This window comes from Nycticebus coucang, chromosome 11 (assembly GCF_027406575.1).
Source record: "Nycticebus coucang isolate mNycCou1 chromosome 11, mNycCou1.pri, whole genome shotgun sequence".
In the NCBI taxonomy this organism is placed as follows: Eukaryota; Metazoa; Chordata; class Mammalia; order Primates; family Lorisidae; genus Nycticebus; species Nycticebus coucang.
The window spans coordinates 47,364,016-47,436,104 of NC_069790.1; the positions used below are offsets into that span (position 1 = coordinate 47,364,016).

The following is a 72,089-nucleotide window of genomic DNA, read 5'->3' on the forward strand; positions in this document are numbered from 1 at the left end:
ATGGACTATGTAAAAAGATCATTTTTTCCTCAATTTTTAGAAATAAATATATCAAGATTATATACCAAATAAAAAGGACTCAGCAAAAAAGGAATTTCAGAAGGCTTATGGAAAAGTAATTTCAAATACAAAGTAATCTGAATGGTCACTAACTATATGAAGAGTATTCAGTAATTGACTTCTCTCTCCTAACAGGAGGAATTTCATAGCCAATATTTGAGCACTCACTAGGGCCAGGCATTAGTGGTAGGTGATAGACCTATAATCCGAATGTAGGTAGGGCTGCTTTGAGCTCATGCTGCTACAACCACTAGGACTCCATTGCTTTTGTTACACTATTTTATAGTTACCAGTTTGGTGAAAGTCAGAAAAATTAGAAAGTTACCTAATATCAAAGGCTGGAGAGAATATGGGGAAATAAGAATTCTAATATATTATTGAGAGGGGCACTTCTCCTGATACAACCATTTTGAGACCCATCTGGCAGGATTTAGTGAAAATTGTAGGCACATATTTTGTGCCCTCAAATTCCACTCTTGCATTTGTATCCAGATGTACAAGAGAACACCAGAGCATACTGTGGTATAAAGAATTTGAAGGCATCTCTCCTGGTTGGCTCGCCAAATTGATACCAGAGTTTAAGGTTCTTGGTCTCCTCATTTGAAGAATGAATCAAAGGACCACAGATCAGTGGAAAGACAGAATTTATTTATAGAAACAAAGAATAGAAAAGTTACAAAAATCAAAGCTCCTGGCAGAGAGAACCCAGGTGGGGAATGAGCTCTCTTGCTCCCACTCCAGCGTCTGTTCTCCGGCTCTCTGCTCAGGGGTTTGTATAGTTGTAGGGGGTGGTTTTGTTGGAACTCAATGTTTACTTTCAGGGCGTGTGTCTTCCTTAGTTACAGCCAGTTGTCTAATCAGCAGCAAGGTGCCAGAACTCTGAGGCCCTGGAACTCACATGAGGAGACAGCAAGGGTCAGCCATGAAATTGACCCATGGCGCAAACCCTCACTGACCCATAGTCACACCTCACAGATGTGATGTTTTAATACACAGACAGCCTTGTGTCCAGACAGACTCCTCTGGCCAAGGAGGAGACAGCAAGGCGCCTTGTGTCCAGACAGACTCCTCTGGCCAAGGAGGAGACAGCAAGGCGCCAGTGTCTCCCTGCCACCACTGTCCGGCCCTTCCAGCAAGCTGTTTCCTCCAGCTGCCGCAGTATCAACATTGTCAGGGCTAGGGCAGCAGGTGGTGGTGCCACCTGTCCTGCATCAAGGGGACCAGAAATGAGATAACTTTACATGTAGAGTGTGGTACATGAATGTGCATGAGAGGAATAGCACACAGTGTCTGGGGTAATAAACAGCAGAGGAGGAACGGCAATGCAGGTGGATTTCAGAACTGTAAAGCTGAATAAATAGTATGAAACCAAATGTAATACCATTTATGGCACTGAAAGCATACCTTTCGTAATAATATATGATTGATGCACAATCTTGCAAATCAGCATGACTATGTAGAATGTGCCCTGGAAGCATTTGCGTGGACTGTGCATGGTTGCCTGGTGGAGGTGGGAAAGGGATTGATGGCGGAGGAATGAATAGGAACAATAAGGAAATAAAACGCAAGGGAGAGAAGGTGCACAGGTTATTAATAAAAACTGGTCAGGAACCAAGGAGTACCACCAGTCCAGTCTTTGAACTGAATCTGAAAGCAAAACAAGCTAAAAACAGCAATAGAAATTTACGGATCTGTGTATATATTAGTGATAGATTTTTTAAAATATTAGTATATCAATATGTAAAATTTAGACCTATTACAATAAAAAAAATTATTCAGGGATTTAAAGAAATCTTATGGAATAAAGAGTTAACAAATATTAATCTAGTGGTTGCAATTCCATTTTTTCCTATGTAAACTTTTACCTTGTGTGACAAAAAAAAATATTTAACTCAGGAAGTGTTTCACATGAACAGTGAAACCTGGGTTACTAATTTACTATTTTATTACCATCAGGCTTAAGATAGAAAAATACTTGTTCTAAGACCTGAAATCCTGCAGCCTTTGAAACTATCACTACTAAAATGTTCAAATGATTAAGAATAATATGCTTTATATTATATCTGTTTTGACCTTTCTATCTAATTTCAAAGCTTATAATGACCCCCTAATCATTTAACTTTCTGATCAAGGAAACAGCAAGAAGAAAACACCTTGATGAGCCCTTAAAGTAAAAGAAGGCAGAAAAATGAAGAAAATGTTTTTTTCTCTTTCAGCTATATTCTTTCCAATTTGCATTTATGGTATTTATCATGTGATTGCAATATTTAACTATTTTAAACAATGATAATGAAAAATTGCAATGTATATATTCCTTAAAAATAAGAGGTAAAAAGATGAAAGCAACTCATTCACACTTGGAGAAATACTAAAATGTTCATGAATAAAATGACACAAGGTCTAGGATTTATGTAGCAATCCAACTACAGGAAGAAAGATGGGTAAGAATAGATGAAATAGAATCACCAAAGTGACAGGTAATAATAGTTGATATTGAATGATGGGACTATAAGTGTTCACTATTATATTTGGTCAATTTTTGTATAGGTTTAAAATTCTCAATTATAAAGAGTTTCTCTTAAAAAAGGAATATACTTAGGCATTGTGTGACTTTAAAATCATTTAGTTATAATTACCTTTTGAAATATTTATGAAATGAATAAAGCTCTTAGAGCTGGGTGGCTGTATCCATTTGTAAGAGTTGATGACACCAGGACTGCCAGCCACGCTCAGGACTAACATTTGTTTCTCTTTTTCAAAACAGCCAGCAGGTGTGGGTTGCTTTTTTTTCACATGTGCGGTAATCATCGGTAACTTTTCTCCTCCAAGTCTGTGTGGGGCATTCTCATCAAGAAATTTGCAAATTAAACTATCAAGTAATATATATATTTTTATTCTCAATAGCTTTGTAAAGGGAAAAAAAAGATTTTTTCGTTTGTTTGTTTTTGGCTGGGGCAGGGTTTGAACCCACCACCTCCGGCATATGGGACCGGCGTCCTACTCCTTGAGCCACAGGCGCCGCCCCAAGATTTTTTTTTTTTTTTAATTTACAAAGACAGAACAGAGAATAATTGCCTAAAAGGAAATTAGTGAGAGAAACTGGCTAATCTCATAAACATTTTTAAACTAATGAGTAATTAGTTTTAGAGAGAATTTTCTGCATTAAAACACTAGTTGAAAATTATTAACATTGTTTGACACTTATTATGAAAGTTCCTGATAATTTTTTTTTTGAGACAGAGCCTCAAGCTGTTGCTCTGGGTAGAGTGCTGTGGCATCACAGCTCACAGCAACCTCCAACTCCTGGGCTTAAGCCATTCTCTTGTCTCAGCCTCCCAAGAAGCTGGGACTACAGGCGCCCACCACAATGCCTGGCTATTTTTTGGTTGTAGTTGTCATTGTTGTTTGGTGGGCCTGGGCTGGATTCAAACCCGCCAGCTCTCATGTATGTGGCTGGCCCCTTAGCTGCTTGAGCTACAGGTGCCAAGCCAAGTTCCTGATAATTTAAACTTTTTTTTTTTTTTTTTCAAGACAGAGGCTCACTCTATTACCCTGGGTAGAGTGCAGTGGAGTCATAGCTCACAGCAAGCAGCAACTTCAAACTTTTGGGCTCAAGGGATTTTCTTGCCTCAACCTGTCAAGTAGCTGGGCGCCTCCAAACCTGGCTAGCTTTTCTATTTTTAGTAGAGAAGGTCTCTAACTCCGAGCTCAAGCAATCCACCTGCCTGGGCCTCCCAAAGTGCCAAGATTACAGGGGTGAACTACTGAAGGACCCAGTGATGCCATTTTGGGCTTTTCATCATTTCAGACTTTTGTCCTCCATTTTAAAAGCAACCTGAAAATCCTTTGTTTCCTTTCTTAGTAAACCACACCTCTCCTACTTCCCAAAGTGCATCTGCCTCCCAGCCTTAAGATTGGTAGGACCCTATCAGTTTTAAATTCTAGTATAGGCATAAGAGATAACCAATTCAAGGGCCACGCTTTGTTTCCCATGCCCCTCACCCCATATCTACTGCATAAAAAACCCCCACGCACAACGAGCACAGGGGTCTCCGTTCCAGCTGCGTCTGGGAAGGCTGAAAGCCCTGGCTCAAGCCTGAATAAATGCCCTCGTGTGATTGCATTGGTGTCTGGATCTCTCTCCTATGGTCATTGAGGATTCTGATTCTCGGGTGTAACACCACCACAGCTGGCTGCAACTTAAGCTTTTTTTTGTTTGTTTTTGAGACGGAGTCATTTTGTCGCCCTCTGTAGAGTGCTGACACATCATAGCTCACAGCAACCTCAAACTCTTGGGTTCAAGCAATTCTCTTGTCTCAGCCTCCCAAGTAGCTGGGACTACAGGTGCTCGCCACAACGCCCAGCTATTTTTTTTTAGAGACAAATTTTCTCTTTTGCTCAGACTGGTCTTCAACGTGTGAGCTCAGGCAATCCACCAGCTTGGCCTCTCACAGTGCTTGGATTACAGGCATAAGCCACTGTGCCTGGGCAATTTAAACATTGTAAATGACAAATACTAAAATCTGGAGGAGATTATTGATAAGCTTATGAAAATAACTCTGGAGGGTTCTGCCATTTAGGCTTTATAATATAATTCTTTGGCTTCTTTTTCCCTGTCATTCTGCTATAGGGTGGATATGCCCAGGCTGGGCCAGCCACCCGGGAAAACTTGCCACACCTTCCACTTTGCCACTCAGGCTGTGTTGGTGCAGCGGACAAGGGGAGACAGAACCAAGTGCCCCAGAGAGGAAGAGCACTGGGGAAGCCAGAGGGTCTCTAGTTAATTGAGGGTGACCACTGCACAACCCGCACTGCTGCCAGCCAATGCCAGAACCACCCTTGGACCCAAAGAGCCCTGATCTGGCTGCACTACTCCCCTGTGAGCAAATGGAGACCCCACATTTCCTTGGCCTGGTCAATTTCATGAAGTTTCCTAGGCCTGGACAATTTCATGAATGAACTCATTCATTTTGCCCCAGTGGAAGTGACTGTATCATTCATTTGTTACCAAGTCCTGGCCAAATGTAACTACAAAGCATCCTGCGTCTATACCCCTATACAAATAACCCAGGCAAAGAGATTTTTTCCCACTTGGATTTTTCCTTTTGCCGAGAGTTCTGGTGCTTTGTCTCCATATTAGTTTCTGTAAAATAAATCCTGTCTTATCACTGATCTGTGGTCCATGTGATATGGAACTTTGTCTTCTCTCCTGGCTGGCTACCCGAGTTTCAGGTTCTTGGTCTCCGCCATTAGAAAAATGAATCCAGGAACCACAGGATCAGGGGTAAGACAGGGTTTATTCACAGAAACAAAAAGTACAACTTACAAAAAAAACCAAAGCTCCTGACAGAGAGAACCCAGGAGGGGAACAACCTCTCGGGCTCCCTCTTCTAGGTCTGTTCTCCATTTCTCTGCACAGGGGTTTATATAGTCACAGGGGGGGTTGTTTTGCTAGAACCAATGTTAACTTTTAGGAGATGGGTCATAGTCAGTTACAGCCAGTTATCCAATCAGCAGCAAGGTGAAGTAACTCTCAGGCCATGGAAACTCACATGAGAAGACAGCAAGGCTCCAGCCTTGAAACTGACCAGCCAGAAGATCACGGGGAGGAGACAGAAAGGCGCCAGTGTCCCCGCCACAGGTGTCCTGCCCTTCCAGCAAGCTGGTTCCTCCAGCCGCAGCATCATCAATGCCGCCAGGGCTCATGTGGCAGGTCTTGGGGCCACCTGTCCTGCATCACATGGATTCATTCTTCAACTCACCAAGATCAAGGACCTGCTAAAGCAGAAATTCCAGGTATCCATTCTTTGAGAAAGATTCATGACATCTTTCAAAATCTCTTCAGAAGGTTAATTTTCCTTGTGTTACTGGGATAACTTAAGGAGATTTACAATTTTGCCTTTGCCTTTTCCTTTGGGGATTATGAGATTAAAAGTAAACATTTTCTACAAAAAGCTCTCTGCTCATCTGTTAAGAAAAGTTTAAAAGTTTCATAAGCGAGATTGAAATATTTAAAAAGTTTTAAGTTCTATCTCAATAAAAGCAAAATAGTTTCACAATTGAATATTTCAAATTTGTGTTTCAACCAGTGAAAAGAATTAAATGTTTCTTCATGGTCAATAAAAATTACAGCGGTTATCTTTGCTTTCAATTTTTCTTCTATCCTAGAAAACAGGAAAGGCTTTATTTATTTATTTTTGACAGATTCTCACTGTTGCCCTGCTTGGGTAGAGTACTACCGCAATTCTCTTGCCTCAGCCTACCCAGTAGAAGGGAATATAGGAGCCTGCCACAATGCCTGGCTATTTTTCTTTTTTAATAGAGGCAGAGCCTTGCTCTCATCCTGGCTTGTCTCAAACTCCAGAGCTCAAGGGATCACTCACTTTGGCCTCCCAGAGTGCTAGGATTACAGGCATGAGCCACCATGCCTGGAAGAAAAGACATTCTTCAGTTCAAAGAGAAGAATACAAACCTTTCACTTTGTTTATCAAATTTTGTAGACAAGTGAATATGTCAAATACTTTATAGCTTAGGGGATACGATTTAGCAGAATTAGTTTTCCAGGGATAAAGTTGAAGACAGTTCAAACCTGTTTCCTGCCCTTTTCATGCTTAAACTCTGCAGACCGTGGTTACTGGTTAGGAATCTGGACTTTGCAATTAAACAAACAAAAATTTGCTAAAACACTACCTGGGTTTGATTTTCAGAAACTCCATTGGTAAACTACGTGGCCTTTGGCAAATTAGTGACCTCTGCCACTGTCCCATCTGTAAAATGATAAGGAAGAATCTATAAGTATGAAAACATCGGTACATTGCTGTAGAGGTCAAATTGGACTGTGCATAAAATGGACAGAACAAATAACTAGAAGACTTACTCGGGATAGCATTCACATTTGATTTAAAATATAGCTCAGGTGAAGTGGTTCACTTTGGGAGGCTCAGGTGGGTGGATGGCTTGGACTCAGGAGCCAACCTGAGCAAGAGCAATTCCGTCACTACCAAAAATAGAAAAGCCAGACGTATTGTGGTGGGTGCCTGTAGTCCCACCTACTTTACTTGCGTGGCTAAGGCAAGAAGATTTCTTGAGCCCAAGAGGTTGCTGGGAGCTATGATACCATGACACTATACCCAGGCAAGAGAGTGAGACTCTGTCACAAAAAATAAAAATAAAATAAAATATATAGTAATGAGTATTTTTTGTATTTTTAGCACAATGATTGTTTTGAAAAGAAGTTTTCTTGTACAGAAGAAGAAAAAAATGCAGCTTGTAGTTGCACAGTTGAAGGATTCTGAAAGTTGTTTTGAAATCCACTATTCATTAGAAAACTATTTCCTTTGAATTTTAACATGCATCTGGTTTGAATTAGCCTTGGAAATAAATGGTTTTTATTTTCTACATAAGTGCTTGAAAATCTCCACATAACCCTAATGATGACATTTAATATTTTTTAGATAGTTACTTTTTCAAAACTTGATGAAACTTTCACTTGCCCAAAACCTTCACAAAGAGAAATAGAAGTAGGTTATACCTTGCCCATTACCAATTGTTAATGCAATTGTTTGGCCATAAGAATGTGAACAGAGGGGCGGTGCCTGTGGCTCAGTCGATAAGGTGCCGGCCCCATATACCGAGGGTGATGGGTTCAAACCCGGCCCCGGCCAAACTGCAACCAAAAAATAGCCGGGCGTTGTGGTGGGCGCCTGTAGTCCCAGCTACTCGGGAGGCTGAGGCAGGAGAATTGCTTAAGCCCAGGAGTTGGAGGTTGCTGTGAGCCGTGTGACGCCACAGCACTCTACTGAGGGCGGTACAGTGAGACTCTGTCTCTACAAAAAAGAAAAAAAAAAAGAATGTGAACAGAGGGCGGCGCCTGTGGCTCAGTCGGTAGGGCGCCGGCCCCATATACCGAGGGTGGCAGGTTCAAACCCGGCCCCGGCCAAACTGCAACCAAAAAAATAGCTGGGCGTTGTGGCGGGCGCCTGTGGTCCCAGCTACTCGGGAGGCTGAGGCAAGAGAATCGCTTAAGCCCAAGAGTTAGAGGTTGCTGTGAGCTGTGTGAGGCCACGGCACTCTACCGAGGGCCATAAAGTGAGACTCTGTCTCTACAAAAAAAAAACAAAGAATGTGAACAGATCTATCTTTAGCTGATCATTATTGTACAGCTTTATACAAATGTAGACCATTTTTCCTCAAATTCAGTTCTTAGTTATGAATGTTCTCATTAAGCCCAGAATTAAATCAATATTGTAGCTAGAATTTCACTCTCTGCTAAGTCCTTAGTCCCAAGGATTCAAGGAATGAATGACTCCACAGACCACTGAACAAGTGAAAGGACAGGTTGTATTGAAAGTTAAAAGAGGTAAGAGAAAGAGGGGAATAAAACCTCCAGCAATGGAGAGGGGATCACAAGTGGGAAGTTTGTCTGGCCCTTCTGTCTAGGGGTTTATATACTACTTTTCCTGACCTGCAGGCAGGGGGCTTTGGGAAGATGGGAGTGTATGTCTGGAATATGTCACAACCGTTTGGTGCCGGGGGCTTAGGCAGAAGTTAATTTAAAAATCACCACAGTGCAGAGGAACATGGTCTCACCTGAGGCATGCTTCACTGCTCCAGGAGAAGCAGTCAGGTGTCTTCTGGAGAGGCAGCCCAGAGGACATACCAGTCAGACTGCTTTTTATGACTGTGCTTGTCCAGAGAATGTGGCCTGTAAAGGGCCTGTTTGTGCCTAGAGATGGAGTCTGGACCTGAGCCTGCTCAGGCCTAGAAAAATGGGGGTCTCTGTCCACCCCTGAGTAGGGGAACGCTGTATCAATATTATCATGGCTCCGATAAAAAGCTCTTTCTGTCATTCAAATGTCAGTATTTCCTCCAAAGGCTACAATTCTTATCTAATGGAGTTTTAACATTTTAAATTCATTGACCTTTCATTTTACTGCACAGAGATATTAATTAAGAGATGAAAGTTAGAATTCAGCTACCTGCTGTTGAAGAAAAAAAGTTCAAACCTTTAAAAAGGCAGCAAAACCCATCAAAATGCTCATGAATGACTCAGAGGAGAAAGTCTGGGATCTGTGGAATCTTGAGCGCTTGACAACCTTAGCCAGGCCACTTGGTCTGCTTCCGTCTTTCAGGCTGCTCCTGTTCAGAGAACTTTCTGTGGAGGATTTAAGAGGTGCAGGCTCTGGAGATTAACTGTGTAAAATCAATTCCAGCTCTATTACCAACTGTACAACTTGGGCAAATTTCTTCTAAAAAGGGAGAATACTAATCTCTGGCTTACAGGATGGTTCTGAGATTTAACTGAGTCAATTCAAGTGAAGTATAAAAAATATACTTCAAGTGAAGTATAAAAATAGTGGCTTGCACAAGATAAAGACCCAGTAATTACTAGCTACTATTATTATTACAAACACTTGCATGTGGATGTGTGTGCATTTACATACACATATATTTACATATAAAGACATATAAATATATATCCATGCAAATATGCACACACAGATGAGGTTGGACAATTAAGTTTGAGAACTCATCCTAGAAAAAGTGCTACATACCCCATGGAGGAATAGCACTACAGTCATCTTTGAAGTAATCCCCTTAGCCACTTGGTTACTTGACTATTTTTTCAGGACTTTTTTTTTTTTTATATCTTAGACTATTTTTTCAGGCAAATATATATAAATTTATCTCATTTAAAAACTGTTTTCTAGCATATTTTATAGATATACCATTCTAACAATGGTATACTTCTAGTTTTTCTTTTCAGGTTTTTTTCTTTACAAATAATACTTAAAGATACAAGTTTCTATACACAACTTTGCATAAGGACACTCTTTCTGAAGAATAGATTCCTGGATGCGAAAATGATGAATCAAGTTATATTTACATTTAAATATTTCAATAGATACTCATAAAATGTTCTCCAAATCATGTCATACAATTTTATACTCTTAAAAAATGTGTATAGGGGGCGGCACCTGTGGCTCAAAGGAATAGGGCGCCTGCCCCATATACAGCAGGTGGCGGGTTCAAATCCAGTCCTGGCCAAAAACTGCAAAAAAAAAAAAAAAAAATGTGTATAGGACTGTCCAAGTCCTCAGTTCTTAGCCAGTTAATGCTATTAATTTAGTTATGGCAAATCCAATGGATACAATATCTGGTTTTAATTTGCGTTTCCTTGTTAATAGTGAAGTTAATCACATTCCCTTATATTTTTGTCGATTTATAGGTATTTTGTGACTTATGTACTTAGCATTTATATATTGGTTTATTGTATGGTTTCTTTTATTTTTTAGTCATTTTGTATGTGAGGAGTATTAACCCCTCATCTCCTGTTTTTCTCCTCATTTGTGAGTTGGATCGGGACTTTTTCCTCTTTCAGTTGACCTTTTTACACTAAGATTTAAAGATTCTCCCACATTCTTTGCTAATACTTTTATAGCTTTATTTTTGTCTTTATATAGTTCATCTACATAGAAAATATTCATGCATATGGCTATGGCAAATATATACTTTTACTCTCATTCACATGTGTGGCCAGTTTTTTCACTATTAAATAACAAAATCTGACATCGAAATTGAGAGATGGCTAGAATCTTAAAAATTGTTCCTTAAACTGATAGAGGCTATCTACAGCAAACCCACAGCCAATATCATATTGAATGGAGTTAAACTGGAATAATTTCCACTCAGTTCAGGAACCAGACAAGGCTGCCCATTGTCTCCATTGCTTTTCAACATTGTAATGGAAGTTTTAGCCAGGTGAAGGCGAAGAAAAGGCGATCAAGGGTATCCATATAGGGTCAGAAGAAATCAAACTCTCGCTCTTCGCAGATGATATGATTGTGTATCTGGAAAACACTAGGGACTCTACTACAAAACTCCTAGAAGTGATCAAGGAATACAGCAGCGTCTCAGGTTACAAAATCAACATCCATAAATCGGTAGCCTTTATATACACCAACAACAGTCAAATTGAAAAGCAGTTAAGGACTCTATCCCATTCACAGTAGTGCCAAAGAAGATGAAATATTTGGGAATTTACCTAACAAAAGACGTGAAAGATCTCTATAAAGAGAACTATGAAACTCTAAGAAAAGAAATAGCTGAAAATGTTAACAAATGGAAAAACATACCATGCTCATGGCTGGGAAGAACCAACATTATCAAAATGTCCATACTACCCAAAGCAATATATAATTTCAACGCACTCCCTATTAAAGCTCCACTGTCATATTTTAAAGATCTTGAAAAAACATTACTTCGTTTTATATAGAATCAGAAAAAACCTCGAATAGCCAAGACATTACTCAGAAATAAAAACAAAACAGGAGGAATCACACTACCAGACCTCAGACTTTACTACAAATCGATAGTGATCAAAACAGCATGGTATTGGCACAAAAACAGAGAAGTAGATATCTGGAACAGAATAGAGAACCAAGAGATGAATCCAGCTACTTACCGCTACTTGATTTTTGACAAGCCAATTAAAAACATTCAGTGGGGAAAAGATTCCCTATTTAACAAATGGTGCTGGGTGAACTGGCTGGCAACCTGCAGAAGACTGAAATTGGACCCACACCTTTCACCATTAACTAAGATAGACTCTCATTGGATTAAAGATTTAAACTTAAAACATGAAACTATAAAAATACTAGAGGAGAATGCAGGGAAAACCCTTGAAGAAATTGATCTGGGTGAGTATTTCATGAGGAGAACCCCCCGGGCAATTGAAGCAGCTTCAAAAATACACTACTGGGACTTGATCAAACTAAAAAGCTTCTGCACAGCTAAGAACACAGTAAGCAGAGCAAGCAGACAGCCCTCAGAATGGGAGAAGATATTTGCAGGGTATATCTCTTACAAAGGTTTAATAACCAGAATCCACAGAGAACTCAAACGCATCAGCAAGAAAAAAACAAGGGATCCCATCGCAGGCTGGGCAAGGGATTTGAAGAGAAACTTCTCTGAAGAAGACAGGCGCAAGGCCTTCAGACATATCAAAAAATGCTCATCATCAGAGAAATGCAAATCAAAACTACTTTGAGATATCATCTAACTCCAATGAGACTAGCCTATATCACAAAATCTCAAGACCAGAGATGTTGGCGTGGATGCGGAGAAAAGGGAACACTTTTGCACTGCTGGTGGGAATGAAAATTAATACATTCCTTTTGGAAAGATATATGGAGAACACTCAGAGATCTAAAAATAGATCTGCCATTCAATCCTGTAATTCCTCTAATACCCAGAAGACCAAAAATCACAACATAACAAAGATATTTGTACCAGAATGTTTATTGCAGCCCAATTCATAATAGCTAAGTCATGGAAAAAGCCCAAGTGCCCATCGATCCACGAATGGATTAATAAATTGTGGTATATGTATACCATGGAATACTATGCAGCCTTAAAGAAAGATGGAGACTTTACCTCTTTCATGTTTACATGGATGGAGCTGGAACATATTCTTCTTAGTAAAGTATCCCAAGAATGGAAGAAAAAGTACCCAATGTACACAGCCCTACTATGAAACTAATTTGGGACTCTCACATGAAAGGTATAACCCAGCTACAACTTAACAATAGGGGGAAGTGGGAAGGGGGGGGTGGGTCGAGGGAGGGGGATCGGTGGGATCACACCTGTGGTGCATCTTACAGGGGTATTTGCGAAACTTGGTAAATGTAGAATGTAAATGTTTTGGCACAGTAACTGAGATAACGCCAGAAAGGCTATGTTAACCACTGTGATAAAAATGTGTCAAATGGTTTATGAAGCGAGTGTATGATGCCCCATGATCATATCAATGTATACAGTTATGATTTAATAAAAAAAATAAAATTAAAAAAAGAAAAAAAAAATTGTTCAGTCCACAGACCCATCTCGCTTTTCAGATGACTCACTCCCACTCAAAAACAACCCCAGAGCTTAAGGTGATTTGATTTGAATATGAAAGCTTGATAGTCAGTCTGAAATTGCTTCATTTGGTTCAGTCATCTCTCACCATGGCAATTCCTGCCGTGCGGTGTCTGGATGAAGCAATTTGAACTGTATCAGCTCCATGTTTCACTTCCCCTTCTATTGGAGATATTTTTGGCCTTCCCTGAAATCACAGACCTTCACAGAATTACTTCAAATAAATACGAATGATTATTGAACTTTTTCTTTTAAGACAACTTTTTTTTTTTCATAGTTCTGATTAAAGGAGTTTCTACGACTTCTGGTTTGGCTAAATCCTCTCCTGAAATAATAAATTTTAATATTGCATTAATAAATGTCAATGATATGATGTTATTCTTTTTTTTAGGCTAAGAACAGGTAGGAAAGATGTATAATTTGATTCCTAATACATATACATCATATTTTACCATGTGTAATGTGCATCTTTTTGCCCAAATTTTTGAGGGGAAAATAAGGTTGCACATTATACATGGGTAGTGCTAATTCCATACCTATATAAATGTTTTTAATTCTCGTATTTATGCTTATGTGTTAAAAGTGTAACTCTAGGAAGCCATAATGATATCTGTATGCAAAATAATACCCAGGAATATAGCAGTAAGGCTGCCCCCTCTGCACTACCCACCTCCCCAGCCAGTCGCCCTCTGGGCAGGCATCGCAGCTGCAGGAACCTCTACCCTGACCAGCTTTCAGGCTGGACACTGCCACCACTGCCATCTTGGTAAGCTGCAGTCAACAACATGACAGCGTCGGGACCTTGGGGAAAGAAGGGCGGAAGTGGCCACACAGTAATTCCACCCTCTCTCACAGAGCGTGAGGCGTGAAGCTGGCCAAGGCAGGGAAGCCAGGAGCGAGCCCGGGTGAGAGTCATCCGAGTGCCCCACCTTCCCCAACTCCCCACTCCTGGTCCAACTTCATCCTCTTGAGAAGTGCACCCAGGCTTGGTCAGCGCCAGCCACCAGGAAGGACCGGCTGCGCCTTCTGCTTTTCCACCCCAGCAGTGTTGGTGCAGCGTGAACAGAAGCAGTGCTGGAGACCGAGTGCCGCAGAGAGGGCGCGCACGGTGGAAGCCCGTGGGGAGACCACGGCACAGCCCTCGCTGCTGCCGGTGCCAGAACCACCCTTGAACCTCTAAAGCCGCACTACTCCCCTGTGAGCATTTCACAGGCCCATGGGTGATACAGGGTTCCGCCATTCTGCGGGGCCTCGCATTTCCTTGGTCTGGTCAATTTCATGTAAGTTTCCTAGGCTTGGCCAATTTCCTGAATGGACTGTATTCATTCATTAATGCACTCATTCATCTTGCACCCGTGGAAGGGACTGTATCCATTTATTTGTTACCAAGTCCTGGCCAAATGTAACTACAAGTTCCACTACTCATGGGACTGTGTGTGTGTGTATGTGTGTGTGTGTGTGTGTGTGTGTGTGTATTCCTAGACAAAAAACCCAGGCAGAGAGATTTTGACTTAAGTCTTTCCCTCTGCCAGAAGCGCTAGTGCTTTTTCTGTATTCCTTTCTGTAAAACAAACCCTGTCTTACTATTGATCTGTGGTCGGTGAATTTATTCTTCTAATCCCAGAGACCAAGGACCTATTGAAGAAGAAATTACAGCCCCTTCACTGAGAACCCTAGCAGGCTTTTTTCTGGGGAAGGTGGTGTGAGGGGCCAGGTTGGCCTTGCCTGCCCAGGCTCTGATGATCCCTGCCCTTGCGGGGATGCCTCATCTTCACACAGCTGGCCCCATTCTGAGGCCCCTACAACACCCTGTGAGGAGGAAGATCCCTGAGCTGGGGTCCTGGAGACCTGGGTTCTGAGATCTGGTTCCACCAGTAGCTCTCTGATGTGGCCCTGGGCCTCAGTCCCCAGGAAGTTTCTGTGAGGGTTCCTGTCAGTGAAGCACAAAAGTTTGGGGTACCCGAGCCCATAGATGGTAATTTTGAGCCTGAGACTTATCTGAACCCCCAAAGTGTTGAGCGGGTAAATTTTCCCAAGCTTTTCAGTAGGAAGAACCGTCTAGGATGCTTCTTAAAGGGACAGATATCTAGGTCTTTCTCCTGGAGAGCTGATTCAGTCAGTATATTTGGGTGTGGCTCAGGAGTCTCATTTTAATGACTCTCCCCAGTGATCTGTAGGATTTGCAAGTTTGGGAAAGGCTGGTGTCCATTCTGTTACTGAGTGCCTGAGGTCTGGGTGGCTCAAGGAGGTCACGGTCTAGTCACTAAACAGAAATATAAATGCAGAGTACTTCACTGGGCTCTCATCAGAGAAGGCTTCCTCCTCAGTGTGGTGTTCTGGGGCCTCAGAATGGAACCAACTGGGTGAGAGACAAAGCAGCCCAGAAAGGGCAGGGGGCTGCCGCCAGGAGCCTGCAGCAGGCAGGGCTGGCTCTGGCCCCTCACACCAGCTTCCTGGGAAATAAGCCCACCAGGGTTCTCAGCAGAGTGGCTGTAGCCACATTCCCACTGACAGACGTGGGTGGGAACAGGAAATAAGAGAGCCTGGGGATGAGAGTAGTCTGGGAGGGGGAAGCTGGGGGAAGTTGGGTGCTCAGCTTATCCTAACCACTGTTACCTGCCACCTGGGCGTGCTCCTGGCTTCTCCACAGCTGCTGTCTCCGCACTTCGTGCCTTTTGCAAGAGAAGGAGATGCCACTGTGCAGCCACGTCTGCCCTCCTTTACAAAACTAAAATGAAAGATTCTTTTTCCTGAAAGTTTGAGCCAAAAATATGGGTGCACATACACATCGGAGTGCCTTGTACATGCAAAGTGCCAGTGTGTGTGTGTGTGTGTGTGTGTTTATATAGGCACATGTGGACAAAAATTTTAAAGGAATAATCTGTGATACAAGTTTTTCCTTTTCTTTTTTTTGAGACAGTTTCATTATGTTGCCCTCAGTAGAGCTCTGTGGCCTCACAGCTCACAGCAACCTCAAACTCTTGGGCTTAAGAGATTCTCCTGCCTCAGCCTCCCAAGTAGCTGGGATTAAAGGTGCTCGCCACAGCGCCTGGCTTTTTGGTTGCAGGTGTCATTGTTGTTTAGCAGGCCCTGCCCGGGCTCAAGCCCACCAGCTTTGGTGTATGCGGCAGGCACCCTACTCACAGAGCTATGGGCACCGAGCCTGATACAAGTTTATTTTTGAGAGGGGTTATTTTAACTCACTTTTAATTTTCATTAGCATTATTTATTAGAATTTATTGTTTCTTTTTCTGCATGTTAATCATTTAAGTTGAAAATTTAGAAAATATATAGAAATATAAAGAAGAATTATATTTTGACATAATCACTTTAAATATTTTCCCAATATTTATATCTCCATATATAGTCTTTAAACAAAATTAATGTTACACTGAACATAATTTTTCATTTTGAAATTTACTTTGCTTATATTTTAAAGATCAATTGAAAATTACATGCGTTAACATTGAATCCTGGAAAGATTGCTGGAAGTTCTACTTAACATCTGCTCTTGCCCTTGGAGAGAATGTAACGCTTTTACATGATTTTAATTTTTTAGATTTTTCTTAATTTCTAACACTTATGTTTTCTTTTTCACTTTTTAGGAAAACTAGTAAATAGGGTAGTCAAATAGCTAGGAAAAATTACCTCTTTAGAAAGAAAGACATAATATTTTACTTCAATAGAAATTTGGAGTAAAATAAAGCTGTATATCAGATTTAAGTTTTGGACTTTTCCCTGTGAGTAGAAAGTATTTGAAAGACATAAAGAATACCAGGCCACTTTAGCAAGTGGATCTAAAAAAATTATGATATATTGTTATTGAATATGTACTTGTCAATCTAGGAGAGAATTCAGAGTTAATATAGCAGCAAATAAAAGTAAATGTATGGTTTTAAAAATAAAATTTATTTATTCGGGCAGTGCCTGTGGGTGGCAGGTTCAAACCTGGCCCCGGCCAAACTGCAACAACAACAAAAAAATAGCCGGGCATTGTGACGAGTGCCTGTAGTCCCAGCTATTCGGGAAGTTGAGGCAAGAGAATCACCTAAGCCCAGGAGTTGGAGGTTGCTGTGAGCTGTGTGACGCCACAGCACTCTACTGAGGGCAACAAAGTGAGACTCTGTCTCTACAAAAAAAAAAAAAAAAAAAAAAAGAAAGTCATAAAAGTCATGTTGAAACTTATCAAATTAAAATAATTTGACACTACATTAGAAACCCAAATTAAATGGGCAAATGACTTACAAATGTAAAGTGACAAAAGTAGTTAAAGATGAAAAAAATAACTTGAGTAGAGTAATAGCCACTAAATATATTGGATTGCCAATCCAAGTTTGAAAGTACCAGAGCAAGAAAATTGTACAGGCAATTCCTACCATGTTTTCAAAGAGCAGTGTTAATCCCTACATTGCACAAGTTGAACCAAAAATAGGAATAGAGGGAAAATGTCAAACTATCATTACGAGACCACATTTTATTTCCCTTGGCCATATTTCCTCAAGAAGACTATTGCCTTTCAAAACCATTTAAGAAGATTTTTCTATTTCTATTTCAATTTTCTATTCCCTTTTCAATATAAAAAAGCCTTCAAAATTATATTTTTATCATGGAATCAGAATTAATACTCTGTTTTCCATCTATCAAATAAGAGCAGTTTATGAGCCAACTTATAAAGTAGAACTAAGACCAAAAGTGCTGAATTTTATCTCACGTCACAAAAAATTTAATAATAGAAACCCTCTCCCTTAAGAGCATTTTAGTTCTTAGTTCTTAGTTAGTCATAAGAACATTTTTAATAGGTTTTTGCTACTTATTCTGGAAAAGGGAAAGATCATTCATTTAGCATAAAGAATGTAGAAACCTTTGTTCATATAATGAATATTTAATATTAATTTGCATAACAAATCATCAGGTGCTTAGCAGATAAGAGCTGACTTCGGCTGACTTCATGCCGAAGTTATGTCTGCATATACACATGGCAAAGTGTTTAACTGCTTAGGCTTTGCAGTTAAGAAGCCTAGATTTTATTTCCAGGTCCAATTATTAATATAAGCTGTGTGGCCTTTGGCAAGTTATATAAACTCTCTTAGCATTCCCATTTCTAAAATTCTAGAGAATTTTTGTGAGAGTTAAGTTGGTTGATGAATATATAAAAGTTTAGAGTAGCTTGCTTATAATAATATTCAGTACATTAGTAGGCATGCATTTGAAAAGTCTGATCATTAGTAGAAGGGTATATATGTAAACAGAACACAGAATGAAGATGAAATAACGGAAGATAATAAACGTCATATTGAAACTTACCAAATTTGGCTCGGCACGCGTAGCTCGCTAGTTAGGGCGCCAGCCACATACACTGACGCAGGCAGGTGCAAACCCGGCCTGGGCCTGCTAACAAACAATAACAACTGCAAAAAAAATAGCCGGGCATTGTGGCTGGTGCCTTTAGTCCCAGCTACTTGGGTGGCTGAGGCAAGAGACTCTCTTAAGCCCGAGAGTTAGACGTTGCTGTGATGCCTGGGCACTCTACCAAGGGTAACATAGTAAGACTCTGTCTCAAAAAAAAAAAAAAAAAGAAACTTACCAAATTTTAAGTAATAATTAGACAGAATATTAGAAAACCAAATTAAATGGGCAAAGGACTTAAAGTTATCTTGCTATGATGGTGATTTTTGGAATAGCTTAATTATAATTTAAAGAATCTCTGGCTAAAGGGTTAAACAACATATTATATATTATTAATGAAGATGTCTTTAAAAATATTTTTAAAAAGCATGTTTATTTTAATAAATGAGGTAAAGCTCTAGAAAGATTGTACAGGCATTTGCTAACTTTAAATGTCCTTGGATCTAATAAAAAAGACTATACTTGTGATTGGAAAAGTTTTTTTTTTTAAAAAGAGCCCAAATTCGGTAATAAGGTCATTGAAGTATGACATGGCCTTTCAACATTACCCTGGTTGACAGGGATATCAAGTCCATCAAATGAGTACATAATTATCTCAAGCTATACTATCATGGTGGCTATTCACCACATGTGGTTGTTGAATACTTGGAATGTGGCTGGTTGGAATTGAGATGTTCTATACGTGTAAAATAAACAGCAGATTTTGGAGACTTGATACAAAACAAAAATATGTAATATCTCATAATTTATTACATTGCATGGTAAAATGACAATATTTTTGGTATGTTGGAGTACATAACATTCTGTTAAAATTATTTTTACTCTTTTTAAAATTAAATTTTTAAATTAATTCATTTTTTTGAGACAAAGTCTCACTTTATCACCCTCCATGGCATCACAGCTCACAGCAACCTCAACCTCCTGGGCTCAAACGATTCTCTTGACTCAGCCTTCCAAGTAGCTGGGACTACAGGCACCTGCCACAGCACGAGAGATAGGGGTCTCATTCTGGCTCAGGCTGCTCTTGAACCTGTGATCTCAGGCAATCCGCCTACCTCAGCCTCCCAGAGTGCTGGGATTACAGGTGTGAGTCACTGCGATTGGCCTACTTATTCTTTTTTTAATGTGCCTACTAGAAAATGAAAAATTACATGTGTGGTTCAAATTATATTTCTATCAGATAATACTGCTCTAGAGGAATGTAGCCTTGTATAACTCACTATTTCCTATTACTAAGGCCCAGACTCTGTGAAGTTACGTGTTATGTGGGAGATTCTGTTCCAGTTGGGATGCAAATGACTTTTTTCTGGTGGAAAATATAATCCCACAGGTTCTGATCCTATTGTCCTGAAGGAAAAGCAGTTTCGTAAATAACCTGGAAATCTCTTACTTTTTTTCTTTAAGATAGAGTCTTGCTTTATCATCTGGGCTGTAGTGGGATGGTACAACCATAGCTCATTGCAACCTCAGACTTTTGGGTTCAGACAATCCTCTTGGCTCAGTTTCCTGGGTGCATACCCCCCAGGCAGGCTAATTTTTTGATTTTTTGTTGAGATGGGATCTTGCTATGTTCCTCAGACTCGTTCCAAACTTGTTGCCTCAAGTGATCTTCTCGCTTCAGCCTCCCAAATTGTTGGGATAATCGGTATAAACCACCATGCTCAGCCATAAAAACATTTTTTAAACATGTGTGCTACATAGAATATCCCAAATCTCAAAATAGTCTTTTGGCCAAGTGTAGGGGATCATGTCTGTAATCCTAGCACTTTGGTAGGCCAATGCAGGAGGGTCACTTGAGGCCAGGACTTCAAGACCAACCTGAAAAAGAGACCTCGTAGAAAAAGTAGAAAAATTAACTGATGTGGTGGTGCATGCGTGTAGTCCAAGCTGCTTGGGAGGCTGAGGCAGGAACATCACTTGAGCTCAGAAGTGGTAGGTTACAGAGAGTTATGATGATGCCACCGCACACTAGGCAGGGTGACAGAGTGAGACGCTGTCTCACAAAAAGGGTCTTTTAACTAGCTTTGCTCTCTTCTTGATTCCTCATTAAAATCTCTGCCACTGTTTATGCATATGGGTCATAAATATGGTGTAGAAAAATTCATTTTCAATTAATGGTATACATGAGAGTTTTTCTTTAATTTCTAAAAACCACACTTTAATGTTACAAAGTCCTTATTATATTGTTGAAATTTTTGATTTAGCTTGGCTTTTAGTGTCTTTCTTCTGAAAATTGATGGCATGATATTTAAAATTCAGCTACGACATAATTTCATATTGTTGCAAAAGTCACTTTGCAATTTATAATTCACAAACAATAGAACAAAAGAAGTATAACCAGAAATTTAAGGTGTGTCTGTCATCCATTGTCTGCAAGAATGTGAGCACAGAAATCATAGAGACCATTTATTTCATGCTGCTTTGAGCAGATAATCATTAATGTTCTCAGCAAGCCTTAAGTTTACATTTGCCTAGTTCTAATGAAGAGATTTAGTCTTACCAATAATTTAAGTGCAAGAATTGCCTGTAAAAGTTTTTAATGTAATTGAGATGGTATTTTCAATTGTAATGAACAAGCATCTTAATTTTTTTTATATTCTTGACAGATGCAAAATAAGGGAAGTGTACATTACTCCACAGAGGTATTGTTTGGAAATCAAAGTTAGTTCTTACCTAGACATCAAAGTAACTTGATTTCTCAGTAACTTTAGAAATCAAAATTAGTTATCTTCAACTGCTAGTGGATGACTTTAATCTTCAGAGGCTGCCAGAAGTGGGAATCACTATGCCTTATGCATTTTTGTCTTACGCAGCTCTCAGACTGTTCCAATGAAGTTATTCATTGAATGACTATTTATGAACTTCTACTGTGCATCAGCTACTCTGCTCAGCACCGGGGCACTGGGACACACCGTGAACACACAAAGTCCCTGCCCTCATGAAGTTTTTCTGTTAGCAGAAGGATCCCAGTGATTGAAGAAAAGTAAATGAGGAGAATAGTTGGGGAGAAACATGGAGAAATAACCAGCATCAGATAACTAAGGACCATATACTACATTAGAAGAACTTTGGTATAAGGTGTGAAGACATTGGAGGGTTGTGAGCAAGGAATAAAATAGAATTGCATTAAAAAGGGGGCAAACAGGGTGGCGCCTGTGGCTTGGTGGGTAGGGCTCCAGGCCCATATACTCAGGGTGGCGGGTTCACACCCGACCCCGGCAAAACTGCAACAAAAAATAGCTGGGCCTTATGGTGGGTGCTTATGGTCCCAGCTACTTGGGAGGCTGAAGCAAGAGAATCACCTAAGCCCAAGAGCTGGAGGTTGCTGTGAGCTGTGATGCCACAGCACCCTACTGAGGGCGACAAAGTGAGACTCTGTCTCTATTTAAAAAAAAGGGAAAATAACTCTGCCCATTATGTTGAGAGTAGACCAAGGTGGGTATGGGCTTCCAGGGTTCTTCAGACAGGAAGATAATGCAATAAAAAAGGCAATAGATGACAGGATTGGGACCAGTGTATTTACTGGAGAAGGTGAAAAGTAGTTGAGTTCATGACATAACAGCTCATAGGATGTGGGATAAAAATGGAGAGAAGAGTGACTCCATCTTTTTTTCTTTCTTTTCTTTCTTTCTTTCTTTCTTGCTTTCTTGCTTTCTTGCTTTCATTTATTTTTTTTTACTGAGATTAGTCAGGCTGTGGGAGGACTAGGAAATAATATCCAGGTAAGTTTTAGATATGGCAAGTTTGAGAGCACTGTTAGACATTATGAGGCGGTGTCAAGTAAGTTGGTGTAGATAACAGTCTAAGAGTCTGGAGTTCAAGAGAGATGCCAAAGCTAGGTATAGACGTTAGAAAATCTTAGGCACGACGATGACAGCATTTAAAGCAATAAGAATGAATGAGACTATAGAGGGAGTGTATATAGATAAGAAAGATGAAACCAGGCACTAAGTTCTGGGGCATTGCTACCTTTCTCATACTTCCTGAGTAAATTAACCTCTCTGAATTATTTAGTCAAGTATTTGCTACATTTATTTTTCTGAATAACACTTTTCTTTTCATAGATGATTATCTATTAAAATTGCAGGGAACTTGAATTATGTAAAACATCTTTGGGGAAATGATTTAATTCATTGCCTCATCTTTCCAAATAATATTGCTTACAGAAAAAGCTATTAAATACCCATTTGACTTTATTTCAACCAGTTTTCATAGTGAAACAGGGAGTAAGATAGGATAATCAATTTGATAAAACTGGCAGTGGCACTAAATTATACACTTGCCTTGTTCCATTTAAAATGATAGTTAGCAAATATTTATCAGAAACAAAGAAGAAATTTCAAGTCATTTGTTTTCTTTCCCTGGAGATTTGTAAACAAAATTTTAGAAAATGGTTTCCATACATTTAAAGAGAAATATTACCCCTGCTTGGAATTATAAATTTTCTAAACCTGATAATCTTCAGGAAGAACATTTATTATCTCTGTTAGTTGAACATCTTCTCTCTTTAACATGGTTGAAGCTATCAGCTAGATTTCCAAAATGTACTAGAAAAAACTTTAAAAGTAAAAATTCAGATTTTTATATCAATATCCTATAAATGTAACAAGCAAATTTTGATTGTTTCAATCCATGCTATGCTGTATATATGAATGCAAAGCTCATACACACATCCTTTGATTTTATTTTTAGAGAAATAAACACTATCACAAACCATCTGGAATCCTGCAATTCCTAAAATAAAATCTATTTCTAGGAACAAGGTAAATCTTACAAGTATTTTGCCATGCCAAAAATTAAACTTTCCTACTTTTTAATCTTTGGAGAATAATCTCCTGGGAAAGTGCCCTATTTTTATTTGAACCACTTCACCTTCATTCTGTATTTTTTTTAAGTAAAAGTTTTGAGCTTTCATCAACTATTACTTCTGCACACATGGTTTAATAGTTATCCTTTAAAATAATACATATTATATATAGAAAATTCTTTTTTCTACAAAGAATGCAAACATGAAATTTGCCATGTCTGACTTACAGAAGGTTGGTGGTCAAAATTAGTAAACATTATTCTCATTTATGTGCTATTCTTAACTTGAACTGAGAGTAGAGCATCTCTATAATTTTGGGTATAAACAGAAAGCACAACTTTTATCAGCATTTCCTCTCCAGTTGCAAGATCTAAATTTTATAAACTGAATCAAGAGCCTGATAACAGTATCTTCATCCATGTTGTAACAAGGAAATTTAAATTATGCAACTTTTGTTTGAGAACATTTGTTGTTTTAGGACTTTCTTGAACTCTGGGAGAGTGCAGATTTCCCTGGAATCCAGGATGATGGTGCCAATTGATTCATCATTGCTCTTATTAGGAAATGCACAGAAGATGAACGAAGGGGGAGTTCAGGAACCCCTGTGCTGCTTTGGTCCATCAGCTATCTAAGTGAACAAAAGAGAAATGTGTTAACAGAATTTCCTGAATTAGCTTCTGTAAGAGATGAGGCTTACCTGATAGGTCACCCCTGAGACCAGACACTCAGCTGTAACTGGTAGATGTCATTTGTTTAATCTTCTTCTTCACAATTGAGAAAGCTAAAACCAAGCTCCAAGAAGTGGGATAACAAAACGAAATGATTGAGCATGAATACAATTCTGGTATGTAATTTGAACTATATCGTGTCAGCCAAATAGTTTGTTTTTGATAACTTATCAGAAAGTATGCACATGCAAATGAGCGCTACAGTACCCCTGAGTGTTTTGGAGCACCATCTCAAATAAGTGCTGTTAACATCACATGCCCAATGAAGACTCTAATTTTCTCATTTATGAAATTATAACAGTAATGATAATACCTAACTAAACATTGTAGGGGCTGAAGAGAATTGAGTGAGGTCATGGTTATGAAAGTGATTGCACATTCCTTAGTTTGATATGTAAATGTCAACTAAATGATGCAAAAATCAGAGACTCCTAAATAGATGTGTCTTCCACAATTGAACATTTCCTTCTCCATCAGCACCAGGAGGGTGGAAGAGGGCAGAGAAGTGTTACAGAGAGACTTCTCACCTAGGTGTGGTGGGGGGAACTGGGAGCTCTCTTAGCCAAGAAATACAAGTGCTAAGGGGAAGTTTAAAGAGGATGTTTCCTGTTGTCTTCAAATGAGACAAAAACCCAAGTTAATGCTAAAAGGTAGGAACACCAACTTTCCATAGAGAAACTGCTAAAGGATAGATCCCTATAGAGCTGTATAAAAGGCAGATGGACCAGACTTTCTATTCTCACCTTCTATTCAAAACAAATTAAGTAAGTAAACATTGAACATCTGCAGGCTTTTTTTTTTTTTTTCATTAGGCACCATTGTTCTTTGGGGGAAAAGCCCTGAGGAATACCCCTTCTGATTCCTGCCAGGAAAGAAAAGGAGGTGATCCCTGAAAATGAGGTGAGCTGTTTCATGAGTGCTCGGCTTATCATCTTGGTAGACTGGAGTGCCTATAAGAGAAGGAAATCAGCAAGAGGGATGCTTGCAGAGCTGCAGAGCACGCAGAGGCCACTGGCCGTATGGATGTTCTCAGTGGAGGGAGGTTTCCCTTTACCCCAGGAGGAGCGCATTTGATCACAGATACCTGCTTCTTACATAGACATTAAAGCATGAGTGGCTTACAGTGTGAGTGAAGGGAGGAAGGAAAACATGTCCTCTCACCGTTTGGTGAGTTGTATGGAAGGTCCTGTGAACACAGTGGATAAATAAAATAACTGGGCTCCAGCCATCTCATCAATAAGATGCTTCTTGTCAGACCTGGAAAAGGCAGTGGACTGAGGCAGGGACTTAAGGAAAGTTGAGGAAGGTTAGTCCTCCACAAAGCACTGTGCTGAAAGAAGTTCTGCTCAGGACAGAGAAAATTTCACGGAACCGTCTTCCACAAGGCAGTCCCTATTTGGACATCTGCCACGCAGAGGATGTCAATGACTAATGACAGCAGTCTCGCTTACCTGAGATTTTTGCCCCTGTTTCTTCCGTTTCTTCTCTGGACACCAACACCTTAGAGATAAAAAGACCAAAAAGCAAAAGTGTGATGGGGAGAAGGTGCAAAAAAAGAAAAACGAGAAAATATTTCCTTCTCCATATCCCTGAGCTGAAGGCTTGAGAAGAACAATTAAGTTTTTAGTTGGATGTGAGATTAAAGGATTAATTTAGAATGGATAAGGCTTTCTTTCCTTCTCTCTCTCTCTCTTTCTTTCTTATTTTTATATTATTTTTTATTGTTAGGGATTGATTGAGGGTACAAAGTACCAGGTTACACTGATTGTATTTGTTAGGTAAAGTCCCTCTTATAATTGTGACCCATCCCCAAGAGGTATGTTACACCCCATGACCTCCTCATCCCCTCCTCCCACCCCCCTGTTTGAAATTTAAAGCAATTAAAAAATAAAATTCTTCAGTGGCCCAGGCCTGTAATCCCAGCATCTTGGGAGGCCCAGGCAGGAGGATTGCTTGAGGCCAGGCATTCAAGACAAACCTGAGCAACATAGCAGAAATAGAAAAGTTAGCTGGGCATGGCTGTGCACCTGTAGTTCAAGCTACTTGAGAGGCTAAGGCAGGAGGATCACTTGAGCCCAGAAGTTTAAGGTTGCAGTGATCTGTAGGAGACTGAGCACCAGACTCATAAAAGCGGTCACTGGGAGTGAGACAATCGCCTGGCCAGCATGGAGATGTTTTGCAGTCTGGAGACAAGCCCTCAAGCAACTGAGTGCTTTAATGAGATAAGATAGGTCGCTCCTTAGCAAGCAGTATTGGACCTTGAATATGTGTGGAGCAACAGGGTGGGAGTTGAGCCACTGGAGAAAGAGCACATAGTGACTATTAAGCATGTGATCCTTGTGCGTGAGCCCCCCACACTTGTTGTATAATGTTTCAATAAAAGGTCATGGCAGAGGTTACTTGAGGCTTCCCTGCACTTATGGGAAGTCTGCTTCTTGCAAGCATTGTACTTCTAATCTGTGTCCTGGCTGTTTCCTTCCTTGTTGGGGTGCCACAGCAGGCACAGACAAAGGTTTGTAGTTTGGATGGTCAGGTAAAACATAGTCATGTTTATAAATACCTTTTAATAGTATTTCTTCGTGAATAATAAGATATCATTTATTTTTTCAAATTTATTCTAAAAGCATTATTTTTCCTTTCTAATGTAAATCTACAACCACATGAATTGATTTCTTTATGCATGGTGTGAAGTGGAAATATATACACAGATGCCAAAAGAAATGTATACATATTTTAAGAGATCTTGCTGGAAGTAACATTTATCATTCCTAAAAGGTGTGTATAAAATGGTACCTTCAATTCAACTTCAAAAAATAATACATAAATTAACAACTCTTAAAATGTGTATGTTTTTTTGGTACCCTCTTTATATTTTATCCTCAACATGAAATTGAATGACAGAAGCTTTTAAAATGAAATTATAGAATTTTTTCATGGCTGAACATTAAATTCCAGAAATGAGATAGCTACTACATGTAAAGTAATTGAAAATCTATAGACCTGCCAAAGTTGTTCTCAGTTGAAGGAGAGGGAGATTCAACTGCAATTTGAAATTCATGATTTGAGAAAAAGAAAGCTATTTTGTTTGAACTTTCACAGGGTTTAATTTGCTAAATATTTTATATATGTTTTTAAAAGGAAAACAAATCAGAAATATTTTGTCAGATAAAACGTTTTTATTTATTTATTTTGCAGTTTTTGGCCGGGACTGGGTTATATGGGGCCTGTGCCCTACTCCTTTGAGCCACAGGCAGAGCCCAAAATGTTTTTATTTTTTAAAAATCTCTGTATTACTACTGAGGTACATTTGCTCTTGAGGTATGCCTCTCAGTGACATCTATGAAGATTAAAATTCTGACTAAGGCTGGAGGCCAGGAATGCACAGTGTTAGCCGTGATCTATAGTTTTCTGTAACCTCTTTAAGAAATTGTCAGTGATGGACTACCATGCTATTTACTTTGTGGCTGGAGCCTGTGTTATCAGAGAGCCACCAACTACTAAGGTCAAACCAAAATATCATCTATAGAGGAGGAGACCCTGCTCTTGCTATCAGAATCGATAGTTTTATATGTTTACAGCAGAATATTTTCTTTTTTTTTTTTTTTTTGTTTTTTTTTTTGATTTTCTTTTCTTTTTTTTTTTTATTGTTGGGGATTCATTGAGGGTACAATAAGCCAGGTTACACTGATTGCAATTGTTAGGTAAAGTCCCTCTTACAATCATGTCTTGCCCCCATAAAGTGTGACACACACCAAGGCCCCGCCCACCTCCCTCCTTCCCTCTTTCTGTTTCCCCCCCCATAACCATAATTGTCATTAATTGTCCTCATATCAAAATTGAGTACATAGGATTCATGCTTCTCCATTCTTGTGATGCTTTACTAAGAATAATATCTTCCACGTCCATCCAGGTTAATACGAAGGATGTAAAGTCTCCATTTTTTTTAATGGCTGAATAGTATTCCATGGTATACATATACCACAGCTTGTTAATCCATTCCTGGGTTGGTGGGCATTTAGGCTGTTTCCACATTTTGGCGACTGTAAATTGAGCTGCAATAAACAGTCTAGTACAAGTGTCCTTATGATAAAAGGATTTCTTTCCTTCTGGGTAGATGCCCAGTAATGGGATTGCAGGATCAAATGGGAGGTCTAGCTTGAGTGCTTTGAGGATTCTCCATACTTCCTTCCAGAAAGGTTGTACTAGTTTGCAGTCCCACCAGCAGTGTAAAAGTGTTCCCTTCTCTCCACATCCACGCCAGCATCTGCAGTTTTGAGATTTTGTGATGTGGGCCATTCTCACTGGGGTTAGATGATATCTCAGGGTTGTTTTGATTTGCATTTCTCTAATATATAGAGATGATGAACATTTTTTCATGTGTTTGTTAGCCATTCGTCTGTCGTCTTTAGAGAAAGTTCTATTCATGTCTCTTGCCCATTGATATAAGGGATTGTTGGCTTTTTTCATGTGGATTAATTTGAGTTCTCTATAGATCCTAGTTATCAAGCTTTTGTCTGATTGAAAATATGCAAATATCCTTTCCCATTGTGTAGGTTGTCTCTTTGCTTTGGTTATTGTCTCCTTAGCTGTACAGAAGCTTTTCAGTTTAATGATGTCCCATTTGTTTATTTTTGTTGTTGTTGCAATTGCCATGGCACTCTTCTTCATGAAGTCTTTCCCCAGGCCAATATCTTCCAGTGTTTTTCCTATGCTTTCTTGGAGGGTTTTTATTGTTTCATGCCTTAAGTTTAAGTCCTTTATCCATCTTGAATCAATTTTTGTGAGTGGGGAAAGGTGTGGGTCCAGTTTCAGTCTTTTACATGTAGACATCCAGTTCTCCCAACACCATTTATTGAATAGGGAGTCTTTCCCCCAAGGTATGTTCTTGTTTGGTTTATCAAAGATTAGGTGGTTGTAAGATGTTAGTTTCATTTCTTGGTTTTCCATTCGATTCCAAGTGTCTATGTCTCTGTTTTTGTGCCAGTACCATGCTGTCTTGAGCACTATGGCTTTGTAGTACAGACTAAAATCTGGTATGCTGATGCCCCCAGCTTTATTTTTATTACAGAGAACTGCCTTAGCTATACGGGGTTTTTTCCAGTTCCATACAAAACGCAGAATCATTTTTTCCAAATCTTGAAAGTATGATGTTGGTATTTTGATAGGAATGGCATTGAATAGGTAGATTGCTTTGGGAAGTATGGACATTTTAACAATGTTGATTCTTCCCATCCATGAGCATGGTATGTTCTTCCATTTGTTAATATCCTCTGCTATTTCCTTTCTGAGGAGTTCATAGTTTTCTTTATACAGGTCCTTCACCTCCTTCGTTAGGTATATTCCTAGGTATTTGATTTTCTTTGAGACTATGGTGAAGGGAGTTGTGTCCTTAATTAGCTTCTCATCTTGACTGTTATTGGTGTACACAAAGGCTACTGACTTGTGGACATTGATTTTATATCCTGAAACATGACTGTATTTTTTGATGACTTCTAGGAGTCTTGTGGTTGAGTCTTTGGGGTTCTCTAAGTATAAGATCATGTCGTCAGCAAAGAGGGAGAGTTTGACCTCCTCTGCTCCCATTTGGATTCCCTTTATTTCCTTGTCTTGCCTAATTGTATTGGCTAGAACTTCCAGCACTATGTTGAATAGTAAAGGTGACAGAGGACAACCTTGTCTGGTTCCAGTTCTAAGAGGAAAAGCTTTCAGTTTTACTCCATTCAGTAAAATATTGGCTGTGGGTTTGTCATAGATAGCTTCAATCAGTTTTAGAAATGTGCCACCTATGCCTATACTCTTCAGAGTTCTAATTAGAAAAGGATGCTGGATTTTATCAAATGCTTTTTCTGCATCTATTGAGAGGATCATGTGATCTTTATTTTTGCCTCTGTTAATATGGTGGATAACGTTTATAGACTTGCGTATGTTAAACCAGCCTTGCATCCCTTACAGCAGAATATTTTCAATTGAAAACGACAATTTTGTAAACTTTGTCAGGACAAGTCTATACCTTAAATCATTGGGTGGGTGATCTCTTACCCATCACTTATAAATATAAAATGAATTCTTGCCCATTTGAATACAGCTTTATGGCCGTCTATCTGCTTTTTGTACATTTATCTGTCATTTTGTTCTCTTACAGCTGCCTGCTGACAGTGCCCTGTGGGCTGTCCTCACAAAAGTCCAAAGACTAATCTCACTGAATATCCACTCCCTCTCTTGTGTCTTACAGAAAGCTTTTGATTTGACCAGTCTCTGGATGTTTTACGTATTTTAATTTGTGCACAGAAAATACATTGAACTGTTATTCATAAAATACTTATGTAATAATTACTAAGCGTCAGGTGCTATTTCTAAGTGTTTCATAAATATAAACTCTGATTTTTCTAATAACAATGAAGCCGCTACTATTATTACTGTCATTCTACAGGTGAGAAGACTAAGCCACAGACAATAAGTGATATTTCCATGGTCATGCACGGCCATATAGCTCATTAATAATTGCATCAAGAAGACATGAGGGTCCGTGTCAGCAGTTTATATATGTCACCTTATTTAACTTTCCAGAAACCTGAGAAAATAGGCTCAAAATTTAAGCAAATCATCTGAGATAACACAATAATAGATAGATTAGTTAGAATATGAACCAAACTCAAAGCCCAAACTCTGCTATATTTATCTGTGTTTCCACCCTCTTCTCAATAATAACATTGACACATGAACAAAGAAAAGGCTGAGAACTTATAAGGCACTGTGTGACCTAAACTCCTGATATTGTGTCTAAAGATACAAGTTATTGGCATTTTACAGGTGCAGAACTGAGGGTGAGGGGATGGCTAAGTAATCTGCCCAAGAGTACGGGCAAGGCAGGAATTCGAAGCCAGACTTTCTTGCCTTTTAGGAACATTGCACTGCCTCCTGCTGTCTTGATTTAGGTTTCCCCAGAAGCAGACATTGCAAAAGAATTCTAGAGCAGTGGTTCTCAACCTTCCTAATGCCCCAGCCCTTTAATACAGTTCCTGTGGGTCAGGACCCACAGGTTGAGAATCGCTGTTAGAGAAACCAGAGGTGAGCTGGAAAACAAAGGTAATAATGTGGGCAAGTGAAACAGGGACGATAAAGAAGCCAATTAAATGCAGGTGACTACTGGGCCAATTGGAGGTTAAATCTCTTGAGGAACTCTGGGGAAAGCTGTAAAACAATTACGTTAGTTATTGGTTGAGGACTGCTGCTGAGAGACATTAGAACCCCAGCGTTTCTGACCTGCTCTGGGCAAGCTGCCAGCAAAAGCCTTCCAGCAAGGACATATAGATTCTGGCTGTGGGATGTTAGGCAGAAATTTTCTGGAGTTATGAAGATTGAGAGGATATGGGAGGCATAAACAGTGTCTTTGAAACCTAAACTTTTGACATTGTTGCTGGTGGTTTTCTAGAATTTATTTGCAAACTAGGAAAAATAATAATTATTTGATCAAAGAACTAGACTCTTTCAGGCTACACTTAAAGCAGTCTAACAGGAGCACTATGTGAATATTTCCTTTATAGTCCCTATGGTAGTAAATCTCTGACAGTATTTAAGTACGTTTTATTAAAAACTATAATTGGTGAGGTGGAGCAATATGGTGGACCAGAAGGATCATTTCGCTGAGCTCTCTTAGTACAACTGGGATAAAAAAGAGAACCCTGGGAGACCTTACCTGGTGTCATAGTTTAGGGTGCACAGCAAGGTGTGGCGTAGAGGGGAAATTCTGTGATATGGTGTGGTGGAAGTCTGACTCAGCAGGCAAGTATTTGGGAGCTGGCGAGAATGGCCAGCCCCATGCTGAGGTCCAGGGACAGGAGGAAGCCTTTTTGCAGTTTTCAGATTTCCAGATTTCAGATTTCACCTGTAGTTGAGTGGAAAGCTTGGAAGACTGGGCAGAGTCGAACAGTATACAGCAGCCAGACTTGAGTACTGGTCAGAGTAGATTTACCATTGGTTTGGTGGCTAGCAGGGAGCCACCATCTTGGGAAGGTCATGAGAAGGTCATGTGGGTGAGCCTCATAGCAAGGGCCTAAAGCACAGCTGTCTTTGAGCCGCCTGCTAGGATTAGAACGCCATTCTTGTGACGGGGAGAGTGACTCCAGCACCTCCATGATAGCCGTTGTCAAGGAAAACTGTGATACCTGCCTCTGACAGATTCTGGAGAACTTTAAGATCCCAACTCAGCAGGTCTGAATGCTGAGGAAACTATCAATTACCCAGTGCAACCAAGCTAGGCACCCAGGATCATGCCTGATAAGTACAGAAAGGTAGCTGGCTGGGTTCTCCCACTACTGAAAAAATCCCATAGTACCACCTGGTGTCCCAGCAATATATTGCAATGTATGTATTCCTATTAAAGTTTGTCCCTTTGTCCTTTCATTGCAAAGAAACATATATATACATAAACATATATATGTGTATATATATATACAGATGTTCATGCTGTTTTGGATATTTGTGCTTGTCTTCTTTTGTTTTGTTGTGTTTTGTTTTTGCTAATTTGTTTGCTTGCTTCTATACTTAACATCCATTTTTACTTTCATCAAGAGCAAGGGCTCCTGTATTCGTGATTACAATACTTCAACCTCATTTATTCTATTTCACTCCTCTCCATTCTGTCTTTTGATAGAAAGACTTTTCTCATCTTTCCCACATAAATTGTTCGTGCAACAGCTCAGACATCCCCTCCCTTCTTTTTGGTCTTTCTTCCTTCCATTTTTTCTCTTCTCTCTCTCTCCTTTATTTGATATAGCTGTATTTTTAATCTTTATCTATTCTTACATTGTTATTATTATCTTCTCTCTTTTCTTTTTTTTCATTTTTTGCTGAGAACTGGGGTGGCATGACTGTGGTCTGGTGGAAAGGTCACGGCAGTAGTAGAGCTCAAGGAGGTCAAGAGATTATGGTCTAGGGAACCCTTCTACCTTTGGCCATGGGAAGATAGTATCGGCAGGTCCACACTGTAGAATTTTTCTAGATCTTTTCCATTTTTATCTATTTTTTTCCTTCTTGTTTTTGCTTTTTTCCCCTCTCTTCCAATTTTTGGCACAGAAACAGTCTGGCTTTGCTCAGGCTGGTAAGGAACTCCTGATCTTGTGGAACCCACCCAGCCCAGCCCCTCTTGAGTTACAGGTGTGGCCTTAGCACTGTGCCAATCCATACCACTTCTATCACTCTCATTCTCTCTTCCTGTGCCCTTTTCTCTTGTTTCTTCAATTAATTCATTTCTTTCATCTCTTTTCCTTTTTTCTTTTTCTCTTTCCTTCTTTTATCTTCTTTCTTTTCCTCTTGATTCTCCCTATTCACTCTTTACACTTCTCTTCCTTTTGGCCTTATACCAAGAGGCCACATCAACACCTAACCTTTAAGACAGAGTAATTTGAAGCAAAAGAGGAAGTGAGAAGGAAAAAGGAGGACAAGGAGATGAACAAAAAGAATGCACACATGAGGAGGAACCTACAGAAAAAATCCCAACATGAAAAACCAAAACAGAGCAATTTCTCCGAGGGACCATAAGGCAGCTACTACAGATGACTCCACCTATAAAGAACTAATGTATTTGACAGAAATGAACTTTAAAATATGGATGATAAAAAATAAAGGGAATGGATGAAAAAATGAAAAGACAGAACCAGAAGATGATGAGAGATATACAGAATATAGAAAGGATATTGCAGAGCTTAAGGAAATGAAGATAACAATCAGGGAATGTAAAGATGCAGTAGAAAGTATCAAAAATAGATTAGACCATGGAGAAGGAAGAACCTTAGAGCTAGAGGATAAAGTTTTTGAGTTAACCCAGGTAGTTAAAGAGGCAGAAAAGAAGAGATAGAAAGCAGAATAGTCTCTTAGAGAATGACAAGACTTCATGAGGTGTTCAAACATATGAATAATAGGGATCCCTGAAGGAGTAGTGAAAACTTCCCACATTTTACTAATGATCCTGACATACTACTTTTAAATGGATATTGAATCCCAGGTCAACTCACCTAAAACAGAGCTTCTCCAAGAAACACTCTAGTCTGTCCAAAGTCAACATGAAAGAGAAAATTCTGTAAGCAAACAGGAGTAAGCACCAACTGACCTACAGGGCCAGAGCTATTAGGATGACAGCAGACTTTTCGACTGAAACCTTCCAAACCAAAAGAGAATGATCATCCATCTTCAACATTCTTAAACAAAAAAATTTGCAACCCAGAATTCTGTAATTGTTACAACAAAAAAATAAATAAATGGGACTTAATTAAACTGAAAAACTTCTGTACAGCTAAGGAGACAACAACCAAAGTGAATAGACAACCTACGCAACGGGAAAAGCTATTTGCATATTTTGAATCAGACAAAAGCTTGATGACTAGGATCTACCGAGAACTCAAATTAATTGACATAAAAAGAGCCAACAATCCCATATATCACTGAGCAAGAGACATGAATAGAACTTTCTCTAAAAAAGACAGATGTATGGCTAATAAACATACGAGAACAATGCTTATTGTCCCCAAGCATCAGAGAAATGCAAATCAAAACTAACCTGAGATACCACCCAAGTGATACCACATCACAAAGTCTCAAAGCTGCAGATGCTGGTATGGATGTGGAGAGAAGGGAACACTTTTACAATGCTGGTGGGATTGCAAACTAATAGAACCTTTTCAGAAGGAAGTATGGCAAATCCTCAAAGAAGTCAAACTAGATATCCCATTTAATCCTGCAATCCCATTTCTGGGCATCTACCCAAAAGAAAATATCTTTTTATCATAAGGACATTTGTACTAGGCTGTTTATTGCAGCTCAATTTATAAGCACCAAAATGTGAAAACAACCTAAATGCCCACTAATCCGGGAATGTATAAGCAAGCAATGGTATATGTATACTGTGGAATACTATTCAGCCATTAAAAAAGATGGAGACTTAAGAGAATGGAAAGAGAGGAAGTTAACAACTTAATGGGAGATATCAAGCAACTGGAAAAGGAAGAACATTCCAACCCCAAACCCAGTAGAAGAAAAGAAATAACCAAAATTAGAGCAGAATTAAATGAAATTGAAAACAAAAGAATTATACAACAGATCAATAAATCAAAAAGTTGTTTTTTTGAAATGGTCAATAAAATAGATAAACCTTTGGCTAACCTTACCAGAAAAAAAAGAGTAAATTCTCTAATTTCATCAATCAGAAACAACAAAGATGAAATAACAACAGACTCCTCAGAAATTCAAAAAATCCTTAATAAATATTACAAAAAACTTTATTCTCAGAAATATGAAAATCTGAAGGAAATTGACCAATACTTGGAAGCACGTCACCTTCCAAGTCTTAGCCAGAATCAAGTGGACATGTTGAACAGGCCCATATCAAGTTCTGAAATAGCATCAACCATATGAAATCTCCCTAAAAAGAAAAGCCCGGAATCAGATATCTTCACATCAGAATTCTACCAAACCTTTAAATAGCAACTAGTACCTATATTATTCAACATGTTCCAAAATGTAGAGAAAGAAGGAAGACTACCCAACATGTTCTATGAAACAAACATCACCCTGATTCCCAAACCAGGAAAAGACCCAACAAGAAAAGAAACTTATAAACCAATATCACTAATGAATATAGATGCAAAAATATTCAACAAGATCCTAACAAACAGAATCCAGCAATACATCAAACAAATTATACATCATGACCAAGTTGAATTTTATCCCAGGGTCTCAAGGCTGGTTTAATATACGTAAATCTATAAGTATAATTCAGCACATAAACAAATTAAAAAACAAAGACCATATGATTCTCTCAATTGATGCAGAAAAAGATTTTGATAATATCCAGCATCCCCTCATGATCAGGACACTTAAGAAAATTGGTATAGAAGGGACATTTCTTAAACTGAAAGAGGCCATCTACAGCAAACCCACAGCCAATATCATATTGAATGGAGTTAAATTGAAATCATTTCCACTCAGATCAGGAACCAGACAAGGCTGCCCATTGTCTCCACTGCTCTCTAACACTGTAATGGAAGTTTTAGTCATTGCAATTAGGGAAGAAAAGGCAATCAAGGGTATCCATATAGGGTCAGAAGAGATCAAACTTTCGCTCTTTGCAGATGATATGATTGTATATCTGGAAAACACCAGGGATTTTACTAAAAAACTCTTAGAAGTGATCAAGGAATACAGCAGTGTCTCAGGTTACAAAATCAACATTTATAAATCGGTAGCCTTTATATATACCAACAATAGTCAAGCTGAAAAAACAAGGACTCTATTCCATTCACAGTAGTGCTAAAGAAGATGAAATATTTGGGAGTTTATCTAACAAAGGATGTGAAAGATCTCTATAAAGAGAACTATGAAACTCTTAAGAAAAAAAAATAGCTGAAAATGTTAACAAATGGAAAAACATACCATGCTCATGGCTGGGAAGAATCAACATTGCTAAAATGTCCATAGTACCCAGAGCAATATACAATTTTAATGCAATCCCTATTAAAGCTCCACTGTCATACTTTAAAGATCTTGAAAAAATAATACTTCATTTTATTTGGAATCATAAAAATCCTCAAATAACCAAGACATTACGCAGAAATAAAAACAAAGCAGGAGGAATCATGCTACCGGACCTCAGAGTATACTATAAATCGATAGTGATCAAAACAGCATGGTACTGGCACAAAAACAGAGGGGTATATTTATGGAACAGACTAGAGAACCAAGAGATTAACCCACCTACTTACCGTAATTTGATCTTTGACAAGCCAATTTAAAAACATTCAGTGGGGGGAAAAGATTCCCTATTTAACAAATGGTCCTGGGTATGTGCTGGCTGCCAACCTGTAGAAGACTGAAACTGGACCCACACCTTTCACCATTAACTAAGATAGACTCTCACTGGATTAAAGATTTAAACTTAAGACATGAAACTATAAAAATACTAGAAGACAGTGCAGGGAAAACCCTTGAAGAAATTGGTCTTGGTGAATATTTTATGAGGAGGACACCCCAGGCAATTGAAGCATCTTCAAAAATACACTACTGGGACCTGATCAAACTAAAAAGCTTCTGCACAACCAAGGACATAGTAAATAAAGCAAACAAACAGCCCTCAGAATTGGAGAAGATATTTGCAAGTTATGTGTCTGACAAAGGTTTAATAACCAGAATCCACAGATAACTCAAACGTATAAGGGAGGAAAGAACAAGTGATCCCATTGCAGTCTGGGCAAGGGACTTGAAGAGAAACTTCTCTGAAGAAGACAGGCACATGGCCTACAGACATATGAAAAAATGCTCATCATCCTTAATCATCAGAGAAATGCAAATCGAAACTACTTTGAGATATCATCTAAATCCAGTAAGATTAGCCCATATCACAAAATCCCAAGACCAGAGATGTCAGCGTGGATGTGGAGAAAAGGGAACACTTCTACACTGCTGGTGGGAATGCAAATTAATACATTCCTTTTAGAAAGGTGTTTGGAGAACACTTAGAGATCTAAAAATACACCTGCCATTCAATCCTATAATTCCTCTGCTAGGTATATACCCAGAAGACCAAAAATCACATTATAACAAAGATTTTTTTTTTTTTGGTGGTTTTTGGCTGGGGCTAGGTTTGAACCCACCACCTCTGGCATATGGGACCGGCGCCCTACTCCTTGAGCCACGGGTGCCACCCTATAACAAAGATATTTGTACCAGAATGTTTATTGCAGCCCAATTCATAATTGCTAAGTCATGGAAAAAGCCCAAGTGCCCATCGATCCACAAATGGATTAATAAATTGTGGTATATGTACACTATGGAATATTATGCAGCCTTAAAGAAAGATGGAGACTTTACCTCTTTCAAGTTTACATTGATGGAGCTGGAACATATTCTTCTTAGTAAAGTATCTCAAGAATGGAAGAAAAAGTATCCAATGTACTCAGCCCTACTATGAAATTAATTTATGGCTTTTATATGAAAGCTATAACCCAGTTATAACCTAAGAATATGGGGAAGGGCAAGAGGGAGAGGTCGGGGGAGGGAGGATGGGCGAAGGGAGGGTGATTGGTGGGATTACACCTGCGGTGCATCTTACAAGGGTGCATGTGAAACTTAGTAAATGTAGGATACAAATGTCTGAACACAATAACTAAGAAAAAAATAAATAATAAAAAAATAAAATAATTTTTATTTTTGGGAAGCTATTTTGGGAAGATGAGGCAGGAGCCCTGGAGTTTGTGGTTGCTGTGAGCTAGGCTGATGCCACAGCACTCTAGCTTGGGGCAACAGAAATAGACTCTGTCTCAAAACAACAAAAATACAAATACTACCTTTCTAAATGTAAAAAAAAAAAAAAATTTGAAGGTTCGAAATTATATGGAATATTCTCTGACTACAGTAGTATTAAAGTGGAAATCAATAACAATAAAATTTCCCAGTAGAATTTTCTTAAATGATGGAAATGATGGGAAGATTTTTGTTGCCCCAAATGATAGTCACTATCCACATATGACTATTGAACACTTGAAATGTCATTAGATCAACTTAGCTACTGAGTTTTTAATTTTAATGGTAATTTTAATATGCATGCATGACCAGTGGCTACTGTACTAAACAGCATGAATCTAGACAATCTCCAAGTGTTTGGAAACAAGGAACATATTTCTAATAATCCTTAGGCTATATAGGATTTATATTTCACAAGGGAGGTTAGAGAATATAAGAATAGAATGATAACGAAACACCATTTCAAACTTCACAGGATAGAAATGAAGCAGTACTGAGAGGAAGGTTTATAGTTTTGAATGTCAATGTTTAAAAGGAGGAAAGAAGTTAATTTACCAGTGATAAAAGCTTGTACTTAGAAGAAAGAAAGGGTAGAGTGAATTAAACCCAAAATTTAAATAGAGAAAGAAACAAATTAGAGTGAAATCAAGGACATAGAAAACAATCGAGAAAATTAACAAATTGAATTCCTTGAAAAAGGTCCGTAAGATTGCCAAACCTCTAACATCAAGAAAAAATGAGAAAACACAAATTGCCGACATCAGCATTGCAAGAGGTTACAAAACTACAGATTCTACAGACAATAAAATGATAGCAAGGGGATATTAAAGATGATTTTGTACTAATAAAGTCAACAAATCAGCTAAGATGGACATAGTTTTTGAAAAGCATAACTTACTTAAACTGGCACAACAAAAAAGAGAAAATCGAAACAGCCTATAGTTATTCAACGCTTTTATTTGCAAGTGCAATACAAATTCAATATTTCTGTTCTATAAAATATATACTCATTTTTTATTATAAATATGCTGTCTGTAAAAATGAATTTTCCTACCAAGCCTTATCTGAATGATCCAGAATCCTCTGCTGTTGACTTCAGCATGCCATGCAAATGTTCTACTTTTCTACCTGACCCACAACCTGAAGATACTAGGAGATGCTGCTCTCCCCAGAGATGAAGTGGAGACCGAGGGAATGGAGAGAGGACACGTTTAGGGAGAAGAATGCACCAAAATATGATGAGATGTATATTATAGGGCTGTGGTAAGAGTTAAGGTGAGATGGAGCCTGTGGAAGTAAAATGCGATATGCATCTAATGCTCTTGGCATGATGCCTGCTTCATAGCAGATACTCAATAAATAGTCCTTGTCCCCTGTAGGGCACCATTATTTGCCGAGATATGACTTTGTCTTTCTGTATGGAAACCTATAGGTTATATTTGGGAAAATGTTGTCCTTTTCATACTTTCCTTATAAAAGACATTTGGAATATAAAATAGTATAATTGGGTAGTAATTATAAAATGTTGATGTCAGTATTCAACAATGAAACCTGAACTTTTTGCATACCTGATCTGACATGTCTTCACAAACTTTTCTTCCACACGATCCATAAATGCACTGTATGCATCACGCCACCTTCTGTGTCTCTGTAGGAGAATGGTACAAAGGAAGTCAATGAAAGCAAACGTATTCATTTTAATTGCTGTTTATTAAAAAAAAAAACTATTTAATAGTCTTTGCTTAAAAAGCTTATATGTACCACACACTCACATCTTGTTCTTCTGATCCTATTATCCAGGCATGCAGGATTTACAAAGCAGCCTAAGGTAGAATTTGAGCCGTGCTAAACATATGTGTTCTCAACATTGTTTTATGCATGTACTACAAAGTCTTCTTGTCAGAACTTCTTACTTGAGTATAATTCAATAAATTGCTCACAAGCTCCCAGTGAGGTAGGAGTAAGTTTGGAAAAAATTCCTTATGCTATTTAGGCCTTAGTCCACCATACCAAGTATCTTTGTGATGAGAAAAGAAAATCCAAATTTTTGGATAATCCACTATTTGCATCTCAAGAAAAAGAAGAGGTATAAATACTTTATTTTCAAAGTTAAAAGTATCTTTTACTGTACACATGTACACTACAACAAATTAAAAACTCCTGCATTAAAGCGATTCTGACAACAGTGCCAGAAACATTTCCCTATAGCTAAGGACAAGAGTTCAACTCACTGTGTATGAGGCAGATCTCACAGGCCATGGGGCTTTTGTCAGAATTAGTTTTGAGTCCCAGGTGCATTCACAAGGCTTGTAAGTAATAAATCTTTCCATTGAGTTCTTCTTTTTATCATCTTTCAGTAAATGACTCCCCTGTTCTAAACCTAGGAAGAGAAATAAGAAATTATCAATGACACATGTCTTTCTTTGTTCATGAAGCCTCTCAGGTATGGTATCAGTTTTGGAGATCAGAACCAAAGGGTGGTAAATTGCCAGAAAATTGATAAATGAAAATTTAAATAACCTTTATTATTTCCTTTCTCATTTTGCAATTATAAAATCATTTTGAAAAGAAGAAAATAAAACACAAACACGATCCTACTATCCAGAGACAATTACTGTTCACATCCTATTGTTTGTTTTAATTGACATATAATTATAATAAGTAGACATTGCATTAATGTATTATTCATACTTTTCCAAAGAAGTAATGCTGAATAATCAAAATGAACTACAGGTCATAATAATAATAATGGCGTGTGTGTGCATGTGTCTATCACGTACACGTACATCTTCACAGTACACTATTAACTAAGTGTTTTATCTATGGTGTTAGGTGATTTAACGCCCAACATATCTCTACCACGGAGAGTTTTTGTCATCTTCATTTACAGTTGGGGAAACCAAGAGACGGGTCAGGTAATGAGGTTTAGAGTAATGAAGGCAAGATTCAAAGCTGCACAGCTTGGCTTCAGAGTTTATTCTCTTAAGCCTTACACTATTTGTTCCCTAAACATAACACTCTGAGTTACAAACTCAGACTCCAATATCATGCTAAAAGTTATGGTTAGTTCTATGAAGCGAGTGTATGATGCCCCATGATCATATCAATGTACACAGCTATGATTTAATAAAAAAAAATAATAAAAAAAGTTATGGTTAGCAATGTAAATGGCTTGTTGCAAATAGTTTTTTAATTTACCACATTATTAAAGATAAGCAAAACTCTCCTTTATTATTTTTTTATTTCCTATTAAAATGAGGGTACATGAAACTAGGCCACATTGTTTAAAAAACCGAATTAGTTATAAGCTTTTGCATAACCTATCATTAATATATAATATAGTTTTTTGCAATATTCATTAACTCTATAACAACTTACCTGTACTTAAGAATTGTGACTTAAATTTTATTCCACAAGGATCCTTTTCACAAGTTGTCACAAAGTTTGGTAAATCAGCTTCATACTAGATATGTAAAGAGAAGATTGAATTACTACTGATATTTTGTTTCTTACCATAGTTGGAATCTGATTTTTTCCAACAGTACAATGTGATTTTGAGGGTTTTGTAGCATTTAAAACATATATATGAAAATTGTAAAGAATAATCTAAAATCTAAATTCTGTATAAACAATTCATTTTATGGAGAGGAGTACTTCGACTACCCTTGTATTAGTAGGCCAGAAATAGTATCTTAAATAGCACGAAATTAATAAAATTTATTCAAAGTTTGACAATTTATTCAATTTATTCTCCCCCCCCTTTTTTTTGAGATAGAGTTTTATTATGTCGCCCTCGGTAGAATGCTGTGGTGTCACAGCTCACAGCAACCTCAAACTCTTGGGCTTAAGTGATTCTTTTGCCTCAGCCTCCTAAGTAGCTGGGACTACAGGTGCCCACACAATGCCTGGCTATTTTTTTTTGGAGTTGTTTAGCTGGCCCGGCCTGGGTTCAAACCTGCCACCCTTGGTATATGTGGCTGGCGCTGTAATCACTGTGCTATAGATGCCGAGCTGACAATTTATTCTTAAATTCAATCTTAATCTTAATCTATAGCAAACAGAGTAATATGTTATTTTTCTGGAGCTGAATTTGTTATAGAAACATAGCAAAAATATTGGACAAAGCTAAATAATTTGCTAAGTCTGTAATGGAGAAAGTACTGATTGTTTTAGGAAGCTACAAAACAAAGCGTGGTTTCTAAAGTGGTTTAAATGAACCAATTTGAACTGAAATATAATTGCACACTCCAGAAAGTGATCAAATAAAATAACACAAAATGTTTCCACTAAAAAACTGAAACAATGTGGCACAAAACAGGGAACTGAGAGTACAAAGCAGAATTTTCACAGGACTCTTTCTAATAAGTGACTCTAGGTCCTGCCACAAGCATATAGGAAAGTATTAAAAATTTTGAAGAAGGAGATTATCTAACATAAGATTTTTCACTCCTTGACCAAAAACATACCTGAGGCCAAATTAGTTTAAAAATTCTTCACTGAGGTTTAATTTGTGAAAATACTGACATCTAGTGGTTGCATAATTTATAACATGCTGCCTCCAATTCACTCATTAACAGCAACAAATAAATCCAGCTAAAATAAAAATTGATTCAAGATGGATAAAAGACCTAAACTTAAGGCATCAGACAGTAAAATCCCCAAAGAAATCATGGGAAAAGCACCTGCATATATAGGCCTGGGGAAAGACTTTATGAAGAAGACTTCCATGGCAATTACAACAACAAAAATAAACAAATGGGACTTAATTAAGCTGAAAAGCTTCTGTATAGCTAAGGAGACAACAAACAAAGAAAATACACAACCTACACAGTGCATATTTTGAATCAGATAAAATCTTGATAACTAGGATCTATAGATAACTCAAATTAATCAACATTAAAAAAGCCAACAATCCTTTAAATAACTGGGCAAAAGAGATGAATAGAACCTTCTCTAAAGAAGACAGATGAATGGCTAACATGAATAAATGCTCATCATCCCTAATTATTAGAGAAATTCAAATAAAAACCACTCTGAGTTATCATCTAACCCCAGTGAGAATGGCCCACATCGCAAAATCTCAAAACTGCCGATGCTGGCATGGATGTGGAGAGAAGGGAACACTTTTTTTTTTTGTTGTTGTTGGGGATTCATTGAAGGTACAATAAGCCAGGTTACACTGATTGCAATTGTTAGATAAAGTCCCTCTTGCAATCATGTCTTGCCCCCATAAAGTGTGACACACACCAAGGCCCCACTCCCCTCCCTCCGTCCCTCTTTCTGCTTCCCCCCTCATAACCTTAATTGTCATTAATTGTCCTCATATCAAAATTGAGTAAATAGGATTCATGCTTCTCCATTCTTGTGATGCTTTACTAAGAATAATGTCTTCCACTTCCATCCAGGTTAATACGAAGGATGTAAAGTCTCCATTTTTTTTAATGGCTGAATAGAGAAGGGAACACTTTTACACTGTTGGTGGGACTGCAAACTAATAGAATTTTTTTTGAAGGAAGTATGGAGAATCCTCAAAGAATTCAAATTAGACCTCCCATTTGATCCTGCAATCCCATTACTAAAAAATCCTTTCACCATCAGGACACTTGTACTAGACTGTTTATCGCAACTCAGTTTACAATTGCCAAAATGTGGAAACAGCCTAAATGCCTACTAACTCAGGAATGGATTAACAAGTGGGGGTATATGTTACTATGGAATACTGTTCTGCCATTAAAAAAAGATAGAGACTTTTCATCTTTTGTATTAACCTGGATGGAAGTGGAACACATTCTTCTTAGAAAAGCATCACAAGAATGGAGAAGCAAGAATCCTATGTACTCAATTCTGATGTGAGGACAATTAGTGACTTAGTACATGGTGAGGGGGAAAGGGAGAGCAGAAAGAGGGAAAGAGGGAAGGGGGTGGTGCATCATGGTGGGTAACACGCCTTTTGGGGTGGGACACAGTTATAAGAGAGACTTTACCTAACAAATGCAATCAATGTAACCTGGTTCTTTGCACTCTCAATCAATCCCCAACAATAAAAAATTAAATAAATAATAAAAATGTCCCCCATTCCTCGAACTTTACTTACCTGAATTTGTAATTCTGTCACAAGTTATATACTGAAATAAACCAATAAAATTAAATATTTAACTTACCTCCCTCATCTTCAAAAGGGAACATATCTCATTTACTACAAATGGAAGTTTTCAGATGCTCTGAACTTGTAAAGAAAGTTTGATGGAGGTTTCCTAGAGTTTTCCCAAATTTTATCGTAATAGCTCATAAGAGTTAACATTTATTGAATGTAGCAACATTCCAGACTCTGTTGTGCTTTTCATATGTTGGCTCCTTCATTACTTAAAATAATCATATAAAATGTGATTATTACTTACACACGTAAGTAAGGACAGAGGCTTAGCAACTTGCCCAAAGGTATTAAAAAGTAAAAGAACAGAAGCCATGCTGTTAACTACTACCCCATATTTTTACATTCTAGCTCACATTTTTTACACCCTCAGTCCTATTTTTCTCTCTCTGCCTGGCAAGAGTCATATTTATTCACTAAATTATAGATCTAGGTATAGGTATTCATATTCCAGTGGAATTACATTTTGACATCATTTCCATCGCCATAGTCCTCACCACCATTTTGAATCATAAATCTAATTGTTGCCCACAATTATTTGAATTATTAATCACCAGAAAAACTCATTAAAGGTAACAGGATATCCTTTTCTGGAAATTCTTATTAATTCATCCATTTGTTCCATAAATTTATTTCATTACTGCTAGATAATAAAGTCTTGGCAACTGTTGTCTGTTCTCCAATCATATCTAAATCTATTCTCTTTAAATTTAAGAAAGCTCATCACTCCACCTGACAGTTAAAACACCATCAGAAACAATAACCAAGGTATTAAGGTCTGGGACTGCAAACTAATAGAATTTTTTATCACAGCTGCAAGTTAATAGAATATTTATCACAGAAGACAAAGTCTTCTAATATTTGTTTCTGAATTCTTCCATGAGAAAAAAAGATGCAGCATTATACATATTGTATGCACATGCATTAAAAAAGTAATAGTTCGCCTAATTGAGAAATTAATGAAAATAATGTATATTTCCTGTTATCTGTATTCAGTTGTTGAAAATCAAATGCTTTTTTTTTTTTACCTGTCGAAAGTCATGTGGTTTTGGATTGACATATACACCCCTCGGGTATTTTCCACACTTTACAAACATTAACTTTGCTTTATGTGAATCCAGATGTGGAAATAGAGTTATAAACTTGGGAGATGTGACCTTCTTGGGATAATTTCTTATACAGAAATTTTTTTCCAGAACCATTGTTTCTGGAAAATCACTTTTTTCTCTCCTTTGTTCTTCCTTAATGGTTCTTGGTGATATTTCTGGAAATCTTGAAGATGTATACAGTTTATAACTAAAATCAGGAGGCTTTATTTCCCATACGTTAACTTTCTTTTCACATTGTGGAAGTTGCAGAGCACTTTTTTTCCATTTGGGGTTGAAATTTTGTTGTGAGGGATATTGCAGCCTCTTTCCATTAACCTTATCTCTCATGCCTCTCTGAGACTCAAGGTACATTATGTGTAAGGTGTTTTCACATGGAGGAATCTGCAAAAGATAAGGCAATTGGTGAAGTGTCACTATAGCAATGGTGTATTCTATGTTTTCTTTTCCAGGCCAAGTTAATCTTTTAAAGATCTATGAGGCAGAAAAAAAGTTCAAAGATGATGGGAGGGTGTGTGGAGGCGAAGGAAAAAGCAATCACTGCTATAAATATTTATTCAGCACTATGGTTAGTGCAGTCAATGTGCTGGGAGCCTGAAATTCAAAATTGATTGACTTAAAATCAACGTCCTTAAGTAACTGAGACACTACTTAAGAGACAAACATAAAAAAAAGCATATATAATTTGATAGGTATATCAATAGTGTTATCAGAAGGAAGAATGGTCAGCTATAATAGCTCTTTTTGGAAAATAGAAGTGATATTGAAAGTAAAGTTGTCATTTGCACTGATCTTGAAATGTAAGTAGAAACATTCCAGGTAACAAAGGAAGGAAATAACATCTCACCAAGACATAGAAAGTCTGTAAAATTTATCATTATCTATTTCTAGGATATCTGTGGCTGCCTAAATCATCACAAGAACATTGCAGCTACCGCTATTGAAACACATACATGAGAATCATAGATTTCCTTTTTTGCTGGCCAACTAATCAGCAACAAGAAAGATGCTGGCAAACTTCTAGGATTCAATGACTTTGTCAATATGTTACTGGATGATGAATTTAAAATCTTCTTAGAAAGAAGCACAATTATCTGTTAGCATATAGAATAACAGTACTGGTTCCTGGGGATAAGGACCAGATACCAAATGAATTTCCTTGTCTTGTACTAAAATTTTGTGTTTCTTTATAGTTAACAAAAAAGTAGAAGACCAAAAAATTTCTGAATGATAATATTCAATAATCTAAAATTCTGAATGAATGGAAACTTCTTTGAAGAATACTAATATGAATACTTTTTTAATGTCACTTTATTAGATCATAACTGTGTGAATTATTGCATTTATGGCATAAAATGCACTGATTTTATATACCATTTGGAATATTTTACATAGAACTGGTTAACATAGCATTTTTAAGCTATTGTCACTAATGGCTAATGTGTTCAGATTTGAAAATATATGTGTTTATATTTCTTTTGGGGGGGTACAATGTGCTGGTTTTATATACAATTTGAAATACTTACATCAAACTGGTTAACATAGCCTTCACCACACTTTCTTAATTATTGTGTTAAGACATTTATACTCTACACTTAATAGATTTGACATGTACCCTTATAAAATGCACCATAGGTGTGGTCTGACCGATTATCCTCCCTCCACCCATACTTCCTTTCCTCTGCCCTCCCCCTCCTCTTTCCCCTTCATCTTGGGCTGCAGTTGGGTTATAGCTTTCATATGGAAGTGTGGGTAGTTATATGTTGGTTTCATAGTAGAGCTGAGTACATTGGATACTTTTTTCTTCCATTCTTGAGATACTTTGCTAAGAAGATTATGTTCCAGCTCCATCCATGTAAGCATAAAAGAAATAAAGTCTCCATCTTTTTTAAGGCTGCATAATATTCCATGGTGTAAATATACTACAATTTATTAATCCATTCATGTGTCGATTGATGATGCCATATTGAAAAAAAAGCAAGAAGGACTTTGTGGCAGAACACAGCATATATACATGAGGAAGCAGTGGAAATGATACGATAGAGAAAACTAGAAAAAGCAGTTGATTATAATAGTAAAGACCTTTTATGCCATACATTAGGAACTTTAAATTTATCTAAGAGGCATAAGGAAGAAATAAAAAATTTTAGACAAGAATATGATCAGTGTATTATTTATGTTATAGAAAGTTCAGTGTGCTAGCAGTATGGAGGATGTACTCATAATAAAAGAATGAAAGTTAAGGCAGTAAGCCATTTCAACAATTTTTTGGAGAGATGATCAAAACCTAAACAAAGATGCATTTACAAGGATGAGAAAAGGAAGACTTCTTTAGAGCTATTTAGCAAATCCTGTACTTTGAATCAAATACATGTATGGTGTGTTTCTTAACTAAAAGAGAGAATAAAGGAGGAGAGATTATTTATGGAAAAAGGTCAAAATAATGAGTAGATTTCTGTTTATGGAAAAAGGTCACAATAATGAGTACATTTCAACAAAATATAAGCTCTATATTACTGCAAAGAAAAAAATGACAGCAGTTAGAAAAATGAAAGAGTAAGGAATCAAAGCTTGTTGCTACAGAAAATCAGCAAACAAAAAAGATAATCAGTAATAATCTTGAATATAAATAAATTAATTTCCCTAGTTAAAAATATGTAGGCTGGCTGAATGGATATTAAAACAGGATATGTTATATGGTGCCTGAAAATCTATTCATTTGTCAAGGCCCATAAGCTGAAAGTGAAAGAATAGAAAATAGTATCTCATACAAGCATAAACCAAACTAGTGCAGAAGTAGCTGTACTTATATCATAGAAAATAAACTTCAAGTCAAAACTTTAAAAAAAGATAAAGAAGGCAATTATGTAATGATAAAGAGGACAATTCAGCAAAAGAATATAACAATAGTAAATATATGTATACCAAATTTATGATAGAAATATTATTAGATCTACAGGGAGAGGTAGGCAGCAATACAAAGCTAGGAAGGGCCCTTGACATGCACTTTCAAGAGTGGACTGAAGGGGGCGGCGCCTGTGGCTCAGTCAGTAGGGCGCCGGCCCCATATACCGAGGGTGGCGGGTTCAAACCCGGCCCCGGCCAAACTGCAACCAAAAAATAGCCGGGCGTTGTGGCGAGCGCCTGTAGTCCCAGCTACTCGGGAGGCTGAGGCAAGAGAATCGCTTAAGCCCAGGAGTTGGAGGTTGCTGTGAGCTGTGTGAGGCCATGGCACTCTACTGAGGGCCATAAAGTGGGACTCTGTCTCTACAAAAAAAAAAAAAAAAAAAGAGTGGACTGAAGGTTCAGACAGAAAATGAACAAAGAAACATTAGAGTTAAACTGTAAACTAGACTAAATAAACCTAATAGACATTTACAGAATATTCCACCAAAAACTACAGAAAGCAAAACAGGATGGTACTGACATAAAAACAGACACATGGACCAATGGAAAAGAATAGAGAATCCATAAATAAATTCACACATCAATAGTGAACTTATTTTTGACATAGGTTCCAAGAACATATACTTGGGGAAAGGACAGCTTCTTCAATAAATGATCCTGGGAAAACTGGATATGCAGAAGAATAAAACTAGACCCCTATCTCTCACTATATACAAAAATTAAATCAGAATAGATTACAGACTTGAATCAAAGACCCAAAACTATGAAACTGCTAAAAGAAAACACTGGAGAAATGCTTCAGGACATCGGTCTGGGCAAGAGCTTCTTGATTAATACCCCCAAAGCACAAACAACCAAGGCAAAATCAAACAAATGGGATCATGTTGGAGAAAAAAATGTCCTGCACCACAAAGAAAACAATCAATGATGTGAAGGGACAACTCACAAAATGGGAGAAAATATTTGCAAACTACCCATATGACAAGGGATTAACTACTGGAATATTTAAGAAGGTCCAACAACTCAATAGGAAAAAATCAAATGTGGTTAGAGTTTGAAGGTTGGGATTATCTTTCTATGACTCTTTCTGAGGTAAAAGCAGCCTAGCCCATATTTTAATACTTTTGTTTCCCTTGTCTTATCTGTGTATATTTAAGAGATTGATACATGATACCTCAATTCTAATGCAATTTAACATATGAACTATGAAATTGATTCTCTTCACTCTGATTTTCTTTTCTTTTTTTGTTTTTTTGTAGAGACAGAGTTTCACCTTATCGCCCTTGGTAGAGTGCCCTGGTGTCACACAGCTCACAGCAACCTCCAAATCCTTGGGCCTAGGTGATACTCCTGACTCAGACTCCCAAGTAGCTGGGACCACAGGCGCCCACCACAACGCCCGGCTATTTTTTTGTTGCATTTTGGCCAGGGCTGGGTTTGAACGCGCCACCAGGCATATGGGGCCGGCGCCCTACCCGCTGAGCCACAGGCGCTGCCCTCTGATTTTATTTTCATCTAACAATTTTCAGATGACAAATTGTATTCACATATACAATAATCTAATAGAGGATAATTAGCAACATAGAAATTATGAACTATTTTGGTTTATTTTTCATGTAAATTAATAAACTCCCATTTCTGTTTTTCATATTGGGCTCTTTTGACCTGGCTTAATATGACTTCAACCCTGACTCAGCTAACTCACCTCAAGTTAATGAAAATCAATTCCTGACAGTGGGTGGTAGTTAATTTGTTTCACATATGTTCCTTCTTTTAAAATAGTCTTGCCTCACACAGAACTCTTATACATTTCTTCAGAAACAGATTTTTAAATTTCTGAGGAGCATTGAAGGCTTGGTGTTGACCAAAATGAGAATGTACTTATCTCCTATAGGACTTGGAAATAAGGCTACATAAATAGAGAAAATGTACGAGTGGATTGATTCACAGTGATTGTGAATCTTTTGCAAGGAAAAGATATTGAGGTTGGAAATATCAATTAGTGAAACTGGGAAGTGTCTCCTCAGGAAGTACAGGAAATAAATGGATGCCAAGAGGCTCACAGACTGAGAGAATGAGAATAAAGCAAGACACTGAAAGTCTAATTGATATATAAAAAAAGTATCATGGCAGTAAGCAAACATAACACTAAGAGGTTATGGCCTGAAAATGTAGCCCTGGTCTGAACCTCTCTTAGACTGGGGAACAGGAATTGGACACAAGCTCATCAGTCTATCTTCTCGCTGTTGATGGTCATGTCTGTCTGCCTTCGTATGTTTCAGCATTTTCTGCTACCAGAAATTGTTACTATGTCATTTTTTTTTTTTTTTTAAGGGAGAGTCTCACTCTCTTGCCCTGGGTAGACTGCCATGGCATCGTCATAGCTCACAGCAACCTCAGACTCCTGGGCTAAAGTGATCCTCTTGCCTCTGCCTCCTGAGTAGTTGGGACTACTGGAACCCACCACAAAGCTAACTAGTTTTTCTATTTTTAGTAGAGATGGGGTTTTGCTTTTGCTCAGGCTGTTCTTGAACTCCCGAGTTCAAGCAATTCATCCCCCTAGGTCTCCCAGAGTGCTAGGATTACAGGTGTGAGCCACCACTTCTGGCCCTATATTATATTCTAAAGAGAATAAACCTGTTTCAATTCTATATGCTACTTTATTTAGTCCTTATATTATACATTTGTTATTATATATTACTCTTTTGAAAAAAATTGTATGTAAAATTAGGCTTACAAGGTGTATGAATCCTAGATTAGCATGTGTCTTTCTAGTTCCCAGTCAGAATTAAATCAACTCGAGGTCTGGTTGAGTTACCGTGATGGCAATATTACACCACATATTTCATTTAACATGGAAAAAACAAAATCATAGTGAAATACAAAGTTAAAAGATATATGGTTGAGAAATTAGGTAAAAAATAAATTAATATTCTTATTTAGTCAAAGATTTAGTTGTAAACGGGACTTTTATAGAAATATTTTGTCTAATATGTTTCATTGGAAATAAAACAATGACTTAACCTACTTTCAATAAGCACATCTATTCTCTTTCTATAAAATTACATTTACACCTTGAGGGACCAGTTTAAAGGCTATGGCCAATCAGAGCATTTTAAGATAGCCCTACCAGGATTCATCTTTTCTCTTTATGAATACAGCAATGAAATTTGGAATTGTAGCAATAGAAGCTACATTTTGCCTTATACTTGTTAATTGTTTATGAACCAGCCCACATTAGATTATAAAATCATTGAGACAAGGATTTTTATCTATACAAACCTTATACACCATTCTGCATGTTTTCAGTTCAGCAGTGTGAAATTCTTATTCAGCCATTTTCAACCTTACAAAAATGCAAATTTTATACAGTTGAAGCATAATGTTTGTCAATTTAGGAATATTATAAATATTTCTTCTTAAAAAAACTGCATCTAAAAACAAAAACTTCTTGAGAAGGGACAGTAAGAAAGGAGCTTCGAGAGGGATGATAGAAAAACCTGGCCTGGTCAACCAAGAAGTCTGCAGGGCCCTGGAATGTGGGTATGAAGTCACCTAGGTAAACAATGACCAGCAGAAAGAGACAATCAATGACCAATAGAAAAGGGCAACACTGCCTGGAGGCACAGAGAGGCCAGTGAAAGACTTAAGGCCAATTTCAAATGGAGTATTTAATACCCCTGCAGGCCTTGGTGTCTGTCTCTCTCTCCTCTCTCTCTTCTCTCTTCTTCTCTTCTCTTTTCTCCTCTCCTCTCCTCTCCCCTCCCCTCCCCTCCTCTCCCCTCCCCTCCCCTCTCCTCTCTTCCCCTCTCCTCTCCTCTCCCCTCCCCTCCCCTCCCCTCCCCTCTCCTCTCCTCCCCTCTCCTCTCCTCCCCTCCCCTCCCCTCCCCTCTCCTCTCCTCCCCTCTCCTCTCCTCCCCTCCTCTCCCCTCCCCTCTCCTCTCCTCCCCTCCCCTCCCCTCCCCTTCTCTTCTCTTCTTTCTACTTTTCTCCTTTCGAAGATGCTCCCACTTCCAACTCTCTTTGGAAATGCTCTAAACTTTGTCTTTGTTTTTCCTAAATAAAATCTCTCTTTGTTATCCTGAAACTTGTGCAGGTTACTTTTACTTTCTATCCACACTGCCTGTGCTGCTCTAGTTTTATTTTCACTTTCTGATCACCTTTGCTTTTTGTTACTAGCTTGACTCAGTTAAACTTCCTAGCTCAGCAGAGTAACTGAACCAAGTCAACTGGGTTTGGGGAATCAGGACCCCAACCGCCAACACATCTAATCATATTTTTTCCAAGTAATGAAAATCTTCATAGCGGCAATATAAAACACTTTAATTTATATTTCTTTCTCAAATATTTTCTACTGAAAAAAATCACAAAATATGTTTACTTGCTTTTATAATCTGTTAATTAAAAAGACACACATTTCAGGCTGGGATGGTGGCTAATGGCTGTAATCCCAGCACTTTGGGAGGCTGAGGCAGGAGGATCCCTTGAGATCTGGAGTTTGAGACCAGCCTGAGCAAAAGACCCTGTTTTTACTAAAAACAGAAAAATTAGCCAGGCATTGTGGCAGGTGCCGGTAGTCCCAGCTACTCAGGAGGCTGAGGCAAAAGTATTGCTTGAACCCAGGAGTTTGAAGTTGGTGTGAGATAGGCTAATGCCATAGCACTCTAGTTCAGGCAAAACACTAAGACTGTCTCAAAACAAACCAAAAGAAGACATACATTTCTTGGCTCAATAAACATATGCAAATTTAAGCTTTTTTTTGCTTATTATTTGAGTTTAATTTTTGTAACATTAAATATTTCAGGAGTTAGTAGATAGATGAACAGATACAAATACACTTAATATCTAATGCTACTAGTGTAAGAAAAGATCATTGTAAAACAATCTGCTGTTCGGATCACGGTAAACCCTTTAGTCCACAAATTCATGGACATTTGTTAACTCCTGTAAAGGGAAATTTAGTACTTTCTTTCAGCTGGGCTTCCTTTATGTATGTATGGCCTTTCTTAATATATTTTTTATGATTTCTCATTTATTGTATTGTGTATAAGTAAATTGGTGCTGTCATAAATGAATTCATTTTATAAATCTTAACATATAAAATTCATAGATTGCAGAGAGCTAGTCAAATTGACAGACTAGAAGAATTCGAAATAAAGACAAAAGGCGGGAACATTCACTAGAAAATCAGTAACTTCACTCACCATTTGAAACGGAGCTTTTTGTAAAGGTTTTTACAGCAGTATATCTCAGCGATTCTTTTTTGCAAAGCTAAAAGAGATTAACAAACAGTTTATAAGTTTACTCCTTGTTTTACAAAGGAAGTAAATGTATATTTAAGTTTTAGTCATCTGGGTTGCTAAGAAACTGAATTAATTTTCCAACGAAAGCAAGTCCCAGTAGGAAAAAAAAAAGTAAAACTAGGACCTCTAATTGTTCCCTAAAACCTAGCAACAAAGCAATAAATCCTTGGCTCTTTTCAAAGGTTGAAAAATCAACATAATATAAAGCTCAATGCTCAGTAAATACAGAGGAAGAGAGAGAGAGAAAGCGGTGGGAATTTCTAGCACTCTGGAAGGCCGAGGCAGGTGAATTGCTGCAGCTCAGAAGTTGGAAACCAGCCTAAACAAGAGTGAGACCCCCATCTCTACTAAAAACAGAAAAACTAGCCAGATGTGGTGGTGCATGCCTGTAGTCCCAGATACAAAGGTAGGCTGAGGCAAGAGGACCACTTAAGCCCAAGAGTTTGAGGTTGCTCTGAGCTATGATGATGCCAAGGCACTCTACCCAGGGCAACAGAGTGAGACTCTGTCTCAAAAGCCAACAAACAAACAAACAAAAACAAAACAAAACTGGAGAGAGAGAAAGAGAAATGGGGGAGGAGAGAAAATGAATAATTACACTCCAGTACAATTTTACTAAATAAATCTTAACAGCTTATCTCTTGTATTTGTTTTGTAATCTGATTTATAAGGTGATGTGAGTGTGACATTTGATATATATATATACAAAATTCTGAGAAGTACTTTCAACTTTTTTATATACTTGGGCTTAAGTAGGTTTAATTCATTTCTCCAAAGTTCATTTTATAAAACTAGCAAGGATTACAAGTTCTTCTTTCTGAACTATGGCTTAACCTACTAATTTTTGGTACATAATTTATGAAGAAATCTCAAATCCTACAATAGTATATATCTCTTGCTGAGACTTCTTTAAAAAACTTCTTGCTATAGAAAATTTCAAACATATACAAAGTAGTTGAAAGTGTGTACTGAATCTCCATGTAACCATCACCCATCTTAAAAAATTAGTTTTATGGCCAATCTTGTTTCACAAAATTGCTTCACATATGTCTCCAACTTCTCTACTGCGTTCTTCATATTATTTTTAAAGCATTATATCACTTTATCATTAATTATTTCAGCGCATTGCCACTGAAAGATAACACTTATTTTTAAAACCTAAGAGCAGCATCATTATGACAAATGAAAAAAGAACATCACCAAATGCAATCAGTGTAACCTGGTTTCTTGTACCTCAATGAATCCCCAACAATAAAAAAAGAAAAAAAACTAATAAAAAAAGAAAGAAAAAAGAACATCACCTCCTTGACTGAATAGTCACTCCACATTGAAGTTTCCACATTGAAGTTATCTCATAACTGTCATAAATAATTTTGTTTTTGCCTTTTTCTTTATAGTTTGTTTGATTTGGGGTAGCTGTTGACTCTCATTTAGTCCAAAGTTTCCTATGACCCCAGAATTACTGTCTCTTCTCCACATATTTTTCTAATAGAATATAAAATTTTCTAGACAATGGTCCCTAAAGGCTGGAGTATTTTAATTATTCAATTATTTTATTTAAAGTAAAAGTTTGCCACTGGGTGGCAGTGAATTACTTTTTATTTTATCCTAGTTTATAAACTGAGAAGGAAAAATAAAATGTCTTTACTGTTTTTCCTGATGTCCAATTTTGTGATTTCTTTTTACTAACGGAAATGATAGTAAAGATGAATTGGCTGAATTTTTGCAGCTTTTGGAAATAGAATTAATGATCCTTACATTATCTAATTTACGCCTTTTTCTTTTTTGCATAGAGGTGCATATGGTTCTTGATCAAAAGAATATATCAATAGTGTATTCAAGTACCTATTTATACTTAGTTCATTATTATGGTTGTCTGGGATGACAAAATACATTCTAATATGGCCCCCGATTTCAAGAAAATTATAAAAATATAGGCCAGAAGAGATGAAATCCTATAAGAATACATCACAAGGCAAAGCGCTAAATGCTAAGTGTTCAGCCCTGACAGTTTTCACAAAGGAAATAGTGGGAGGAAGATCTCTGAAGTTTGAATATGTCTATGGAGATTTCATAGAATATCTAAGATCAATACTCATCCTGGATGAGCAGAGTACTTAATTAAAAAGCGAGAGAGGAAGGGAGTTTGGATGGATGAGCAGCATAAGCAACATTCCGGAATTCTCTTTAATGCTCTCATGAATGCATTCTCAGAATTTTCTGAGATGGAAATATTTTGTAGCTAAGTGACTTGAATTATATGTAGAACCATTCAAAACTTTCTTCTCAGATAATCCTAATTGTATATTAGAATTTGATGCACAGGCATAAATATGGGATGTACAAGGATCTGTTTCTCAGCTTATCTAAATTTGGTAAAAGGCGAAAGATTTACGCCATCTGAAGAGAAACCAGAGTATAGCTTATATAAATTTGGGAAGGCAACAAGTTGTGGCCAATGAAACCTCAACACTGTGATGTTTGCATTTCTAGGTGTTAAGGGCACTTTTGAATAAGTTGCTTAAATAATATACATTTGTACCAATTAATTAACCTAAAATTTATTCTAATAATAATTTTATCACATAACAGGTAACTGTAGTTTGAAATCTAGCACTCTATAAGTTAAAAAGAGAGTAAATGGACGTTAAATTATGCTAAGATAAAGAAAATAATAAGAGTTTATTACTTGAGTTGAATGAATGATATTAACTGGTGCCATTTTGTAGCTGAATAGTCTAAGTCCTGCTTTATCTCCTTCTCTAGCAACAGGAACTACTTCAAAGCTGTAAATAACAAACACAGGTAGGAAAGACTGAAGCTTACAATAAACGATAAGACAATCAGATAACAGAGTTACTTACATACATTCAGGTCCATAGAGCCATATGAATTATGTATTAGAACAATGGGAGAACTGACAATGGAAAATGAGTGATATCTTTTGGAAACTTTTTGTGAAAGCAACCTAACACTGGACATTGAAAATCAGGTGTGCCTGAGTTTATCTTTGAAATAGTTGTGCAAGTTACCCCCCTTGTGGCCATCTTCTGGCATGGTACACAGTGTGAGTTAGGGAATGGATTTTATAAAATAATTTTTTTTCTCTCTTTAAAAATCTTCTTTTTTCCTTTATTGTTTGGGACTCATTGAGGGTACAAAGAATTAGGTTACACTGATTGCATTTGTTACGTAAATTTCGTCTTATAATTGTGTTCCGCCTTCAAGAGATATGCCAGACGCCATGAACCCTCTCCCCCTCCGCCTTCCTTCTCTCCACTCTCTCATTCTCCTAACACCCACCTTGTATTAGATCCTCTACTGCCTTCATATTAGAATTGAGTACATTGGATTCTTGCTTCTCCATTCTTGTGATGCTTTACTAAGAAGAATGTGTTCCACCTCCATCCAGGTTAATACAAAAGATGTAAAGTCTCCATCTTCTTTAGCGGCTGAATAGTATTCCGTGATATACATATACCACAGCTTGTTAATCCATTCCTGGGTTGGTGGGCATTTAGCTGCTTCCACATTTTGGCAATTGTAAATTGAGCTGCAATGAACAGTCTAGTGCAAATGTCCCTATGATAAAAGAGATATTTTTTTCCTCTGGGTAGATGCCTAGTAATGGGATTGCTGGATCAAATGTGAAGTCTAATTTGAGTTCTTTGAGGATTCTCAAGTAACAAGTTTAAAACAAAAGATTAGAAAATAAAGTGGGTTTGAGTCTTGTGATTCTTCTAATATCCCCTGGATAGGTGACCAGGGCCAAGACAGTCTTTTGGACACAAGGTGGATGAATATTTGGGTTTTGGGAATTCCTCTTCCTTGCTCTCCTTTGTGAAAAACCAAACCTGAAAAAAAAAAAGCAGCTTCATCAATGGGGGAAGGTGGAGCAGAATGGACTGACTAGCAGGTTATCTGGGCACTGGCTTTTTATTGGGTTTGGATGTTAGATGTTCATAAGAGTTGTTTGGGAAAGTCAACTAGTGACTTTGGAAACCTGTGTTAACACCAGATGACTCTGGGTACCTGTGCAAAGTTGAATTCCTCTTTTCAAAGGAAAAGGCTAATAATCAAGTGAGAGCAGAGTTTGAAAGCATCCCTACCACCAGGAGGAGGGAGGAGTCCCCAGTTCTGATTGTCTCAGTGTCTGGGCAGCCCAAGATGAGCTCTCAGGGGCATATTATGACAGTCATACTTGTCATACCACAGAACGTCAATAAATTCTAAAATAGATTTTTTAAAAATCTATTTAGATGATAAGTGATTGCTCTAGGGATGTGGGATTTCCTGATCCTCAGAAGTAAAGTTGAACTCATGGTAGATTTATCTACAAAGCAGGGCTCTGCATGAGTACAATACATTTAATGGTGTGCGATGCTATCACATCGTGCCTAATCCAAATTTGGCTACTTTTGAAGCTTGAGGTTTTCTGTGTCAGTGTTACTGATGTTCAAAACTTGTTTATAAATTTTTTGTGTTTTTTTACCCTTTCTTTCAAGGGGCCCTTAAATTACTAGTGGTGGAACCCCCTTCCTTTAGTTATCTATATTCAAGTCACACAAATTAAAACCTGCTCTCTGGACTGGGTGTGAGGGATGTGTCAAGGAAGGACTTACTTCATTCTGCATTTACTCATCAGCCTAAGCATTGGCAATGCACAAAAGTGTGCACAGCTGGTACCAGTGTGGATGCCACCACAAGAGGTCTTTCCTGAGGGCCCAGGCAAAGTGGCAAATACTGCCTCCTCTCCTCCCTTCACCACACCTTTCGGCCTTGTGGCTCCTTGCTCCACTTCCACCGTCAGACATTTTCTGTGACTTGTCATCCTCTGGTGCTTCATAATTCTTGTTTCATCACCTCATGCCATCTGTTGCCTTTTCTAGCATCCAAAATACTCATTTATTCCTTTTTTATGCCTCATCAAGTACAGACACTTTATTATTTTAAACTGAAATTGACGTCACCTCTTTTTCTTATAAGTACAAAGAATTATGGTTGTTTGTGTAATTTCAAAACGGTAGATAAATTCCTTTAAGAAATAATCTCCATTCCTTCCATATAATGGCAATCGAAATTTTGTCTTGCCGATACAGTATTTGGGCCTGACTGATCTTTGCTGTGTACCAGGCACTGTTCTAGATACTCTATTCTTGCTAATTCATTTAAGCAGCCAGAAGCAATCATGGGAGTAGGTACTTTTATTATTTCATTTTACAGAAGAAGAAACTGAGAAAGAGAGCCTACTCATTCGTCCATAGTTATCCAGTTAATTAGCAGCTGGGTCAAGATGCAAACCCATCCAATTTGGCCTTGAAGGGAAGGTTCTTAATCTCTGTAGTACAGTGACTATAAATCAGTAATTCTCAAAGAGTGACCCCAGGCCACCAGCACGAGTATCATTTGGGAACTTGTTAAAATTGCCCAGGCCTTACCAAAAACCTACTCAGTCAGAATCTCTGGAGGCGGGGGTGGGGTGGGGTGGGGAGTCCAGCAATCTGTGTTTTAACAAGCCCTCCAGGTGATTCTGATGTCCATTCAAATATGAGAATAGTGAAGAATTTTGCTAGCAAAGGTTTTAAATTACCTTTTATCTGGAAGAAAATCAATGCACATATTCACACACGTCTGGTGTTTTTCTCATACCAGTAAGTTTTAATCCACTTTAATTGCTGTTTATTTACAATTAAAATAACTACATGTCTTTTTTGTTTAAGAGTCAAAGAATATTTTGGAGATACAAACAGATATCCTAAGAGATGTAAGAGACTACGAAACATTTTTTTCTTTTTCAAAGCAAGACTATTCAAGATCCTTAAAGAGCAGAATCAATTCAAATCTAGTAATAGACTTCAAAGCTTTTAGTTTAGATCTTCAAGCCATTTGTTGCTGCCATACCCCAGACAAAATTCCTGGTTGGAAAGAAATTAAGATACTCATTTATGAATGTTTGTCTTCTGGGACTTTGCTATCAGCAACTTCCCCCACATTCTCTCTGGAATGAGTTTAATACCTCATGGGGATTGAAAATTGTTTCTTCCTTTTGTAACATGTGGAGACGTCAGATTGTGAGTATGTGTGCACATGCTATGTCAGCTCAATGTGCAGCTTACCACCAATCTGAAATCAAAAGCAAAATAAGATCTTACCCAGTATTGCTGAATTTATTGCTGTGACATACAGTTTTAACATAAAATTTGCATTTTACTATTTTCAAATGTCTTTGAAAAATAGCTGTGACCCCACATAACAATTATATTGTTTCAAGTGTTGAACCAAATCAAGACACCTTTCCTTGTTTAAATAAAAAAAATCCACACTGACCTGGGAAGAGTGATAAACGAACTATGTTGATCCACCAAATGAGGTCTTAGCATTTTTATCTTACTTCTAAAATACAACTGGTGCTACGGTATTAGATACTTAAATATATTTCCATCACAGTATTTTTAAGTTCTAGCAAAAGAGATATCCTATCCATCCAACATCAAAATTATTGCCTTGCATGTTATGAGGGTGAGACATGGGCAGGAAATTAACAGAGAGAGACTGGGATCCTCAGCACACAAAATACAAGTCAGTCCACTGAATCCACATCAAGGTAAAAATATTTTGCATTGACCTCCTTTTCGTCATTTCTTTTTGCAGCAGAGAATTCTCCTGAATGGTTGTTGGAACTTAGAATTACTCAAGATTATTACAACCGAATGGCCAGAGGGATATGCTGCCATTATATCCTTCACTGCAAAGAACTGCAGGCTTTCATAAGGAACAGTAAATGTCATATTTGTCATGAAGGCAGCAAAATAAGAAATAAAGAAGCAAAAGAATGTTACCACCATTCTTAATGCATTTATATGGGCTTCAGTGCTGGCATTCCTTAAACCACGTGCTCCATTTTGCATCCGATGAGTGTGCTTGTAAAGAGAGATGACTAACATAAACGTACATATCACAAATATTGCTAGAGGAAATAGTAAAGCCAAGTTGACAAGAAGCACTTCACTGATTTTCCTTATCTTGGTTTTAGTTTCCTTCAGTGTGGTGTTTCTGAGGGCATTGTCATTTCTATTTGAAGGGTAGTCCACCTCGATGCACAGAGCTGCGGTGCACACGGAGGCCAGAAGGCTTCCTAGCAGCAGCCACGGTATTATCTTTGGGATCCTGAATTTCAACCAAAGAAAATAGGACTGAGTGAAGCCTGAAATCTTGAAGCAGTAGAACACAGAAAGGCAGGTGGCAAACCAAACACTGATAGAGCTAAAAAACATCCAGAGGAACATCATTGTTGCGCCATGAATTTTTAGCACATACAATAGTGGAAAGAATGCAGTGAAAAAACTTTGCACCATTAACACCATTTGCAAACCCAATCTAGAAATCCCTATGCACATTAAGAGGGTTTGCATCGGCATTAGCTTTCTGCTTTTGATCAATTCATTACAGTTTCTGATTACAAGAAATCCATTTACTGTAATCCCTGTGAAGAATTCTGCTGACATGATAACAACATGAAGGACAGCTGAGAAAGAGGAGGCGACCATGTTTCCTCAGACAGATCCTACTTTCCCTGTGGGTGGTCTTAAATACCTTCTCCAGAAGATCTTGCAAATAGGAACACACAGCACTGAGAAATCTGATCTTCTGCCAACTCCTGGATCAGAGATGATGCCTTACTCTAGCTTTTCCCCTAAGGAAAAAAATCAGAAAGACTACTTTTATAATCTGGTGCTCTTCAAATGAAACTGTGGGAATGCAAATCCAAAGATTTGAATGATGGTTGGGTCTTCCAATTACATCCTAGGAAAAATTGTTCTATTGATACTAATCCAATCTCATTCTTACTCATTTTTAAAAGAAATATGATGATAAATACATTTCATTTAGGTTACTGCTATTTTGTTTTTGTCATTTTTCCCCCTAATGCCAAAGCCACATCCCTGGGATAGATACTTCTCATTGTTTCCACAAATATCTAATCTTAGATGTAGCTCTCTCCCCCATACTTTTTGCCTTTTAATAATTCCAAGACATTTTAATAAAGTTTCCTCTCTTCATACGCTTACCCTAGCAAAAGCAAATTTCCTCTCCAGACTTGAAAGTCAGTTCCTGGGATCTTTTACATAGAAGGTAATAAGAACATGATATATTTAGCAGAAATGCTCCTTTCTGCTAAATATATCATGTTCTTATTACCTTCTTGGTAAAATGTTGACTTTAGGATTAGCAAACCAGAGTTACAGAAGTAGTTCTTAATCCATGTGCTGATATCATCTTACACTCTTATTGAAAAACATCATTTCAAAAGGTAGATGGTACAGAAACTTTTGACTAGCAGTAAAGGGGATAATTACAGTGTTTAAATGAGCTTTCTTCCTTTATAATAAAGAGGTGTTCACACAACCTTGCTGAACTTGAGTTATGCCTGATGGAAAATGTAAATAAACCATTACAACTTCATAAAATAAGATATGGTACTCAAAGCACTCAGGTCCCTGGCTCATCCTGAGCACTCAACAAATATTAACTACTATTAATACTATTAAAAGTCTGTCTTCAAACTGTGATTAACCCAGTAGGAAAATATTTTAATAAGAAGGCTAAAATAGGATTGTAAAAATATTAACAATAAAAATACCAAAGAACTGGATTTGCCACCCACTTTCCACCCCAATCACAGATTTTAGAGCACCCCACAGTCCTCCATGGAATGTACAGCTGCTAGCTGATGAAAACAAATGTCAAGGCTACCTGTGTAACTTGCCAACTTCATCATTTCCCCGCTCATCTTTTGCACATCACAGCTGTCTAAAATGCAGCAATATTGATCCCATCTATATCTTTTCCAAAATCTTGTTTTTATGACCCATGAATCAATGTTGTCTCTGGTTATCGGTCTTAGCCTTTCTTGTGTATAAACCATGACTTTTCCCAGGCAAATGATATTTGCCTGGCCCCTGGCCTCTGGAAGGCATTCTCAATTCTAGGCACAAATGAAGAAATTTCATCTCCATTTCTAACTCTAGACCAGTGTCATGAACATATAGCGAAGGAGAGGTAGATAGGATTTAGACAATTTACAGCTAAGTGTCCTTAGTTACCTGACACTGTTAGATATATTAAATATTTGCACTTAAGAGGACCCAATAACTAGTTTCCAAATACTACAAGCCTATATAGAATTCTGGTTCTTAGCTAAAATAATAATTCAATCAATCTCAATATTTCATTTTTCAAAAATTCTGTTTTCATTAACATTTTATTATGAATGTTTTCACCCAATAAACATGCTGAGTTGAAAGTACTTGAGCAAATTAGTGACAGCAATTTGGCTTCTACATAACCGGACAGATGAAATGTACATGCCAAATTTTAAGTTATGCAATATTACATTAAAAATTCTTGAAATGCATACTGACTATTGGGGTAATTTTTTTTATCATGATAGATGCCCATTGTTTTTTTGCCTATACTATTATAAGCCATTCTAAAAGAAATAGTATAATAATATACTCCAACTATTCCCAATTATAGTACAGCCATGGGGATCATTTTATATGGCAAATATATTTATCATAATAATCAGTATTTGGGTAGACAGCACTCAATATAATTTCTTCCTCATTCTCCATTATTCCTTTTCTATGACATTTTCTCTCATTTTCCATGGTAAACTAGGGCAATTAAAGGAAAACTAACTATGGAAACTCTTGCTGGAAAAAAAATACATTGATTGTAATCAAGAATTTTTCTGAAAGTTATGTTTTTTAAAAAATGTTTTGTTGGGCAGCGCCTGTGGCTCAAAGGAGTAGGGCACTGGCCCCATATGCCAAAGGTGGCAGGTTCAAACCCAGCCCTGGCCAAAAACTGCAAAAACAAACAAACAAACAAACTTTTTGTTAAAATTGCATTTTTCACAATGGCTGCCTCAGAATGTGTGGATGTGATGAATATGATTTTTCAACAATTTCTTTTTAATTTTATTTCTTAGATAATATATATAATTTGTAACCTAGAATTTATCTTCTTTGAGTGCCTAAATGCTGAAAAAAAATTTGCTGATCTAGTTTCAAATCACCCTGCTTTTGTCATATTCATACAGGTGTAGCTGGCTTCATGGGCTCTGGGCTAAATGATTCTGCTATGAGATTTGAATTTATCCCGAGCTTATTTCATTCTGAAATCCTGGATTCCGGCTCTCATTTGCCTTTCTAAATACATCATTTAATTGAAGAAAAAGCTTGACTTTTCCAAGAACTATTCCAAAAGTATAATGGACATTAAGCTACAATTTAGTTTGTTATTTGCATTTGTGATTTTCCTGTCATATGTGAACTGTTTTGCATTTACCCTTATTGAATCTCATTTTGGATAGAGAGTTTTAGCAAAGAGCTCTTTCTCAAATACAGGAAAAGTTAGTTTTGAGTGAAACAGTGTTGAAGTTACTAATGGCTTGTCTGAGGTTTGGGAAAGGTAATGCCCAAAAGGAGAGAGATGATGTTCAAATTGAGCAACATTTGAAAGTTTTACTAAAATAGTGTATTCCTTAAAGGGAAATAATATCTATCAGGAGCCATTACATATTTATAGTTTATTAAACTAATTTCAGTTCAGTCATCTTCCAATCAATATATACTCTTCATTTAAATGCTCACATGAACTGGCATACCCCCAGCGGAGAGTTTCTGTGTGTGTGTGTGTGTGTGTGTGTGTGTGTGTGTGTGTTTACTTTGAACGATGTCATAACAGTCTTCTGATTCTAAGATGATGTTTATAAATTAGTTGGAAAATTAGAATACACTCCAAATATTGATATTATGACTAGGTATTTCCCATGCACAGAGAGCTGCTTATTTACTTCTTATTGGTTTTACACACATAACTGCACAAATATTTGAATTTTTAAAACAAGCACAGTGAATTTCTACTGCATGCCATTGTTTAGTCTGGGTATTCTAGGACTAAAGGAGATTGAATGTGTGTTCATGCTTTTAGCCGAGAATAGTTTTGTTTGCAATTTTTCTAGTACCCTGGCTTTGCTACTGAAGTTTTGCAGAGAGAATTGGCTTTGAAGACTGAATTCTTTATTGGTCCAAATTAATCTGCTGGGTCAGTTTAATTCCTTAAAAAAATACTCAAAATACTGCCTACGGCTCGGCTCTCTAAGGAAGTGATTCAAAATTTCTCTTGCATTTTGCCTTGTTATTCTGTGACCATAGAAAATGAATATGGTTTTAAAAGAAACCCCGTTCACATATTGGAAACGTTCAGTTCAACTGTCTCTTTGCTGAGTCCAGACTCAGTCACTGGAGAAACAGTGTTTTGAAGTCCACTCAAATATCTTCATGTCTTTTTAAGTTCAGTGTAGTTTTTCTTTTATTTTGAGTTTATTTTAGTATTCTAATAGATTATTTCCATAGATTTTGACCTTGTAGACTATATATATATATTTTGTAGTTGTCATTGTTGTTTGACAGGCCACGGGCTGGATTAGAACCCGCTAGCTCTATTGTATGTGGCTGGCGCCTTAGCCACTTGAGCTACAGACGCCAAGCCATTTTTTTTTTTTTTAATGTAGTCTCTGAGTTCCCTCCTCAAGGATATAGAATAATACAAAATACCAGGTGGTGAAAAAGAATCCAAATAGATTGATTATCATACTGATAATCCAAGCTGTCAAAATTTCTTTCATATACATTAAATGCATTCAAGGTGTTATTCTCTGAAAAAAAAATACGCATACAATTTGTTATAAAAATTAAGAATATTTGATAATTGCATTTGCATTTGACAATAATTTTATCAGTTCATTTGCAAGCATTTCATTCTTTTGTTCTGAAAGTGTTTCTGTATTTATCGTTTTTAATTTCAAAATATTAAGGAGGTACAAATGTTTTTGTTACATGGATACAATATATAATGCTGAGGTTCAGGGGTTTCCGTGTGCCCATTACCTGGATAGAGTTTACTATCCCCAATAGGTAAGTTTTTATCCTTCACCCTCCTTTCTGGCTCCCCTCCTCTTAGTTTCCAATGTCCTTTACATTTCTTTGTGCCTGCAAGTGCTCCCATTTTTTAGTGAGAACTTGTGGTGTTTACTTTTCCATTCCTGAGATATTTCACCTAGGATAATAGACTCCATTTCTGTCTCAGTTGTTGCAAAGAACAATATTTCATTCCTTTTTATGGCACTCCCTGGTACTTGTCCTCTCATGAATTGATGGGCACTTAGGTTGATTCCATTATCTTTGCAACTATGAGTTGTGCTGTGATAAACATCTGGGTACAGGTGTCTTCTTATAATGATAAAGTGATTTCTTTCTCTTCAAACAAATATCCAATAGTGGAATTGCTGGATCAAAACCTAGGTCTACCTTTAATTCTTTGAGGAATCTACATGCTGTTTTCTACAAGGGTTGTAATAATTGGCAAACCAACCAACAGTGTGTAAGTGTTCCTTTTTCTCTGCATCCATTTCAGCATCTGCTGTTTTTTATAACTTGTTAATAATGGTCATTCTGACTGAGGTAAGATGGTATCTCATCATGGTTTGACCTTTTGTTTTCTGTCTTTATTAAATCATGACTATGTACATTAATCCATTTATGGGGTACAATGTGCTGAATTGATAAACATTGTGGAATGCTTACATCAAACTGATGAACGTAACCATCACCTCTCTTGCTTCTCATCATGGTTTTAATGTGCATTTCCCTGATGATAAGTGATTGGCCATTTGTCTATCTTTTCTTGAAAAATTTTGTTCATACATTTTGCCCATTTTTTTTTTATGGGGATTTTTTTTTTTTGCGTGTGTGTGTGTATTTGTTTGGGTTCTTTGTAGATTTTGTACATTAGTCCTTTACTTCGATGCATAGTTTGTGAATATTTTCTTTCATTCTGTAGATTTCTTCTTTACTCTGTTTATTATTTCTTTTGCTCTACAGAAGCTTTTTAATTTAATTAATTTTCATTGATTTATTTTTGTCGTTGCTGTATTGGTTTTGGGTTCCTAGTCATAAATATTTTGCATAGGCTTATTCTAGAAGAGGTTTTCTATATTTTCTTCTAGAATTTTTATGGTTTTATGTCTTAGGTTTAACTTTTTTTTTTGGCCAGGGCTGGGTTTGTCTGGCATATGGGGCTGGCGCCCTACCCCTTTGAGCCACAGGCACCACCCCAGGTTTAACTTTTTAATCCATCTTGAATTAAGTTTTGTATATGGAAAGAGATATATATGGAAGACATTATTGTACACATTTACTATCATTTAATTCTTACTGAAAAATTATTGAATTATCTCATTTGATGAAGACAGTGAATTGTAGAGAATGAAACTTGAGGATGGTATAAATAAGGATTGGAATACAAGTGGTCCAACTTTGTCCCACGTCCACATGGGTGACTAAAATACTATAGCATATTCAAGTTGTAATACTTTGCTTCATCAAAATTGTTAGGAAAAACATATGCAAAATCAACTGAGCATTACAGTTTAATGACTGTATTCCTTTTCTTCCCTGTACATGGAAAAAGGAAAAAAAAACTTTATACATTTGTTTCAGAAAAATCCATAAAGTAATGAAACTATAGAATATTCAGCTTATATTGTTAATCTATCAGACTGCACCTAGATGCCATGGGACTAAGGTAGAAAATAGCAAATAAAACCTGAAAATAAATATTTAATAAATATTGTTGATTGACTATTCTATGGAAAATGAGACATGACTAAGTTCATATGAAAGTTGTGAACTTCTAGGACATATACAAACCTTAATGCTAAAAGAAAGGAGTCAGATTCCACTACAACTGTCTCTGTTTTTTAGGGAAAGAAAGGTATATTGGAATCTTAAAGGTTAAGTGACTTACTCAAGAGTATGTAAGTAAATACTGGCTAAACTTAGGCAGGCCTTTTTAATTTTCTGGGGTTAGATTTCTCTCTATGTTAAACAAATGTATAGAAAAAAAGATGAAAATCTACATTTTTGATTTTTGCCCACATTTTCAGACTCATCTTCTGCTAAAACCTTGTAGTAGTTGAGTTGACTTTTCACCAGTTACGTAGAAATAAACAACAGAAGTAGACAACAGAAGAAAGGCCTAGAGTCCAAAGTATTAAGAATGCTATACTAGTAAAACAACATGGCTTATGTTGCACCTCCAACCTGAAATAGAATCTAGTACACTTCTAGATGTATAATGTTCCTTAGTGTACTCATGTAATCAGGAAAAGTAACCAACATCAGAAAATATGGTGATAGCATAAATGTACTCCCCAAATTGATTATAGGAGAATAAATAAGTAGATGGAATCAGATGAAACATTTGCTACTAAAATAATGAGTTCAGAAAGTTCATTTAAATTGACAAATTTTCTGGTATTTGTACAAGAAAGCATTGTCTGTAGTACAGAGATTGGAGGCTAGTCTTGATATTTTAGGTAATGCACCTAAATTAAACCAGAGACCCTATAATGGGAGCAGAAATAAGTTTTAATCTCCATATTCACACAGATGGATACTTGTGAATGCACTGTCACATTCTCTTTATAATTGAGCCATTTATATGCCAAAATACAAAAATAATGCAATTCCAATTTATGGTTTAGAACATGCTTAAGAACAATCTATTTAAAAAATCATGAAAGGATGCTATCAGCCCAATTTGAAAACCAAATTGTTTCAGTAAGTTTGAATGAACGGACAATGTTTAAATATTTTGATAATGGTCTGTCCCTTCTTCAGTGGTTATTTTCAATATCCATCTTTTCAATATCCATTCCATATATATGGTGACCAATTCCAACAAAAGGTCCTGTGTTACCTTTGCATTTCTAGAGGCTCTCCAGACTTAAGGTGATTAACAGTTTGTTGAAAAACATATGTTCTTTACTGTTTTTGAGGTCCTTCCAAAGATAAATTCTTAGAATAAAAGGTTTGTAGCAGCTAGAAACAAATTAGCAATGAGTTAAAACTCCACCATAACCATTTATCTTTTTTAGCTTTAGTTTGAGCTGTCCTTAATACAAGATCAATTCCCATTCTCCATCTTTGAGAAATCAAAGCTTAACCAAAGTGACTTTTTCCTCATTCTAAAAGTAGATGATGCTCTCTTAAGAAAAAAATTGTAGAAAACAAAAATCTCCATGAATAATTTTGGTGATACTGATATTTCAAAGCTCTTGATGAATCAAAGTGATGATAAATGAAAACTTTCAGACATTCACATGATGATCCATCCACAAGTGGAGAAAAGTAATACAAAGCTTCCTTGATTTACATTCAGATATAGTCACATATATCTTCTTTGTTAAGTCAGAGGGGAAAATTAAACAGTTTATGTTTACAGCAGTGTGTACAAATTGAACTTTATCTCAAAAAGTATCCACATTATAAAATGGCAAAACTTTTAAGAGCAATATTTCTTCTGAATTTAAAATTCAGTAGAACCTCTGTAAATCTATCCAAGGGACTATAACAAACTGGTCAACATATGGAAGTGGTCAAGATAAGGAACTAGGCCTCCTGTATTGATATATACTTGTGGTTTATGTTGGTTTATGAAAATTAGATAAATTTAAAGAGATGGTCATGATAAGGAGGTGGTCAACTAGGTTCTACTATTTAAATCTAGTATGTTTAAGATTGTGACATCTAAAAACTAGTAAATAGGGTAGAAATTTTTTCCATTTCTTGTGTTGCATGCATGGTATACTTGTGTATGTGTGCAGCAAACTATATGTACTTATTGTTGTTCTACTGATTCTGCTCCTTGGAAATATAACATGGATTCTACAAAATAGACTCTGATTGACTTGATGTTATGATGACTATGTTTCTAGAACTATTTTTTTTTTTAATTTGGGTTAGATTCAGGTTGCTTTTTTCCATATATGCATATACATATTCTGATTCTCTAATTTTATGATTACTATTAATAGAAGAAAATGAGAACAAATCTTGATAAACATTCCTCCTGTTGAACTGCAAAGCCAAGACCCTAGCTCCCAAAAAGAGACACTCTTGCTGGTGCCGGTGATAGAGTAGATTTCCTTCTAGGGACCAATTTTAATGTCTTTTGTAGAAAACCTGATGGTTAGTCAAAATAACCAAATGAAAATTTTGGGAGGAGGCAGTGATGTCGTATATACATATATAAATAGAAACTAAGAAGAACATCTTATATGCATACAAAACTCATGTTAAATATCTGTTCGAAATGGTATTACTACCACAGAAAGACCTAGAAGACTCAATAGACTATTCTGCTGTTCACAAACAAGAGGGTTATCTTTTTCTCTGAATTCTGGATATTATGATTTAATCATAAAATTAATAATAACAGAGATACATGTATTAATAAAATGCATATTTTAATTTTATGAAGAAACTAAAGATATTATAATTCCAGACCCTATGCCAAAATACTTAGAGGACAAATATAATCCCATGGGGGAAAAATGATGAGGGCATCTTACAGATTTAGAAGTAGCAAACAAAGCAAAGCAGAAACAACAAAAACATAAAGAACAGTACTCTTCATTTAGGGAAATTAAAACACAACGCAGGACTAGCTGAGCATGGCGGTGGGCCCCTGTAGTCCCAAGTACTTGGTAGGCTGAGGCAAGAGGATCTCCCAAGCCCAAGACACTGAGGTTGCTTTGAGCTATGGTGATGACACAGCACCCAAGGCAGGGGGACAGAGTGTGACTCTGTCTCAAAAATGAACAATAACAATAGAAAACAAACAAATAACACACAAAAAAATACCAAAAACACAATAAAGAATGTTTTCTGTGTTAAAGATAATTTCTAGAAGTCGTATCTGAAACGATGAATTTTGATAATATGAATTGATGTTTTCTCAAGTGTCAATTTTTAACAAGGTTAAATATCAGTGAATACCAACAATTAACAGGCCAAACAGAAATAAAAAGCATATTATAAGGCCTTTCAGGAAGTAAGTAACAGATAAACAATGCACCTTTAGTCAGAAAGCATGAGGATGGGCTATATTTATGAAGCCTCCTCTCTAGCACATGACATACACACCCACAAGAAACAAAAAACAGTACTAATTTCTTATTTCTAAAATAGCCTATTAAGTTTTTTTCAAAAGCATGAACCACTTTGGGACTCCCTTTTATTTACTTTGAACAGAAACTGCAATTTTACACAATTATTTAGAACTAAAAAAAAATTGTAGCCTTAAATTTTAGTAATTATCACAACTATGAAGTGAAAGATTTCTGTAAAGGTTTTCATTGAAGCATTTTCTGTGTACACGACTTATTTCCAGTGAAGTAAGAGGGAAGTCTATCTTGATGAAACAAACAATAGCTATACATAAAATTAACTTATCAATATGAAAACTGCTTTTGAGGCCAACAGTCACACGTGGCCATGTGGGGCTTCAAAGACTTTCTTAGATTCTGGTTTTTCACTTTTTTGCATTTCATCTAACAGTGACGTCAACTACAGCCTGAGACCTGTGGCTTTCATTTTGAGAATCTGATGGACACTATGAACTACTTTTCTTTAAAAGTATTTTTTTCTTTAAACAAAATTATGGACATAATATCAGAGCTTTCATAGAATATGAGTTTGATACACGAACCCCAGATTAAGATCCTTGGTCTAAGGAAATAATGATTATAAATGGGTAGTCATAATAGCCACAGTTTAGAAGAACTAAGATTTTGACGTGTTGGTCGTGGTGATAAAAAGATCCTTGGTTATCTCTGTGACTGACGCCCTTGCCCTATGCCCATCAGAGCTTCTGTGTGCCCAGACCTTGACATCTTGCCCCTCATAGCAGTTTCCCAGCCTCTAACTCCCCTATGCAGGATTTAAGTTGCTCTATTCATGAGCCAAGCTTGATAGGACAGGAGATCAACATCATCTCTGTCCCCAGGTGAGTGAGGTCTAGAATTACTCTTATTTCCCCAAGTCTGGTGTGTGGGGTCCAGAGAGGATGCTGGATCCTTGTATAATCTGCACCCACTCCCCACCCTTACTGGAATAAACTAGTGCATGTTTCTGGAATAAAAAAAAAAGATCCTTGGTTATTTATCTATAGGATTTACCTTCTAAAAAGTTACCGATAATAAAGTTCAGTGAAAATCTGAGCCCGAATTCATGGTAGGCGAACCCCAAACTTTTGATCAGAACTGCATTTACTTTTTTCAAGGTTCATTTTAATTTCAAACAAATATGTGAGACTTTAATTTATTTAGTGTTAGTTCAATGAGATGTGATTATGAATTATAAAAACGTCTATACTTTAAATAGAAATCTGTTGTGAATACTAAGAAGGTTTCTATAGGATAGCTTCTCAAGTTGATTTTTCCATAAGAAATCATCCAGATACAATCACGTCCACTATTTGATGAGAAAAACACTTTTT

At 37.2% G+C, this 72,089-nt stretch overlaps 2 protein-coding genes across 3 annotated transcripts; both read right to left on the reverse strand.

Moving 5' to 3' along the window:
• Positions 1–22,575: 22,575 nt before the first annotated feature.
• Positions 22,576–51,711, reverse strand: LOC128598752 (uncharacterized). Of its 2 annotated transcripts, XM_053609509.1 has the most exons (7): positions 51,658–51,711; positions 45,391–45,852; positions 41,590–41,674; positions 40,443–40,585; positions 39,780–39,859; positions 25,371–25,419; positions 22,576–23,819 (listed from the first exon to the last, which is right to left on the reverse strand). In XM_053609509.1, exons 1-7 carry the CDS (start codon positions 51,667–51,669, stop codon positions 23,784–23,786), a joined length of 867 nt encoding a protein of 288 aa, XP_053465484.1. In that variant the 5' UTR covers positions 51,670–51,711; the 3' UTR covers positions 22,576–23,783. The 2 variants fall into 2 exon arrangements, with proteins under 2 accessions (XP_053465484.1, XP_053465485.1); XM_053609510.1 differs by lacking the exon at positions 51,658–51,711 and having other exon boundaries at positions 40,443–40,591; positions 45,391–45,520.
• Positions 51,712–60,313: 8,602 nt separating this feature from the next.
• LOC128598307 (taste receptor type 2 member 7-like) lies at positions 60,314–61,225 on the reverse strand. Its single transcript, XM_053608694.1, has one exon. The coding sequence runs from the start codon at positions 61,223–61,225 to the stop codon at positions 60,314–60,316; it is 912 nt and encodes a 303-aa protein (XP_053464669.1).
• Between the last annotated feature and the right edge of the window lie 10,864 nt (positions 61,226–72,089).

Excerpts from the sequence above, each read along its gene's own strand:
- LOC128598752 (XM_053609509.1), bottom strand. Across the intron at positions 41,675-45,390 it reads AACCACATGACTTTCGACAG|TATGAAGCTGATTTACCAAA; the intron begins GTAAAAAAAAAA and ends TTACATATCTAG. Across the intron at positions 39,860-40,442 it reads TGAGATCTGCCTCATACACA|AGACACAGAAGGTGGCGTGA; the intron begins GTGAGTTGAACT and ends ATTCTCCTACAG.
- LOC128598307 (XM_053608694.1), bottom strand. The coding sequence starts at position 61,225 with ATGGTCGCCTCCTCTTTCTCAGCTGTCCTTCATGTTGTTATCATGTCA.